Raw genomic sequence first — 72,089 nt, 5'->3', positions numbered from 1 at the left:
GCCTCAGCCTCAGTGCTCTGCCACCACTGTCACTCCAGATCCTGTCTTCCCAGCTCCTCTGGGACCCTTTCATGTTTCCATTTACTGAGTCTTTCCCTTCAATTCTCTTTAATATCTGTTTCAGTACCCCTGAGTGAGATTATTAAGAGATCAATGCTAGTTTGAAATCTGCCAGCCTTCTTATTCTTCTTGCCTGCTGTGGGGAGGGTGTTAGTGCCTGTGTGTTTGCACCCTTGTATGTACTGGCATATACCAAATCAGTAAGTCCAAATAAAGCTAATATTTAAGACAGCAATCTGCATGGCAGAGTCTGAAGGTGAGGTTTTCTCAAGCCTCCAGCTCACTTGCCCTGCTTTCCAGGGCAGGTATGATTTAGTCCTGTGAGGCAGGCAGAAACCATGCTCTGAATGTTGGTCCCAGTGTCCTCATGGCATGCCATCACGCTCTGAAAAGGTTGGAGGTTACTCTGCATTTTTGTCACTTGAATAATAACAAAAAATTATGTAGAAACCTCCAGCTCATTGGAAAGTTTCAGCATTCAGGCAAGGAAGAATCAGGAAATTCTCATCCGAGATGCACTTGGAAGAGAGCTGGTGCTCATATGGGCTGGTCTGACATCCGAGTTGATGCCGAGTGTTTGTTCCTTGCATCAAACCCACCCATGGGACCCCTTACACCACCAGAGGGACAAAACTGTGTTCCAGATGATTATCCATTACTCTTTCAGGCAATGATCTGCCTGAGGGGACATGTCAATCAGCTCATCTTAAATGCAAGGCATTGAGTGGTAACAGACGCATCTTCAGGCAAGACATGTAACCAAATTACCAGGGCATAACGAGGTACTGGATGTCACCCAAGTCACAGTCACAGCCTGTGCCTGTGCTCCTTTCCCATGGTGAATGGAGCACTTCTCATTTGCTGTGAGCCAGAAGTGCCTGTGGACATTTTCCCTGGCCCAGCCAAGCACAGTGATCCAGTGGCTGCAGTGCCTCCACCAAGGCTGAGCCACCTGCTTGCAGAAGGAGGTTCTAGCCTCTCCATCAAGGGTTGCAGCTTACACATTTTAGATGCTGGCCCTCCAAATGCCAGATTTCCTTTAGCAACTGACGCTTTCCTAGAACTGGTGACTCCTTTTACCAACACACTCTTCTCTCAGTGATTCTTGCTGACCTGGGTAGCTAGCTTTTCATTTCAGGTAGGGCTTTTCATTGGGTTGTATGCACCCCAATCCTTAACTCAAGTCACTGCATGGGCATTAAGAAGAGATGAATTATCAGCACAGAGTTGCTCATTGCCCCTCCCTGGGGCCATGTCTCCATTTCCAGTCATCCCACACTCATACCATGTACTTCCCCCTGGAACCTGGCAGGCTGGCTCAGTTTAGCATACTGTCAGCACTCTTGTCCTGAGTGGATGGATGTTGCTCACACAGCTGGATCCCTGACTTTCAGGCATTGCCATGGAGAATGGCACAAAGCCCTTTCTGGCTCCCTTTTGGGTCCTACCTGCTGGCTTGCATCCTGGAGATGCTGCAAAGGAATCAACACACTTCAACACACTCCTCCTTTCTTTCCTCCTATGGCATCCAGATCCTTTATTTTCATCCTACCTGTCCAATTGTGGATTCACCTTCCAGAGCTTACTTAAGCTGAATGGCAATTGCTTTCCTTATAATTGCATTTTGCACTGAGGATGTGCCAGTTCTTTCCCAGTGCAAAACAACTAGGTTTAATACATTGCATTAATTTGTTTTCAAGTAGTTAGATTTGCTGTAAGTGCCTGAATCTCCCTGAATGACCCTTATTTGGGGCTTTAATGAAGAATTGCTGAAATGCTCTTCTGAACTCTGTGTATTTTCTTTCATGTATGCTCCCATAATAAGAGTCCCTTCATCTGCAGGGACAGCACTTGTCACTGGTGTTTTATAGAGAAGAAGAAATAAGAAATTGCCTTAAACTGCTATTCAGAACATTTATTTTAGATGATATTGTCATGTATCTTAGTGAGTTTTTCACTGAAGGCTGTAAATTATGGTGCAGAGAAAACGTAATCCCTGTCTTTCAATTATAGTCTATCTTGGAGCTAGAAAAACCCTTTATAACAGTCCAGGTCATGCCTGAGAAGTCATGTGCACACTGCAAAGTAATATATAAACAAATAATAAATATTAGGCTACAATAACTTCTTTACTCTTGGGAATTACTGTATTCTTGGGCAATTACTGTGTTTCACTGGAGTTTTCAGCATGTTGTGAACATTTACATAATTGTCTCAAAAGGATCTGTAGATCTTGCCTTCAGCATGTATATCTGATATATGTGTTCCCTAGATTGAAAGTTGAGTGCCTTAAGTGGTTTTTTTCTTCTTTAAACAGAAATACATGTAGAGAAAGAATAAGACTTCTGTTATCATTAAAGCATTTAAAAAATCAGTGCTTATATAACTGCTATTATATAGTTCCATTATCATTTTTTGAATAGCGCATTACCCATAATTGGTTTAAATTTTACAGCCATATCTATCTCACATCTGTTATCAAAGCAGATTCACGGAGTGCTGGCAATGTGCAAAGACAAACAGAACTAATTGAAGGCATACAGTCTCGTAAACTGAGTTTTCAAGAAATTGATCAAGTGCAAAAGTCAGTTTGACTCTGTCAAACACTGTTCTATTGAACCACCATTCTGGGGTGTAGGTGCCCCGCTGCTGCAGCACAAGGACACAGGGAGCTTGATTAATGGTAGTTTGCATGACTGAGCACTTGCTCAAAACTAAATAAAAAATGAGCAAGGGCTCAGGAATTCTATGTAATGAGTTAATATTTCTGACTGTACAAGGTTTTAATGACTGATCATAATTCTCCTCAAATGTATTCCAGTTCAGACTGCTGTCTTTTTGAGAGGAATATATGGGGATATTGACATGAGCCCAGGACTAAAAATCAATGCAGGCTGGCAGTGACCAAGGGAGACAAGTCGCTATTCTTTTTTTCAGTAACAAGCATTAGATGATACCTAGATTCCCTTATGAAGATGTCATTGTATGCAAATATTACTCTGGAGCTTTGTCAGTGTAGCAGACCAAACAGCCTTGAGCCTTCTTCTCAGGATGTGACTTTAAATACAATAGATCTTAGTAATTTTGTAAAATGAGGTTTTAAACCTTTAGAGGGAATAATTTTCTATTCCTAACTGAGGATCCTTCAGATGACCCTGCTGCTTCCCTGACTGGCAGAACAGACATAGGTCCCTGGAGTTTCTGCTCTGCACCACCAGGGCTCCAACATTCTCTGTAGGTACAGTAACAGCAATGGCAGATCCCAAAAGCTCTTTATCTGCATGTCTCATGTTATTCTGAGCCAGTTAAAAACAACCATTAGAACTGTCACCACTGCAAACTAGTTGAATCAATGTGTAGTAGAGGTTTGTTTATGCCATGAGCTTCTTCAAACACAGCTTTTGTGGGGCTGAAACTTCTTTAAACCACAGGCAAAGTGCTGTTGTTCCCTGTGAGGCAGGGAAGCAGCAAGTAAGGTTTGGAGGACCCCCATTGCTGTTCCTTTCCTCCACTGAGGAACTGAGCACTACCCTCATTGAAGTAAGAAAATACAACCATTGTCAGATTTCTATAGCTCATTCCGGACACCAATCGTGTCATTAACTTCTAACCATCTCACAGACATGCAGTGCCCCTAGCATGATGATCTAGAATCATAGAATGACCTGGACCCAGGAGGATCATTGAATCCAACTCCTGACCCCACACAAGGCAACATAAAAGTTAAGCCATGTATCTAAGAGCATTGGGCAAACACCTCATAAACACCAACAAGGTTGACCTTCTCCCTGGGGATCTTGTTCTAGTGCCTGACCACCCCCTCTGTGAAGAGCTTTCTCCTAATGTCCAATCTGAACTTCCTCTGGTGCAGCTGTAAGCCATGCCCTCACATCCTATCAGACACCAGAAAGAAAAGCACATACCTCTACACTCCCCTTTAGAGGAAGTTGTAGACAACCCTGAAGTCATCCCTCTATTTACTCCTCTCTAAGTTAAACAAACCAAATATACTCAGCCATCCACCATAAGTCATGCCCTCTAGTCCTTTCACCATATTCTTCTCCCTCCTTTGGACATGGCCTAATGTTAAAACATCCTTCTTACACTGTGGAGCCCCAAACTGTGCACAGTACTTGAAGTGAGGCTGCACCAACGCTGAGAATAGTAGGACAACCACTTATTTCCCCAGTTGGCTATGCAGACCTTAATGCACTCCAAGATAGCAAAAAAACAGGGATTGATCTGTGCCCAAATAGAGATGTTGGTACCATTGAAAGTAGGTAAGAGGAATCAAAACCCATCCTGACTTGTTATTTCTTGGTATTGTTACTAGAAATGAGAGGAGACAAACACCAAAAAAAAAAAAATTTCACCTATGACAACAACATAGCAGCTGAGAAAGAAGAAACAAGACCTACACAACTCCCCACAACTACCCTCCTTTGTTATTTCCACATGATATCTTCAGCCTTCCTCACCTTTGCTGCAGGATTGGGCTTTATACCAGGAAGTGAAGAAGACAATCAAGAGCTGCTGATGGGACTGCCATGATCACCAGATGCCTAGGCACTATCTTGTGGTGGAGAAACATTCAGTGATATAGAAAGGAGAAGCTACTCGGATTCAATAGTGATGAAAAAACTACACTCTGTAATTCCTGGGTCCCTCCAGGATAAGCTGGCACTTCATAATGTCATTTGTAGAAAGGCAACTCCAGGTTCTAAAAATTATGCTCTATTAAAAAATTGTAGAGTCATTTATAAAAGGGAAGAGATTTAAAAAGAGCATCAATAATGCCTCTGCTTCTGCTGAAGTCCCTTGAATGCTACCCTGAGTTACAATTCATTCCTCTAGAGTACTCTGAGCATTATACATTTCTCTCTGGAATATGTATTCCCTTTATTTTAACTAAAATGATATGTAAAGCTGGATAATTTTAGTATAATTCTCTACACTAATTCATTTTTTTTCTTTACACATTTCTCCTTCATCCTAGGAAAATATGATCCTTCCTTGAGAACATGGTTTTATTCATGGCATTTAATCCTCTGACTGATGAGGCTGATTGTGCTTTTTTGTGGGTGAGGAGCATTTACCTGAAATTAGCTTCTTGTAAAACTCCATGTTAGAGATATTCTTCACCTCAAGTAAACTTCCTGGAGGAAAGAGTGACTAATCTTTGGAAAGATTAAGGGATGGGAGGAGAGAGAGAGAGAAAATAGAAGAACCAATATCACACTTAGTTTTTTTTTCATGAAGCACACACATAGCACTCAGAAAGGGACCCAGTTTGGGCTGCTCATCACAACAGAAGGAGAGAGCTGATTCAGTGCATCCTGGTGCAAAAAGTAAATCTGATGTCTTGAAAACAATAATCATTTCTACTGCCTCAAAGAGAACTTTACATAAATTCAGAGTTTTAGTAATGCTCTGCACGTAATCAGAGCTCTCTAATCTTGTCAAACATTTGCCCTCTGGGAAACAGGTATTTCCAAGGAGTGCATCTGACAGGCAGCTCCATTTTGGAGCTTGGCAGCAGAAACACCTGTAAGAGCTGCACCAGGATCTTCCTTCCAGCAACAGACATTTAAGGTGCTTTTGATCCTCAGGCAATTTTTGCTTACAATCATAAGGCATTTTTCCCCTTCTATTATGGAAAGTAATCATTTGTACCCCTGTAAGTTTTGTAAAACCCAAATCATGTTCACATTCTGTGGGGATTTTTTTCCTTCCATGAATAACCAATGTGAAGCTGCTTTTTCTGTGAGGCATTTTCTTTGCAGTTTTCAAATGTTATCTCGCCTGAATAAGCTGTAATTCCTGTCCCCCTTGTCACAAGGATCTTCCATTTACCCTCCAGGAAGTTCCATCTGCTGAGGAATGGAAAGCCCTGCAGCAAAAATGAGAGAAGCCAGAGAAGATGGAGGCATTTTACATAGCTTGAAGCATCAGGGCCATATCACAGCTAGAAGAGTTATATACTTTTTGCTTATCCTAGTTTTGGCAGATGCTAAAATACACCATGGAAGTCAGAGGAAAGCAAACTCCCAGTGAGCTGTCTGAAGTTCAATTCACTGACTGGGTCATGTAACCTCATTTCTGACCTCCTCCTGTGTCCTCCTGGCCTGCCCTCCCTGTTCAGCATCACCGCCAGCCTTCACCCTCAATGTCCAGCTGCCAGTGTGAGGAGCTGTAAAGTTCCCTTTCCTGTGCTTTCTCAGGGCTGGGACTGATGCCTCAGACTGGTCCACAGCCCAGCAGTTCTCCCAGAGCTCATCACTCCTTAGGAGCTGCCAGGAAAATTGTCAATTGCTAATGGGCAGACAGCGGGACCGCTGGGAATAGCGGCATCATTAACCAGCACTCGCTGGCTTGCAGCCTCCAAAGGAAGATCTGAGCTCTGCCTGTTCTCTGCACTCCATAGGCACAGTTTTCCATTGCTGTTGACGTTCTTTTCCCTCCTACGCTCTTCCTGCTTGCTCTGACAGCTGCTTGCCTTGCCCCAGAGATCCTGTGGATAGGGACCATTCCTGCCCTGTGGTTGGAGGAGGCTCAGGCTGGAGCTCAGCCTCCGCAACCCAGGCCCGTGAACTCACAATGTGGGAGGGAAATAACACACATCACAACTGTCACCTCTGAATAACACACAAAAAAAAAAATGCTTGCACTCGATGCCCACAGGTTATCATTTCTGTGGCAAAGCTGAAAACATGGGACAGATAAAGGAGAGATGCACTTATAAAAATTGATGTTGTTTTTCTTTAGATCAGCTTGTGACTTTGTAGTCAGCTGTAAAAGAGCCATGGGGGAAAGGTCAAAGGAGGGCAGAGTTGGGTGAGTTGCCATGCCGGTCCCTGTCCTTCCCATGCCTCATAAAATGAAATAATGATACAGTAAAGTGCTGTTGCAGCCTCACTAGGAGATGTCATAGCTGCAATAGCCTAATGAGCTTGAAAAGACTGAAGAGTGTCAATAGAGAAAATCTATTGTGGGGAAATTGCTAATGCTCAGCACAGCAGGGAAACAATTTCTGAAATCCCAGAACGTTCATCAGTGATAGTTCAGACTGTAAATTCATGCAGTATAAAGACATATTCAATAAAACATTAAATAAAACAAGTACTAAACAAAGTCAGAATGTAAAGTGTTATAAAGGAAAATGTACTTCAAAAACTTGAATTTTTGAAGGTTTGGGGTTTTTTTTAGAATTTTTCTTTGTAACATAGGATATTAGAGTAATTAAGTCCTCGGAAGAATATCAACCAACTTCCTCTGATTCAGACACATGGCCAAGCTTTATATTTTAAAACAAACTGTTTTGTTGATCCTTAAATCAACTAAAAAACATCCTACATCTCAGTAGCAGTCCTTGTGAAGAGGGGTGAAGGAGAAGGTATCATGGCTTGATTTTATTAAAGTTTCCTGTGTTGATTCAATTGCTTTCTCATACAGAATCTAAGGAAAATACATTTAAGACTGTTAAGGGACTAGGTGCAGACCCTGATCCAGGGGGCATGCAATCCAAAATTTACCATCAAAATGAAGGGTTGGGAATTTCCTGTTCTGCCTCTACCACTGCTGAATTTACTGAGCTGGTGGGAGGCAGGCAGGACACAAGGAACAGCAGACAATCTACCACAAGCCCTCTGTCACTTCTTGCTACCATAAAAGGCAGTAGCATCACTGAATGCACAGACCCAAGTTCAGCTCATGAGACAGTCTTAAGCTCTGCTTGGCACTGGTATGGTCCCATTTGTTGTATCAGACCTGGTATGGGACCCTGTGCCCAGCAAAGGCTTGGGTGACTTGAAAAAAGCCAAGAAGATACCAGTGAGTATGGCAGGAGGTCCAGAAACCCTGTTTGTAAAGATTTAGAACAAGGAATTGAAGAAAGATGTGAATTGGGGTACCAAACATAGTTCAGATACCAATAAGAGCCCAAGAGGAGGGTAGACAAGCATTGCCAGGGATTAGCAAGTATGCAGGTGAACCAGGGTGGAGGGAAGAGTAAGGATCAAGAAGCCCTGATGATCCCCCAAATCTAAGGCACCACAGAAGTGGAGCACCACAAAGGGGAGAACATCTGCTTGCTCACAAATCTGTTGGCCAAAAGGCCAGACCAACCCTTGTCCAGACCTGTGAGCAGGTTGTCCCTGATGAGAGGAACAAGGGCATGAGACAGTGGTGCTTTCTAAAGATCAAAGCAGAACCATACCATCCATAGTCTCAGTGCAGAAAGTCAGTGCCATCCACCTGGGGGTTGGTACTCTGGATTTGCCACTTGATCTTACTGAAATTAAGAGCACAATACAAAGGCACTAAGAAATTACTAAAAACCCATTACTGCTCTTTTGGTGTAAGCAAGGAAAAGATTTCAAATTAGAGTCTGAGAACTGGGTCTTTTTAAATATCACAAATACACACAGCTTTCCTTCATATGACTGCTTCACTTTCAGAGCTGTGTCTGACAAAAAAGCTGGTCTCCTTGACAACAACATGAAGCCTTTTAGACAGAGTGATGGTGCTGTATGGCTCATCACAACTTCCAAGACACTGCTACTGGACAAAGAGTACTCACTCAGAATAGGCAGACTTCTTTGCATGGTTCATGGTGACAATTTCCTTTGCAGCTTTCCCTGGGCAGTGATATGGGTTAGAAACAAGGGGAACATCAGACAGTGAGTTTAATAGTTTTATTCAGGATCAAAGAAAGCGCAGTGGTGCACTGCTGCCTTTATTTTTTTTTAACCTAAGGTCCTTACCTGTTTCTTGTTCTAACAAGAAGTGAGAAGTCATATAAATACATTGTAAGAATTCTTTCATATTCATCTTTTACTAGCAATGATCTGTGTGATTCAGAATATCATATGACACTGAGGTTCCAGCTCTTGGCTTTTCTTCAGGCAGTTAACTCTTTTTTCCTGCTTTTTATTCTGATGTAAAGAACAAGCATAAATCTTGGCAATTGGAAATACAGAAACTACTGAGAGCTCTAATCTGGATTCTTTCGTTTCTGTCACCCAGCTTTGCTATGTGTGTACTACAATAATATTGATATGCAAGAGTGGAAGTGGGATAAATTTAATTAACACTTTAACAGCGGAAAAAGAATAATTTAATTAACACTTTTCTCATTTCTGAGTGCAAAAAGCTCTGGAGAGGAATATTGTCATTTGTGAGTTTAATTGCATTATTCAATTTTATTAACATGACAGGGGACTTAGAAAACTAACTAGGTATTCAACTGTTTCCACATTTTTCAGCTTTTTCTGAAATTCCTTTATATCAGTGTAAAACACAATAGAATAATTTTTTTAAATCTGTATTTTGCTGGGTTTGCTCTGAGAAGAAGCCAGCTTTATAAGCCATAAGTAATTAGGTCTCGTTTTTAATAACTTGCTAACTTCAATATAGTCATCAAAATTTTTGCCTAATTCTGAAAACTGCATTTGACATCAGGACTCAATAGGTTTTGGAAACTAGCAGCTCCAAGCAGCAACAATCCAGATGGTACAGGCAAGCAGAACGTTCAACCTCTGCCTTCAAGACAGAGGCACATATTTAGAAGGACACAGAATGGCTGCTCCCATTTGCTCAGCCTTGTGCTGCTGCTTAGCTCTTTCTCCTGTCATCTCTGGTCTCTCAGGGATGAATAGATAAGCAGAACAGAAAATTTGGTGTTAAAACAAGTGTGTCAAACATCCTTGTATCATTCCCATCAGGACCAAACATTGCTGGTTAGAGACAGGATCAGGGCAACTATTTGCCTTCAGTTACTCTCTGATCTGGACATTGTTACTAAAACAGAAATTGATCAATGAAAAAGGAGAATTAGCCAATAGAATAATTCAATGCACTGGGAAATATATGTAAGTAAAGATGTGAATTAAATGGTTTGTGGAGGAAACAGCACGTTTAAGAAAAGAGTATCTGAAATTTGCTCAAGGTTAATGTCTGCTATGTTGTGTTGGCTGCCCATTTTCTTCTCCCAAGCCAAGAAGGTGATGAATGCAAAGAGGATAAGAAAAAATTTGCAAGATTTAGTTTCAAAAGATTTTTTTTCCCATTAAAAAAAAAAAAAAAAAAAAAAAAAAAAAAAAAAAAAAGCATTCAAAACTCATCCCTCAATTTCTGCCCCAGTGAACCTGGAACATGCTTTTAACAATAATTAGTCAGATCCAGTAAATGTAATGATTAAGTTTTATCTAATCTCAATCCAAACTCACAATCATTGCTGGAAAGAACTTGATCCTGACAGCACAAAATCCCTCCCAGGTTTCCATGCATGGCACAATGCAGTGCTTGAAGCAGCCCAGGCAGATAATCAGCCCATATCCAAAGAGATCCATTCAACACAAACTGCCAAAACAATTGCATGCCTCTGTTTTGGTCAGTGCTGCTCACTGTCTCCCCTGCACCCCATGGGGCTCTTTGCCCTGCAGGTCTGCTCTCAGCTCCTTTCCTCTGTGGAGCCGTGTGAGACATCAGGTGCTCCACAATAGGCAAAGGATTCTCTAAATGAAGAGGCACTACAGTGATGCTGGAAGCAGAGGTGGCTGGAAGCTTATTTGTTTCAGAAACCTGTGAAGGTGCATTTAAATGTGGTCCAGAGACAGTAGGAAAAAAAATCTCATAATCCAAACTAAGGGGAGAAATAGCATACTGCAGTGGAGACAATGAAAGCCTGGCATGTGCATCTATAACACACAGCCCCACCCTGCCCCTAATCTCCCTTGTGGGGGAATGATTTGTACGTACTCCTTTCTTTGGTCTGAAGAGTACAGATCCAAGAGCATTTCCATTCCTCCTGCATCCCATTGTTTCTGCTGTCACATCTCTTCTTCTGTCATCGCCCTGAAACTGATACCATGCTGCACTCACTGCAGCAATCACAATTGTTATTTTACTCTGAGAGCTGTATTCATCAAAAGTTAAGAAGTTTCAGCACCAAATGTTCAGCTTGGCAGAGGCAAATAAACCAATATCTCTGTTTCCATGCTTTTAGATAGAGAGCCTGTTAATGAGAATGCAGAAGCACTGTTGTGATTTTCTCAACATCATTTCATTGCTAAAGGAGTTGGGTCTTTTTTCTGCCCTCTCTGCTCCCTTGCTTCCCAGAGGAGAGAAAAACAAACATACAGATTCTACATGCTCCCTATGGGATGGGGATCCTCTGATTAGAGAGCCAGAGGAGTCAATGACAGCAGTTTCCAGACACTGTGGCCCACACACAGATGTCAAGCTGGACAGTTTCCCATAGAGCTCTCTGCACTTACACTATTTCATCTGTGAGAGAAAAAGAAAACAGTCAAAATGATCCAGAGGGTTATTACCTGTCCTCACCAGTGCAACATGAATCAGAGTTTGGAAGTCATCACCTGAAGGATAAAGCAGAAAATCTGAAGCACTAGTGAGCATGTGTCCGAGTACAGCTTCTCCATGTATTGCAAGGGCTTCAGCAAAAACTTCAAGGCATTTACTTTTATAATCTCAGCACTTACAGACACTTACACCTGAGATGTTCAGGCATAGGTGAGATGTTCAGGCATAGGGGATATGGCTATGGGCTGGATAGCCAGCTGAGAAGGTGGAAGGTGAAAGATGGTGGAACCACTGGGTGCACCAGGACATAAAGACAAAGAGCAACTCTCAGGAAGACCAGGAACTGACCCCTGTAGGGAGAGGATACAGGAATAGATGTGATGATGGAGAAAGCTGGGTGCTTCCCTTTGTTTTCCATCTCCACGTGCTGGAATCCTTCCTTTCCACTACAGCATTCTGTTCCTCGCAGTGGTTTGAAGTATTTCTACTCACTGTTTTCTGGCACCTTTCTCATTTGTCATTTTTTTTCTGTTGTACGCAGCATGGATTTTCTTTGTTTCACCAGTTCTTCTCCTTTTTTGGCCCAGCTTTGTTCCCTGTCTGTTCCTGTACAAATTTATCCTGGTGGCTGGCCATTATATAAAATATTGTAGGAACAGGATGTTCCTTTGAAACATAATTGAGGATAGAATGTGAACAGCTGATATTCTGGCATTTCCACCAGGAAAAAAAAGGGGGGAAAGCTCTTTCATTGCATGTCTATTTTAGATGAAAGTAGTGCTGGACAGAAGCCAGGTGGTGCAGTCACCCCATGTATCCCCCAAAGACTTCATTCTTCACAGGCTAGGACAAGAAGCTTTCTCAAAGTCACCTTCCCACATGAGTGAGGGCAGAAATCAGTCTGCTTCTGTAAGGTCTTTCAGTCTTTCAGTGAAAAATGGCATGTACTGGTGGGTTCACTGCAGCAACCTGGCTTCTTTGGGGATTTCAACTCATTCTCCCACCAATCCTGTAGCCCCCAGGGCAGTTATGGTGTGCATGGGGGAAGCTGTACATACACAGAAAATTTCCTATGAACATGACTTTGACAAAGACATGTGGATGGTGGTGTCATCACCTGCGTGTGAAGTCTCAGGACTAGGCAAAACCAAATATGCAACCTTTGGATCTACAGATGGAAGAGAAGGATGAAAAATTGGACCAGGCCCACAATTAATTATGAGCAGTTTGGAAGACATTGAGGTACCCTGGGAGTTCCCAGGTTATTAAACAGAGGTTAAGCACTATGTCACAAGCTAATCTTACCTACACAGAGAAGAGACACTCAAAATAAGCAGCTATTTTTAGCCTAATTACAGTCAAATAGAAAATAAATATTTATAAGTTTACTGCAAAGAGAAGCTAAGCACTATGACATTTTCCTAGTGTTAATGGTAGCTGCTCCAGGACCAGTATTTTTTAAGAAATTAAGTGCCTTTCCAGGTGCTGCTGAATGTTTCAAGCAGTGATTCATCTAGGATTGTCCTCCAGCCTGTGCAGAGCAGCACCATAAGAGAGGTGATCACTGCAATCCTTTTAGGTTTATACCTGGCCACATGTGCTTAATAAAATTATATTCTCAGCTGCCTGGCACGGGGTTGCACATGGTGGATGTGTCTTCACACAGTGTGCAAGATGTCTCTGCTTTTCAGTGGGTGGGATCTGAATCAGTAACAATCTGCCTCAGAATTCCTGGGGCTGAGGAACAGTCTGAAAGCCCCCACAGGCATTAACATGTAAAACAGGGGAAAAGGCACAAGAGCCATGGACTGAAACACGCTGCTCAAATGCTTCCTCCAATGGAGCAGTGAGAGCTGCTCTGAGGCACCACTGGAGCCAGACTGGCATTTGGGATCCTAGCAGGCTGAAGCCTCACTGCAATTCACTGCCACTGCTTTGCACAAGCATCATGTGAGCAACCTGATTAATGGATGGCAAAAAGCAATTAGGCTGAGAGATAAGTCAGGTTTTATTCTTTATCAGAGCATTCACACTCTTTGCTGTGTTTCCCCTGACTTGTTAAGTATTTCATACTGTATGTTAAACAGGGATATTAGGAACCAGAGGTGCTCTGGTCTATCTTTATAGAAAATATATTAGTCACGAGGAACACAAGCAATTGTCATCATCCACTCCACTCTTGCAAGTTCACCCATTGTGAAAATGTCAGGCTAGGCTAATTTTATGCTGCATAATGTATTTGACCTACTCCTTTCACTCAGGTGCACTTGAAACTATTCAGCTGATCCTAAGCAAATCTTGCAATGAGCACTAAATACCCAATGTTATTGATTTATGGTTTTATTGCTCTATATATGATTATAACTGTTGAACACTGTTCAATAGGTCAAGTACCCTCTTTGCTAAATTAATTTTTGCCATAGCCAGTAACCTGAAGGAATGTTGGTGGAAAAAAATATAGAAATTTTGCAGGCTGCAAACTTCATGGAGCTAAGAAGGTATTTACACTTCCTTTACATCCTGCATTAATCTTCCATCATATCCTGAGACATATACATTGAGTGTTTTCCTTTGGTTGGAGAGATGCACAGAATTGGAATGTTACAAAAAAATTCTGTTACTTTGTCACCTACAAATAACTAGACGTTTAATCATAGATACACATACACCACACAAAACACTCCTACTGTCATTCCCTCCGTGCAACCATCCACCCTCCACCTTCAGGCAGCTCTGTTTTCTTTGCCCATGATAGCAGTCAGTCATGCTGCATCCAGCCACGTGCATGCTTCCAAAAATGCAGCTTTAGTGAGGAAGATCTGAGAGATTTTGCCCTGGGCTTACTTTAACTTAATTTTAACAAATTTTGTGGCTTTGACCAGAAGACAATGGACAACAGGGCCGTGCCAGGAGGCCCCTGCACCACAAGCAGTGATCCCATTCCTGAAACACCCCATTCCTCTGGCAACTTTCAGTAGGTGTCAAGGTCTGAACAACTCCAATGAGTTACCTAATGCACCGTGCAATGTCTCACAGAACCAGCAATAGCCAGCCCTGTGGGCATGTCTGAGAGAATGGATTATGCAGACACATCAATTTCAGTGTGTTGGAGGATTTATTAGCATCCTGCTGGGTCCAGTCCCAATAAAGCTGCCCCCATGCTCACACAGAGAGGGCTCCACTGGCAGGAAAAGATGATCTGTATCAACACCCTTATGCCAAAAAGCAGCATGCGTCTCAGTGTGCACAGGACAATTTTCACATGGCAACCCTGAAACAGTCAGGTTAACAGGAAACTTATACATCTCTGATCTTTTGGGAGTTTCTCAAACACAGTTTTTAGATTTTTTTGCTCAAGGCTACAGTGTTTTGGTATACATTCAATTGCTCCATCAGTGAAAAGTGAAATGGCATCTTTGTTACATTCTGCAGCAGAACACACTTTGCATGCTTGCTTTTATTTATTTTCACAGATAAATGATTGGCTTTTCTATCTCTCGGGCACTATTCAACTTTAACTCTTCTTCCACCTTTGCAGTCACCAGCAAATTCCATTGCATTCTTTTCTCATTTATCCTTACTTGATTCTCCCTTGAATGAATGTTTAACAGCTGGCCCTGAGGGGAACACCTTTCTTCTCTCTTTCCTCCAGAAAGGGAATGGGAATTGAACAACGTGGAAGGAAAGAGAAAGGTGGAGACATTCCCTTTTGCAGGTAGGAAGGTCACTGTGACATATTGAGATTTGCCTCTTGTTTTATACCCTCCTTGGACAGACAATTCTTGCATATCTGTAAAGCTGATGTTTCTTCCTGCACTCTGGCTGGGTTGTTTCAAGCAGATACCACACCATCCTCATAAAAAATATATTGGTGACTTTCAGCTGCAGGGATCTGCCTGGCAATGGCAAATCCTACTGCAGTTTCTGCAAGTCCCTCTAACCCAGGCTCTTGCACCTACTGTTCCCTCTGCCTGCCATGTCCTGACCATAGTGCTGCAGCTAGAGCTGTATTGCTGTCCTCCTCCTGCCCTCCATGGATTTTTTCATTTTCTGATGCATAGATCTCAACCTCAAATCCCATTGCCCCTTCTATCCTTGTTCCACGGTGTCCTCTCTCTACTCAGATCTCTATGCATCTTGCCCCTTTTATTACTCTCCTAAAATGTCCAACCTGCCCAATTTTCCATTCTCTCAAGCTGGGAATCTTTTTTTTTTTTTTCACCTTCACCTGTTCCTGGAACATTTCTTTCCTCACACAGGGTCACCTACTTTCTTCTCCCTTGCCTTTCTTTAGCCCAGTTCTGATGGTTGCAGCAGTAAATCCCGCTCTGGTTCTTTTCCTCTCCAGTCATTCTGCATCTTTTCATCCTACTCAGGTGGCATCTCTGCATATTGAAGGCATGGCCCTCCACAGCCTGATTGCCAATAGATTCTAGACTTCAGTCAGTCAACATTTTCCTGTAAATGCTCAGTGCTGCCTCTGAATGAGCCTCTTTATATAACTTAATTCTGACTAATTTCTTCAGAAGATTTCCTTCAAGCAAGTACTTCAGCTTCAGGCTGTATCATGTTTGCTCCTGGATCATGGCTCAGACAATTTATTTTCAATGAAGTTGCTGGATTTCAGGATATTGCATTTCTCAGCAGGTCACCAGGCTTTTTTCACCCTCATATTTTTACTGAATTGAATTGAATTTCTGAATTACTGAATTTCTACTGAATTGAATCAACAATTGATATTGTTGATGTGTTAGTCCAAAAAAGGCATTAATAAAACCTCCTAAGGAAATTATTTTGCAAGAAGCTCCTTCTTGCCATGAGAGGAGTTTGTTATAACCCTGACATCTTTCTCTGGTCTGTTACAACATATATATATTACAAAGATCCTGTAATGACCACAAATCTTAATGAACACAAACACTTCTTTTTTCTGCAGCTCTTGAATTCCTGTGTACCTGTGAGTGACTCTGAGCCCTCATCTACTGCTAACTGCAATGGGCATGTTGTGAAAATACATCAGCATGTGCCTATTAAGGCTGAAAGCAGGAGGTGGCATTTATCCCTGTACTTTCTAACAAAACCAGAACTCTAGCCCAAAAACACCATGTCAGGGAAAAATAACATAGCTCTTCTAGCTGTGTTACTTGTTAAAACTTTTCAGCTAAAGATGCAGATGTAAACAGACAGAGACTTTGAAAACCTCATGACAACAAACTTTCTGAAAGTCAAAAGAAAAACTGGATGAAATATCACTAATATTTTAAGACTTTGAAGTCAGTAGTACTTGCTACAATATGTTTACTTCCATAAAGAAAAAGGATATTGCTGTGGCTTAAATAAAGTTGTTTAATATATTGTTTAAAAGAATAGACAATAAGTCACAGGAAAAAAAAAAAACACCTCAGACTCAGGAAAATATTCAGAGAGGACACCAGTTTTCCTATGGCAACAAAGTGTGCACAGGAAATCAGCAGAGTGTGACCAAAATGTGTAGCTTTGTCTTTACTTTACTAAATGCAGGGATAGAACAAGTGGAAAATGATGATTCTTGGGGGATAAATTATATTATGAGAAAGAAAAAAAAAGAACTTGATTACTGTAAGAGGCCGTCTGAAGCCCCCCTTATTCTCCTTTGCCTTCTGATTGCCACGAGGAGAAAGCCCTTTCCCCACTGCAGTTCTGGCTTGGAGGAGAGGACAGTGCAGGTGTAACTGCTGTACCTTAGGTTAGCTGCTCTGAACAAGCCCTGGCAAGGACTTGGCAAAGACCTGGCATGGACCTAGCAAGGAACAGCCTACTGCATTTTTGCTCACTCTCCACCCTTAAGCCAAATGAACTTTTGGGGTGACTCTAGTGGTCTCTCACTGAAGACCCCTCATCTGCCTCGTTACCACCGTGACAGACGGGGTTCGAAAAATCCCCTCCCAAGGACTGAGACTGAGACCCCTACCACAGGAAATGGGAAAAAGGATGGTGTGACCACTAATGACATGACCTGTTCTTCAGTAGCTCCAATGGACTTATTCTTCATTGTGTTCGTCCTGCCTTGGTGGTTTCAGTGGACTCACCTGTTTCCCCCCAGCAACTTCAATAGACTCTCATTGTCCTGCATGTTCCCCCCTCTTTCCTCTGTGGACTATAACTGGACCCCTGAGTTGACCAGAACTTTGGAGACTTCCCCGACACGACAGAAGGATCCCCATCGTCCGGAGCACTGAGGATCTCGCCTGTGTTGGTAGCTATTCCCATCCCCCTCTTTTCTCTCTCTCTCTCTATCCTTTTATCTCCTTTCTGATCCCCACTATTGCATTTACTGTTTTGGCCCCTAATAAAGGTGCATTTGTTGTGATTAACTGACAGTCCCCTGTTGTTTGCCTTTTTGCACTTTTGGGATCAGTGAAAAGAACCATCACGATTCCTTTGCCCCTACGGGCGGATCGTGACAATTACTTAAGGTTCTTTGACTCTTTGACTACCAGTTTATTTTACTCTTGTTTTCTGTTGTCCTGAGTGTTATGAGAAAGGGACTTGATGCAGCAAGGTTGGATTCCGTGCAAGCACCATTTGTGGAGAAAAATACAGAGATCAGGAGAAACTCTTTGAGCAAGACCATGAAGAACACAGATGCCTGGTCCATGGATACCATTAGGATTCCTGAGTTCTGTCAAAAAGGGAGCAGTGGAAAGTACAGTGAAACCTGAGCCCAAGTCTGGAATTTGGAGATTTTCTTATGAGTCTGTGAAGGGAAAACCTCCAGTTTTCTGAGTGATGATTTGCTGGGAGGTCTTGTTTGATAGAAGGAATGCCAAAACATCTTTCCTCAAGATTTTTCAAGGAAGGCAAGCAAAATATTTTGTTGCAGAAATTAAGAACTTCTTGGCCACAGGAGATGCCAAACCTTGTCCATTTTTTATTAAGCCTTTGAAAGTCTGACTTTGCTTTTCCTGAATGGGCTTTTACCCTGGAGCTACTGCAGCTTCTGCAGGACAGGCTGGAGCACGACCCACAACATTTTGTCTCCCATTGGTCATGGCTCCAGGAAGATTCAAGGGGATGATTACCAGAAATGGGGCTTCAGGGGGCCCACTGGTCCATGTGCCATTGGAGAAGGATGTCCAGGAGTGATGTCCAGGAGCTGGGGCTGCCTGAGCCTTGCTGTTGTTCAGCCACCCAGCACCACAGAGGGTGATCTCCCCACAGATGACAGCAGGTGCCACGCTGGCACTATGCAGGATTGGGATGATGGAGGGTTGCAATGCCTGCAATGCACTTTGATGCACACTAATGCAGACAGCACCACCTGCACCAGAGGCTCTCAGCAACTGGCATCAAGGTACTGCTGTGATGTGCTTGTGCAAGAAGCACATGCCATCTTCTGTAGCCCTCTGTTAAGAACTTAAGGACCTATTTGCTGATTAACTAAAAATGCTGAAATCTTTCACCCCCTTTAACAGACAGTAATGCAGAGGGATTGGTTTTCACTTGGAGTGCCTAGGAACACCAGCTGCTGTATGTCTCAGGTGGCAAGGGATGCTCCACCTTTGCACTCTATCACTATTAGCAGCAGAGAAAGGATGGCACTTTGCTGGAATGGGAATTCTAAAAAAATCACCAGTATATTAAACATAGGAAGAGAAAGGACTATAAAGACTGACATTTTTTTTTTTCTATTCTGTTGGGCTTATCCAGAAATATCACAGAAACCACCAAGTGACAATGGTAACTTGTATCCCATGGCAAGTCCACATCTTCCCACTACTGACAGGAAAAGGCATCAGGGTGGCTAGCACAAATCCAGCATTGGCAGCAGACAGGGAAGAGATGAGAAAGACTTCACCTACAGGTTGACTGGAGTTCTTTTATTTGATATTTCCCCCCATTTTCCTTCATCTGGCCTCTGATTTTCTCCTCAGTTGGACCTGAAGTGACCTGTCATTTCCAGGCTGCAAAGACAAGAAAATGTACACTGCTTAATCACACTTCTAAATGGACCTTGTCACTTTGCTGAATTGCATGCACTGAAGATGTCTCACCATTGTAGCTAATTCCCTGCACAGCACAAACAGCTCTGGCCAGCTGGCCCATGTTCATAACTACCTAATATTTATCCCATCTAATTCCCAAAGTGAAAGCAACTTTGCAGTTAGTGCTGATCACTACCAGTTAATTTCTAGCAGAACAGCTCATCTAAGTGCTAATAGAAGCTGTCTTTGATTACCAGTAGAGTCATGGAGATTTAGACTCCAGTTAAAGTAATTATTTCCTTGACCAGCACAGACAAAATGAAATGGTGCTAAAGATTGAAAATGCATGGAAGAATATTTTCATTAAAAACTGAATATAACCATTTACTAATTTTAATTTGAGTGGCATCATTTGCATTGCTCTAGTTAAAGCTTTACTGGTATTTCTGGTATAAGTAGACTTCCATTTATCATAAAATCTCAATATACATTTGCAGTGGTGAGATAAAACTTGACAGGGTGCATTAGCTTGGTTTTAAAATGTTTTTAAAATGCTAATTTAATACATATTCAGTGAGTAGAAATTTAAACTCAGCTTTGTGACAAATTAAATGTCTCTCCTCTAGAGCTGTGTTGTATTAGAGAATCTTTTTAGCATTAACCAAAGGAGTTTCCTACCTTGAAAAATATTTTCTGAGTTTTTAGGGTTTTCACTGCTTTCTATATTATGATGAGGTCAAGATTGTGCCAAACTTATTGACAAAAGCAAATATCAGCAGAAAAATTAGCATTGCCTTAAACAAGCTGTAAATGCCAGCATCTGATTCTCTCTTTTGATGGTGGCAAAAAACATATCTCTGATCCTCTGCATCCATAGTCCATGGCTCACTACAGTATTTGGGGCTCAATGCTCAGAATTTTTTGCCCTTGATGACTTCCATACCAATCCCCCCAGGGTCTCTTCTCCAGATTTGCACACAAATTTTGCCTGTGAACTGAGACCTTTTCCTGGCCCATGGGCATTTGCCACCAGCTATAGTCCAGCTACAGCAGCTGTAGTCCAGTCTCTTCACCAAGGAGCTCTCTTCCTCATCATAGTCCTCTGCACACTCCTGGAGGTGCTCACATACACCTGTTGGGGAAACACCTCTCTCCAAGTGACCTTCCAAAGGGATAAAAAAACCCCATGGCACTGTCATTCTACTCATTTTTGTCCACTCACACATGCTGTCCAGGCAACTCTTTTACTTTTTACAAGAGGTAGTAACTATTTCTGAGCACTGTTATGCCAGATTGTTTGGCAGTGTCCCAGGCTTCGGTGTGTTTGTGAGCAGAGGCTGTGCAGGTTCACCTATGAACTAAAGACCAAATTTATTGTGTAAGCATGGTGATGGGCAACCCCATTTCTGCTGCACAAAGGTAGTGGCTGCACAGGTTTTGTCAGCTGCAGGTGGAGAGTAGAAACTGGTCTCCATGGAGTAAAACTACATGTGCCATATCTTCACTGTGTTTTGTGCAGAAGGATAGGGAGAGAGCTTGCAGAGCAACTGTCCCAGTGTAGAAACATTTCTGAGGTGAGGAAGGTGACGTTCAAGGAGAAGCAGCAGAGAAAGACTGAGGAAGGGCAGGCTGGCCAGAAAAAATCTCTCTTCTTCCTTTCACACATCTTGGCAACCAGTGTCTTCTGAGTTTGCATTTAAAGAACATCTTGTTTGAGATTTTTCTATATATTTATTAGGAAAAGAAAAAGCTTTGGAATTATGGCAAAAGCTCTCCTTTCATCAGACACCATAGAGTGAATGCAAATATTTTGCTCAGCTCTCCCAGTTTCTTTTCTTTGCAGGTAGCAGTGAAATAACTCTCACAGACTCAAAAGGGATGCCTATGCTCAACTGAAGTCCGGAGATTCCACTTAGATTTTATCCAGATCCTCCCCCTTTACTTGTAGATGAGACAAAAAGTGATTAAGTACAGGTTCTGTGTGCACAGAATCCCAAAGGCAAGCAAGCTTTGACTACTTAGCTGTGTGCATCCCTTTCAGGCAGAAGGAATAGAGTTGCAGGCTGATTCTGTACTTCTGAACTCTGAGTTATTTATCTCACTCCAGAGATACAGCTGTGCCACTGCCAATGCAAAGCAGCTTTCTCTTATCCATACTGTCAGAGAGACAAGCCTCACTAATTATCCACATCCACAATATGGTTACATATTCCAGCACTAGGAATATTGTGATATATTTTTGATTTCCTAAGCAGTACTGTATAAGTGATCCTAGAAAGTGCCCAATAGATTATTGTGGGACAACTGCTCTTCTACCACCAACTTCAGGTACTTAAGCTATTTTTGCCTGAGCACACTGCCAGACTTGTCAGCCCTGGACATCAGTGTGTTCTTCTGGTAGCAGCTGAATTTTGGGGGGCTGCCATTTGCCGAGAATGTCACCCAACGTGCAGGGGGGAGCCAGGCAAGGCAGGCTTGGGTGCTGCTCACAATTTGTGACATTCCCCTTCCTTTCTGCTTCCCGAGGACTGAGTCAACATCTCAGGAGGACCAAGGTCCTCCCAAAATAACATCTTCACCCACTGCTCAGCAGGCCCCCAGAAGTGCTGTACCTGTTGTTCATGAGGCAGTAAGAGCTAGACAAACAGCTTCTCTCTTTGTTGAAAAGTTCCCTCCTATGTTGCCATGGATATTATGATCTCTTTGTAAACTTTTTTTCCCCTTTTAATGTAAAATCTCTACTATGATCCCTACATTTTGATCCATACTAAATAAAATTTTTGATTAATTACTATTCTGCATGTATCTTGTGATCACCAAACTGTTCTGCAATTTAGTTACTTCTGATTCAACTTCTGCCAGTCTTCCCAACAAAATCATCACGTTAAAAGCAAGGAGAAGGAAAAGCTGATTTGGCTGAGTGGGTTTTTCACTTGTTTCCTGTTTCCTTGAGAGATGTTTTGGGCCACAACAACAGAGTTGAAAAGTGTGTGGTGAAAATAGTTTACAACCATGCTCCCACATGCAAGTGAAAGAGATTCAGAACTTCATCAGCAATGCTGGAGAAAATTATCCATGTTAACTCTCCAACTTATTTATTCATCAGCTGTGCTTGTTTACACAATGTATGGAAGGAACAAATTCTGAGAATAATAAAAAATACATTCAGGTAAGAAAATGAAAGAAGCCTGAACTCCAAGTATCTAAGAAGAAGTCATTGTGTGAGGGGATTATTTCTACTTTTTTGATGACTGTGATAGGTGTGTATGTACAGTCCTCCTTTAGATATTTTCCTTTAGAAAATATCATCTAAGAGCACTGTTCTCCCTCTGTTATTTGTTCTTGAGAGTCGCTTTTCTCTGACAAACAGCTGCTTTTTAGGCAAGCAATGTGAAACATCTGTGGGTGGATCTGAGCACATCTGCATTAGTGTCAGAGTGGCCAAAGACCACAGCAGAGTCACGTTCACGTCTGTCTCTGTTGTGCTGCAGTCCCTGAAATGTTCTGCTTTGCTCCCACCCAAGGACTTACTCCATTTCAAACTTTGCCTTTAAGATGCACCACACCACAGTGGCAAAGACCTTTGCTCATGACGTAAGGAGTAATTTGTTCACCATCTTTCTAGAAAGAAGGCTAAAGCTGGACTCCCTATTGTTCCTGTCTGGTTGAGCAGGGAGAGAAGATAAACTTAGGTTTACAATACCTTTGTCATCAACAGAGAAGACGAGGAGAGACATATTTTATTTTAGAAATAGTTTGTGGGTTTGTCTGAGCTGAGCAGTCAGATGACTTAAATTGGTGTTTCTATAACAAAAATCTGAACAAAGAGCAGAAACGTGTGTGCAGGGGCGAGGGAGGGGGGCAGTTGCTAAAATGTTACTGCTGTAACTTAAGAGAAAGTAAATGGTTACAGTGCTTTTTGTACTGCTATTTGCAGCATCATTAAACCTCCCCTGAAGCCTTGCTATTGGAAACTAGATTTAGCCAAGGCCCATTATGAGCCCAGACAACTGTACAAAATTTCCTGCTTTTTTCATATAATGATGCCTAAAATATTTAGACCTGGGTGCCTCAAATCAGGCATCTCCCTATTTACATTCCTAAATTAGAGTCCATTTGTTATTCATGGCTTGCTTACCTGTGACAAATAGATTGGATTGTTCAGACAACCCATCTTGTCCTTTCTCAGAGGAATTTATTGTCATTAAATATTTCTAATTCCCTTGCAGCGCAGTGAACTTTCCAGAATGTAATCCATTCCAGAGATTTTGACATTTCTACTTGTCTATCTCAGGTGGCATCTAAATATGAGAAAGGCACTAGGAAGAGTTGAGTTTTAAAAAGTCCTCCTAAATATTTATCCAAATTTAATCCATTGCTTTTCATGTTTCTATAAAAACTCAATATTGGAATCAGTATGTGGTGTTAGCAGAAGGTCGAGTTGTGAGTTTGCTGAGGGATTACCTGACTGCATCCAAAGAGCACAGTAAAGGAAAATGCAAAACATGTAAAAGTATTGAAAACGTATTGAAAGTGTTTAAAATATATTTCAGAGATGAGGTGCCAGGATTTTTCCCTGTTACAGTCAGTCACCGCTGAAAATGCACCTATAGCAAAATTTGATCTGCTTAAGCCACTTTGCTGGTAACCAAATTTTTGTTGTTCACCAAATAATGACGAAGCTTTGAGGTAGGAATACATGTTTTTTGGAAGAGAGGACATTCTATCTTCCATGGTTTCTGGTGCTCCCCACTGCCCTGTGTGTCCCAGAGAACTCAGGTGAGCCATGCTGGTGGTCAGCTGGATGCCTTTCCTTCACACCAGTGTGGCTAAACAATGTACAGCTGGGGAATGCATCTTTGGGCCCCCAGAGAAAATAAGTGATGGAGGCTTTGCAGTGAGAGGTAGCTCTACAGTGCTGCTTCTGGGATCTGCAAATTCCCTCCTTTGTGTTTGGATAGAATAAAGTCCTTCCTAAGTCTCAGTATTTCCTCCCTGACCTGTGATGTCTGACATTGGGACACAGATATGCTGATCATAAGGTCATCACAAGCTCCTATTGCTAGGGGCTTCCTGGCTCTCTGCCAGGTACATCTCTCCCTCTTTGGGGGATGTCTGCATGAGTTCTGTTTTGCAGGACTGGGGAAGCCTTCCACCTCCTCCCAGATGGACAACCCTGCCTGAATTTCCTCCTCCCCATCAGTCCCTACATTGCAACATCTATACCCAAATCTGGTATTTCTGATACAGTTGATGTAAGCAAGCTCAGCTTTATATACACTTACTGATGGTGTGACTGAGGTGCTGTAGGGCTTACAAGGCTGTGCTCCCAAAAAGTCCCCAGAATTCCCCTTTCACTTACCTGAGAATTTCAACCACTTCCCAGGTAATTCTTATGTCAACCACCTGCAAAACCCAGCCATCCCTTGGAGCATCATCTGTGACTTGTGTCAGGTGCCTATGCTGGTACCTGCCACATCCAGCATGTTCTCTGCTGCTCCCAGCAATGTCCCCAGTGCTGTTCACTCACCAGGACTGAGCTGGAACCCCATGGCTCCCTGCAGCACTGCAGGGAGAGGGGCAGAGCTGCTCCTCCTTCCAGCTGGGGCAGGGCAGCAAAGCTTAGGGTGGGAAGGAAAAAAGGGATCACATAAATCCAGGAAAACACTGTTACTCCATAAAATGAATGACACATTCCTTCACTTGCAACAGCTGACAGCAGCAGTTTGCACAGCAGGAGCAACTCCAGGCTGCAGCACACGACCAAACACAGGGCCAGTCGTTTCTCTTCTTGGTCAAGTACATGCTACTCTTCATACAGGAGGCTTGTTCTCCCCTCTTTGCAGCTACACCCCACTGAAACAGAAAGTATGGGCTTATAAGTATTGTGTAATTGAATCTTACTCTGTGTACTGTATGCTGTCAGTGGCCTTTTCTCCCAGCCCCACATCTTTCAGCTCTTGCTGCTGTGATTCCACATTAATACCTCTGTCTGCTGCTGGAATGTGCACTCACATCGGCAGCTCCTTCCAGCAATAGCACTATTAAAAATAATGAAATGTCAGGTTGTGCTACTGTGCATCTAGATCCATTATGGAAATGTGCTGCAGGACAATAGCAGCCTGAGTCTTCCATTTGGCTTTCAGAGGGGAAGATTCAGAGAAAGAGATCTGTGGTTTTAAACAGCACCTGGGCTCCTGTCCACAGCTCACCTTTGCCTGAGCAGTGCTTCTCCCAAAAGATGTACAGGGCAACACTTTAGTGAAAGAGGTGCCAAACAAATCTTGCTTTTCTTACAGTCCTTCCATTGTTCTGTTGGTAGACAGAACCCCTGCTATTTTTATCCACCAGAAGTGTGTGAATTAAAATGAAATGAGAGGTTGTAGGCTCTAGAAGGAGCAGACTGGCATAAGATTTCAGGAGATTGGGATAACCAGAACTAATAATGCAGGAAATTAAAATGTAATGGACACTGTACAGTCAGTTTTAACTACTGTTCACTATACTGCCAGACAGATCAATAATATTCTGTCATTACTGATTTCCACTGCAGATAGATGGAGTGTTGGGGAAGGAGCAACTAAATTATGTAGAAGACGCAAGTAGCATGAAGAGTCAGGTAACTGGAATTTCCATGCAACATATGTGCTTGAATTATCTTAAAACAGGGTAGCCTGATTGGACAGACAAGTTCATTTCCATCTATATTAATCCTCTCACTGGGAATTCTCCACCTGTTTCCTCTAAATAATCACAAGCTAAATGAGATGAGCCTAAAAGAATGCAGACTAGGCAAAGGAAACGCTGCTTGGTAGTGATGGGGTGTGAAATGCCTTCAGAATTACATGCAGAAATATTCTACCCATCCCATTTGATTTGAGTCTGTGCTGGTGTTACATGGAAAGCAAACCTGGCTCTCCCTCTGTGATCCCACAGCACCTCTTGTGACAAGGATGCCTGGACTGTGTCACTTATCTGTGTGTTGTGTCAAATAATCACAAGTGCACACACACACACACACACACAGGTGGACAATAGGACCTAGCAATGGCATATAAAAGATATAAACGGCGGCACATAAAGTTATTTCTGAGCAATCTGGGATTCCAAAGAGAATATCTTCAGATGCTTTTGTAGCTCCAGGACCACAACCCCCTTACTGAATAGGGCTGACTCACTGCCCATTCACTGTGTCTGTGTGTGTAGAAGCAAAACATCAGAGCTGCATTGCCCTGCATACACACTCTCTGTATTCCCCAGCCATAGCCATGGGTAAAACAGACTGATCACATGACAGCCATGAGAAGGAAGAAAAGCTGTCAACTTGTCAGGGATTTTGGCTGAGCAACGACCCTCGGCAGCTGGGATGCACCTGGTAGCCCATGCAGATAATCAGGCAACCACCAGCAACAAACAGAGCGCAAAGCAAACGTTCCCTGTGTGCTTGAGAAACACATGATCCATAAAAAGCCCCATTCCTAACAGTGACGTAGCTAAGCTGGGCTCTGTCATGTCAGAAAGTTTATAGAGAAGAGTCAGCTCAGCTGAGGGGGGCAGTGCTGTCGTAAAGAACAGCAGAATTGCAGCAGGTAAGTAACTTCTTGCATTATCTGATGGTGGTGGGAATATTATTTGACCAACCCCAGCCGGAAGCATGGGAAGGATTTAATTGCTTGATTACTTGCAGCTGCTGTTCTAAAAAACATTAGAAGATACATGTTCTCAAAAACTCTGTAAACCTCCTTGACCCATAAATTTTTCTGCACTGTCAGATCCTAATATATCTTCTATTTTTGGTGACAAAACCCTGAAATTTAGTGACCCTCTAACTGGGCATTGCCACCTTTTCTGTGTTTTAGGTAATGTGAAACATTACATAAACATTTACTACAGAAGAGGCAGGAATAGAACAAATGATGTCTGAATGGAAATGGTCTTTGCACAACTTGTTCCAAGCGTGTGATCCTCAACCCCTCAAACTAAGCAAGTTTTCTTAAAAATTTCAGCAGGCTTTGGGTGCAACTAAAACTCTTGCGATGAAAGCACCTGAAACTACTTTAAATTAATTCAGCACAGGCAACTATATCAAATGTCAGATTGAAACAGAATTATAGCCATTGAATGTCACCTTCATTTCATCTTTTAAACACGTAGTGAGATACATCCCTATTGGAGGATCCTGTTATCCCTTCCTCTACGTATCACCCCTCAACTTCACCAGTTAATCCTTTGATATTGGCAGCTTTCAAACAGCATCCCAAGTCCCCATTACAGTCAGCCTAAGAACCACACAACATCCCCAGCTAGCAGCAACCTAAGCTAAAGTTACACCACCAACACAAAAACACACTGTCATAAAATTTACAGTGATCACAGGCACACCCCCAGGAAGCAGGATAGATATAATTAAAGAACTGCTGTGGGATATGATAGCAAAAGTAAGTCAAAGTTTGGGGGAGTTTTTTGTGGAAAGAGTAACACAATAACTTTACTCATAAGGATTTTATCAACAATAGCTATTGCCTACAGACAACTTCAAACATGAGCTGCTTTGACTACTGAGTGTGAAACTGATTTTGCTTTTCACCATGTCAGACACATTTTTTCTTTTCTGTAATTTCTATGTGTTCATATTTTGAATCATAAAGAACACTATTATTTGCTTGATGTCTCCACAAATATTTGTTATTAAGCTGAGAAGACACAGACTTCCAAGGTTTTAAGATACTGTTTCAGTTATTTCTTATCTAGAAATATGAAAATTATTTATGTGCATTTCTTTGTGGTTTGTCAGAATAACAGAAAAATAAAAGCGGGGAGATCATCCAGTCACTGTACAATAAGGGACTAAATTGCATATTTCAGTGCACTCCTGTTTTAGCAGAGAAATTCTGAGCGTGTTCAGATAAACTGACTGCTGTACTGGACTCTCCACATACATACAAAATCACTAAATAACTGATAAATTTAAATGAATTCTTAACAAACTTGGAGTTTAAATATTGACTGGATAGTCATAAGCAAAGGGTTTGTAGGAGACATCCTGTTCTGCTCACTTTATTCTGAGTAAAAAAAAAAAAAAAAAGACCCCATAATTAATTTTGGGTGGCGTCTAAATAAGAAGTACTTAGTTCCCTGTCAAGAATAGTCTGTGTTTTGTGTTTGATCACAGTTTAATCAACACTGGGGTCTTTTATCCAGTCCAGACAGGAGCCCACAACAACTCCTGTGCCAATAGTGAGTATACCATTGAAAAATCAAAACTAGAGGTACATTTTATGGAATTTTGAAACCCCTTATCCAAATTTACTTTTTTTTTTTTTTACATCTTCTTCCAAATATATATGCCAGGAAAACTTATATAATGGTTCACCAATTTCCTATCTCTTCTAGGAAACCCTCTAAATCAGCCAGCAGAAGTGAACATATCTTCTTCAGTCAACAGCAGCATCTTCACACAGCGTCTTTGGGTAATCTGAGCCCCCTGCCCTGTGAAAGAAGACGGGTCCTCAGTGCCTGGCAAAAAGGCAGTGCAGCACCGTTGCCCCAGGGAAGCTGGGCTGAGGCAGGGTGTGACAGAGCCTTGCAGAAACCACATCTCAGAAGGTGAGATTCAGGGCAGTTGAAGCCTGCATGCTGTAGAGCACAATGCCAACCAGACAGGTTCTAATCAAGTCAAAAGCCTGTGACAAACATCAGCCTTGGCGGAGCACTGGTTGGGATGTACCACACTAAGGCGTCGCTAAAGCATTAACCAAATAGATTCCATAAAAGCTGTGAGCAGTAAGAGAACTGCCTGTGCAAGAACGAGCTACAGAGGTTGGGGAGGTGCTGCAAGACAGCACCCTGCTAAATATGCCTGCAAAATAACCAAGGGAGAGTGATGGAGTAAGGGGGACATTTGCTGAACACTTACCAGTGCCACTGAGGGAGATGGCAAGAACACACCCCGAGTAAGGCACACGCATAAGATCATACATTATTATTTTGAGCACTGTACAAATAAACAAGTCACAAACAGACTTTGCTCCAGCACAGCAGAGCCAGAACATATTGTGCCCATAGCATGCCACAGACATTAACACTTTGCCTGCTGGATGTGAGTGGGTTGGTGCTCTGTCCTCTGGGCCGTGCTCCCAGACTGGCCTTTGCTGCTGAGCTGACGCTGCAGTTGCTCTGCTTGGAGCAAGAAGACATCACTGACAGCACCAAGCAGCACATCACAGCTCCTGGGTGTCTGAGGCTGCAGTACTGACATGTAGATGAGGAAGGACCAGAGAACAACAGCAAACTAACGACCAATTGACTCCTTCTTGCTGAGGAGTATGATTCTGCCAAGTTCTGAATTTCAGTAGATTTATTAGGACAGCATTTTTAAAAGGGCAGTTCTGCTTTTCCCTGCAGAAATAGTATTTGTTTATACCTCAGGGTCCTATTAATGGCCAGGGACCACCCATGAATAACATAAGCCTGAGAATATTTCTGAGAAGCTCAAACATAAAATTACACATTATTTACACTAGTATTTTTGGTATCATCTGTCAACTGTTAACTGCAGAAGTTAATCCAAATAAATGAGGATGCTGTTTTGTTAATTTGCTTATGAGAAGTAATTGCAGTGCAGTGGATTACTGGTTACTGACAGCACAACAGATCATCTTTTCAGAGGGAATTATCTCTCTAGGAAGGCAACAGGGTGTCATGCAGGGCTCAGAAAGAGGCAGTTTTGAGAAAAGGACTAAAAAGGACTATGGTGAATCTGGTGAGTCTCTCTTACAGCGTCTCATCATAGCCAGCACAAGGTGCTTCAGAGAGAGATGCAAGAGCCCTTAAAATGGGTTTTGAATCACTCTAGTGCTGAACAAGAAGCTGTTTTAGAGTGGTTCTGTAGACACCCGTTTCTGAGCAGCCAGCCACCATGTAAAGATGGACAAGTGGGTGGGAACAGCCACCTGCCAGTACAAAACAGCACCTCTGGAACCTGCTTGAACAACATTTCTCTATTCCCTCCTAGATTAGCAGCATTCTGCTGCCCTGGGATTAAGCACTGCTTTGGCTTGCTAGAAAACTGCAAAACAGCTCAGATTTGCCCCCAGCTAGGATTTTATGGATTATGCAGGAAAGTCTCAAGAGGTTCTCAATCTCCAGTAGGTCATGGCTACCAGAATTACTCAAAAGAAGAGAGATTCATTTCACTTCACTGTACATATCTAAACGTTAATCATCTTTATCTAAGCAAGTCACCCTGGGCTCCCTTCTGACTCGGTGGAGAGAAATGGGCCCCTCCAAAAGGCAGCTCATTTCATCTTCCCGTAGAGGATGCCTAAGATGGATGAGATGAGTTGCCTTCTGGAGGTGTCTATTTCTCTCCATTAGCTATACAGAAAGCCTGAGGTGGTGTGCTTGCACTCTGATGATTAACTCACAATGTCAGAAGCTAAAGGCAGATGAATCCCGTGTGCAGTGCATCAGCATTTGAGCAGCCAGCCCTGCAGACAGAAGGGATGGGGCTACAGAGCACACTGTTGATAGCCACTCTGGTGGCTCCTTCTAGCACTGCAGAGACGTACCTGGTGATATGTCCAATGACCACCTAGGAAGGAAATAGCAACCTAAATGCAAAGAATGGATCAGGAAAGGAGAAGGGCAAAAAGAAAGACAAAAAATAAATGTGTGCAGATAGCAACCAGCCCATAATTCCCTGCTGGGTGTCTCCTGCCCAAAACATCATGTCTCAGCATGACCAGTTATATCTGAATGATCCAGAACTGAAGTAAGACCATCCTGTGGTTAGCCCACAAGATGGTCCACACTACTTTTCCCTGTACATCCACAGTTCTGCCATGAAGGAAATTTGGTAGACTGAACAGATGCATGCACACGTACCTGAATGCATATGAAGTCTTGTCTGAAAGGCACGTTCCTTTCCATGGCAAGACATTTGTGATATCTGAAAGGAAGCAACTCAGCAGGCTCTGCATGATCTACCTACAAATACACCCAGGAAATCACTGATCAGGTTGGAGGAGTATTACTGGGATGCAGTAAGAGATGATTCAGTTATGGTGATTTCCCCCACCAGGCAAGCTGAGTACTTGTCCCCAGTACCACTTAGTAGAAATTAAAGAGTCCTCTTATCACCGCTCAGAGCTGGGCAGATAAGACACAAAACTCTCTTGAGTACCAGCCTGGTGCCATAATTACTGACTAATGCTGCCTCTGTAGCCTGTCACAAGAACAGTTTTTGGCAGTCATTTCAGCTCCTTTCACAGTCACATGAAATTAATTTAATTAGTTTTTAAAATCTAAGGAATAATGGGATTTAATTGATTTAATGTGAAACTTTCTGGGCTGTCACTCCATCCAGCTTCCGATCAACTTGAAATCGTTCAGCTGTGAGTGACTGATGTTTGTGCTTTTCATTGAGAACACTTTGTTTCACTTAAAAGCCTTCCTTCCATGCTTAATTTTTGCATAATATTGCTTTTATTTTTCAGTCTGTTTTTCATTGTCTGGTACCCTGGATGAAGGACTCTCCATGTGGGATTGATACAGCCAGCTCCTACTCCTGGAAGTTTGTTTTATCTGTAGCTGCAGTATTTTAGGGGAAGATGGGTGAGATGTAGAGTTGCTGCCTGTGACACATGTCAGAATGAAGTCAAAGAGCAAGTTGTTTTACAGAACCATACACATATGTCCTAATCATGATGATGGCCCTGCTGAAGATTATGGCCCTGCTATGGCTGATGTATGAACACATATCAGCCTTATTATCCTCCTCTAATGCCTAAAGAAAAAAGGTGTCAGAAACTCTACGGAAGGTCTGAGACAGAAACTTTATTCAGCACTGATGACCATAAAAAATGCTTGGGAATCTCATTCCTTTGTTGTTCAAAATTTGAGAAGCGTATTAGCACATCATTAATGAGATCCAAAGATTGCTCATTATCTATGTCATCTTCCACTCTCATTTCAGATCATGGAGCCCTCCAGCAGTCTTGAATGCACTTCACCAGAAAGCGCCAGGACAGATCTCTTTAATTTTTCCACTTTACCATTGGTCGGTAAAGTGGGAGAGACAGGAACAGAGAGTTAGATTTTTAAACCAAGACTCCACATTAAAACACAGGTTTCTAAAGCTGTGCATAATAATACAATTTCTGATTAGGGACAATCTCATTAGAACAAAGCAGAGGTTCTTTTACTTCCATTCTTCACTTCTTGTATTCCTAGCATCCCATGCATCCTTCCTTCCTTAGAAAATCAGAAGCCTTTTAAGACTTTCCTGTGGGATTTTTATACAAATCATTTGGTATGTGGGGAAGCTTCCATCCTACCTATTTTGGTGGAAAATATAGCATCGAAGTTGCATTTGACAAAGTTAACATTACTAGTAGACATTATGTCATTCTCAGAGGGAACAACTACTTGATTTTTAGTCATTGATGGCCTCTAAACTCTCTCTGTGGTACTTCCATAGGGTATCCTTCGCTCCGTACGGTGTATACACTGCAAAACCGAGCGACTCCACTCCCGTGTGTTCAGACAGCGTGGACGCAGCGCTACAATCCCAAAACACGCTCGCTACAATCCCACATGGTTCTCACTCCAGCTCCGCCTGCTCCAGGAGCCATCTCCGGCATTGGTCAGCACCGGGTGATCAGGGACGGACTGTGAAGAGCGGGCAAGCACCAAGCAGGCTCTCCCGGTTCCCAGACAGTGCCCGCATCAGGTACCAGCCCTCGGAAGCGCGCTGCTGCCGACACACCTCTCTCCGTGCACCAGGGCGGGCTGAGCTCCAGCCGGGAGCGGGCTGATCCAGCGCCGCAGCTGGGCTCCAGCCAGGGCGGCAGCTGCAGCCGCCCCACGCCGCGACAGGGCAGCGACAGCGCCCCCGGCACGGGCCCAGGCACCGGCCACGGCCGTGCCTGAGCAGCGGCAGGAGCAGCGCCGGGGCTTGGCCAGAGCAGCAGCAGCCGGGGCCGGGGCCGGGTCCGCCCGCACCGCACCGCACCGCCTCGGTGCCCGGAGCCGCCGTGCCCGGCGGTGCCCAGCGGTGCCCAGCGGTGCCCGGCGACGGGCGGGCGGGGGTGCTCCTCGGCGGGCGCGGCGGGGAGGGGGCGGTGCCGTGTTGCCGCCGCCGCGGAACGGAACGGAGCTGCTGCATTCTCATCCTCATCCCCATCCTCATCCTCATCGTCCCCTCCCTCGGCGCGACACCGCCAGCTCCCCCCGCCCAGGGGGGCGGGAAGGCAGCGGGCGCTGCCCGCGGTCGCGGCGCGCCCCGAAGTGGCTCCGCACGGCGTTTCCCCCCACCCCGCCCGCTGCCGCCGATAAATCCCAGTGCCGGGGGGCAGCGCGGCACTTGGCGGCTGCCGCGCTGCGGGGAGGCGGTGGAGCTCGGCCCCCTCCCCGCGGCGGACACCCCCGACAGGGGCAACAGGAGCCGCAGCCGCCGGAGCTCAGGTGAGCGCCCGGGGCTGGGGGCGGCGGGAGGGCGAACGGGACCGTGCGGGGGTCGTAGGGAGCTGCGGGAGTGCGCGGGGCGCTTCCCCTGACATTCCCCGCTGCTGCCTCGAGGGGACCGGCTGCGAGGGGGAACCCCGCTAGCACAGGCGGGCAGCAGGATGCTGCCCTATGAACCGTGAAGTTTTCCTTCGTGAGCTTTGAGGCGGGGTGCCGGAGGGCTCCTTGAGGGCTGCAGAGCTCTGCCGAGGGCTGTGGTACCGCGGGAAGCTCGGAGAGCGCGGGTGAGCGGCGGGCGTACCCCACCCAGCGCGGCTTCCCCGCGGCGCCCGGCGCTCCCGCGGTCCCGGTGAGCAGCGTTCTCTCCGGGGTTGTCCGGGCATCCCCAGTCTCTACTCGTGGTGCTGTGAGGTCCACTCTAGAGTAGTCCTCAATAGGTAAAAAGGTCAGTGCCAAAGTGGGGACTGAATGGTGAAATGATGCACAGCATGTAAAAATAGTTATTCTCAGTACTGTACGAAGTAGATTGTATTCCTTGCTTCAGGAATGGACCTCCAGGGTCCATTGAAATGCAGGTGTTGAACTGCTCACCAAGGACCGGATAGTCCTTGTGACTCAAAACGAGCAGCAGGTGGAATCGAGACCATCATTTGGCTACAGGCTGTATGGTCCTTCAGTATCTAGACAGGTGGTGAGCAGAGAAGAGGGCTAGTTGATTTTATTGCTTGTAACCAACCTTACACTTCAAGTTTGAGTCCACGGCGACTAAATGGCATGCTGTTAACAGCATAAGGCATTAATCTGTGTTTAGTTATTTTCTGGTGGCTGGGAATCTTTCAGAAAAAATTCTGAAATGTTCAATTTCAAAGGATTGGAATTGCCATGATATCATACATTCAAAAAACTGAGGCTCTAAATTAAAAAAAAAAAAAAAAGGAAAAACCCAAAAGGAAAAATCTGCACCTCTAATGATGCACTAATTTTCCATAGAGAGACATGTAAAAATAGCATCAACCCAGCAAAGTACTTGTTAAATTCAAGTGAGGGCTTACATACGATGAGCTTCAGTGGAATTACTCAGAAGCTAAAGGCAAGGCTGAAGGCAAATGTGCTTCTGTGATTCCCCAAACCAGGGCTTAAGTACTGTTCATTGAAGTATTCAGTTGCATGAATCACAGTCTTTCAAAAGTTCAAGGCAGACCAAATCAGGGAAAACATGGACTGAACAGCATTGTCAGCCTCTCTGCACAAGAACAAGGTAATCACCAGCCATGTGGATTTTTGCCGGGGTTTTTTAGGAGGTCTCTAAGTATAGAGTGAGTGGCTCTTGACTGTCTTGAAATGCAGATTACAATCTCCTAGGAGCCACTAGCCCTCCATAATCATGGATTGGCTTCAGCCTACCTTTGCATTTCAGTCATGTCTCAAACTTTGGGACTTGGGAGGGCACCTTTTATGGCATCTACCCAATTTAAAAAATACAAGTACACAGAAAAGCTCTTCTTTCTTAAAACCATGATCTCAAATTCATTTATAAGCACCAAAAGTATAGATTGTCAGGCACCAGATACATAGATAATTTTCAGGAACCAGAGCACTTGCCAGCATGAAAAAAGGACAACATTATATAATTAAGATGTCCAAAGAGTAGCATTTATTTCTAAATATCTTTGTTCTTTTGCGAGGTACTCTTGGATTCCTATGAAATTAGAGGAAATTGTACTTTACTGTTCCCTGGTTTTCCTCTATTGCCAAAGTCCTGTGCATGCTGAAATAATCTGTATCCGTGGATATCTTCCCATTCTTTTCAAGATGCAGATAAACATGCCTGTCTTAAGAACTTTAATAAATTTAAGATGTATGTTTGCTTGTATTGTAATTTAACAACTTCAGAAGTGTACAGACAGAGGCAGTGTTGGTTTTGCTGTTCTGAGCTTCATCCTGTTGCTGTTGATAATGTGCCTTTGTTGATGTTGGGGGCAATTTTGGGGTTTCCTTTTCCTTCTTCTTTTCTCTGTAAAACCCACCAGCTTCACCAAGTGGCCACATAAAGACAGTGGATGTCAGCTTTAAAATTTGTGTTTCCCTGATCCTGGTATTTCTGCTGAAATCCTGGTGCCCCTTGCTGGCAACTGCATTAGTAAGTAAAGAGGAAACTGGCAGCAGCCCCCTTCTTACTGAGGGGTTTGGATTTAGCATAACCTCCCTGTAAGAATTATATGTCAAAGACATAAGGGTCTCTTCCAGGACACAGAGGAAGCAGTCTCATATATTAAAAAGGGAAGAAAAAAAATCCCAACACAAACAGCAAGAAAAGCCTTAAATCAGTTGAAAGCTGTTTGGAGAGTCATTGGTAAAACACATGGAGTACACCAGGAGAAAGAAAAAGGTCACCAGGCCAAACTCAACTCCATCTAATTACATTACGTCTGTCAAACTAATCCCTGGCACAACTTGACTGAAAATATTTCTCTGGGTCTCCTTTGTAAAGTGACTAGTGCATTAAAAAGGCAAGCACCTATTTCTCCACATGCTCATGTAAATATGTCTGTCTATGAACAGCCCTCTCAATAGCATTTGGCCTGTGTAAAATGAAACACCTGCCCAAGATTTTACTTCTGCAAACAGCTAGTGGATTAGCCCTTCTAAACCTTTTTACATAGATGATTTTGTGCTCTTGACAGTCCTGGCAGTAACAAATGTGGGGTCTGTGGAGGTCAGTGTGGTGGGAAGTTCAGCAGGTACGGATGAGGTCAGAATTTGAATGTAGCTGAGGTGAAGTAGAGATGTGATCTGTAGAAGTGAGTTCAGGAAGGCCAGGTAGGGAGCTGGGAATAATCATCATGCTGAGCTGGGAATAATCATCATGCTGAGCTGGGAATAATCTGCTGCACAAATCTAATATGGGAAGCAGCTTGCCTGGTAGCACTTCTACCAGTAAAAAAAGCAGTGCTGAGAGAAAGCCGGACCTTTCACACTGCTGCACAAGGAGGATTGCACCCTACAAAATATGTGGTGGGATTTGGTCCCTCAGCTTGATGTTGATGGGGTCTTGGCTGAAGGAGTCCACCACTTGGGACACAGCTGTTAATTACCTGGTGAGGGTGCAGGGAAGGACTTAAAAACAGGGTCTGAGGGAGATTTATCAGGCTCTTTAACCTCAAGAGTGAGCTGAAGCAGGACGTGCTTGTAGCCTCCAGATTTATAAGTCTGCTCCAAAAGGAAGGGAGCTACCTGCTCCCTGTGCAGCCAGTATGGACTCAAGCCCCCCTGTGACCTTGGTGTTGGACCTGCTGAGAAACCTCCCGTAGGGAAGCAGCAGCTGTACTCCTCTCCAGGATAGGAAACACCCTGAAAGAGTGACAGGGTATATATCCTTAGATATGCTGGGCTTGGGTAGCACTTGGCAAGGGTGTTTTTGTAACAGGGAGCTACTCCTACAAAGGGATATTTTTCTTTAGTTCCACGGACAGCAAAGTCACCTTGGGCAAAACAAAGTTTGGGCCTCTACATTATTTAGAAACAGAATAAGCAAACTCATCAGGAGATCCCAACATCTAACTCCTCTGCTCATGTGGAACTACCCTTTTCCTTATTGTTTCCTCAAATCCAGAATGGGAACAAGGAGCCAAAATGCTGAAAGTAAGGTCACCCTATTGAAGACAAGGCTTAATCTTACAAATGGCAGTTGCCAAGGCTGTGGTTGCTGCACAGGGCTTTCTAAATGCCAGTTTTCCCTCTGCTGTCTTTGCTGGCTGGATCCTTTTGCCCAGCTGGCAGCCTCTTGGCAATACATAGTCTGCCTGCTCTCCCTGGAACTGCAGGGAAACACCTCACCACATGACTGCTGGGGGCAGGGGATACTTCCACTGCTGCCTCTGCTCTGGACACCATCCACATTGCCAGAGGTTCCTTCTCCATCAACTATAAGCACCCATTGCTGGGCACCTCCCTTCCCAAAGGGCCTGTGGGACATAGGGTACAGCTTCTTCCTGCCCAGCCCCATTCCTGCAGAAAGACACAAAGGGACATCTCTTTTGGGAGCAGGCAGATCAAGTATTTGTCTGTTGCAGAAGCTCATAACAAAATTGCCTTTCAGGGTCACCCATGCTCTCCCAGGGGTCTGTTTGGGATCCTAAAAATGGAGTTTTTGGTAGCACCCACACCATTATTCAGTCTCTCTGATACTATCAAAATATATGCAGCAGTACCATATCAGCAGTTCATCAAATACAATTTAAAATGTTTGGGGAGTAGTGTATTGCAAGTCCCCAGCATTGTCACTTGTTACTACCACTGGAAACCCTGTTCCTTTACCCTTCTGGCCAAATGCCATGGCTTCAGCCTGGCAGGGAACAGGATGCACTGTGACCTTTAGCACTGCACTTGCAGAATTATCCCTTTTTCCCTGCAAGACTTTCCAAGTTCAGATATCCTGGAGGAATATCATGCTGACAGCTTCTAATTATGCTACTGGTTGATTTAACAATTTATGCTCTTTTAAGAGCTAGAAGTCAAGGAAGGCCAGGAATGATCCCTTCCCTGAGCCCACATCTCAGATGAAGTGGCATCTCTCTGGCAGAGCCTTTCAGAGGAGGGGAGTAACACACATCCAGTTCTCCAGGATAGACAGCCCCCAGTCCCAGCATGGGCTACATGAGCCTTTGGCTGTTTCCTGTCCCTCCAGACACACTCTTTTTGCCTCTGGGTGGTTTTGCAGCTATCTCTGCTGTGGCAGTATCTCACAATTTGTGACAGGGCCCAAATACACTGACTAGCTCCAGATCCACCTCTTTTTTAATCTGCTTGAAAAGATTTTGGTTTATACTTACAGCATAAGCAGCACAAAAAGGCAAGATAGTTATAGACTGACACATTTATTTACTTTAATGTATTCCTCCCCACAAGCTAAATTAGACAGATATTCCTATTAAGGTTTTAGTGGTTCTGGTTTACTTTGTTTGTTTCTTTTTTATAATCAAGCAGGCCAGGCTATCTGCTACCCCAGATAGAGATTGTTACCTGCCCTGCTGTTCTGCTCTTTTGTCCGTTTTTTTTTTTTTTCTTTTCTTTTTTTTTAATACCCATTACAAATACTCATATAAATACCCATTTCAAAGTAGGATAAGACCATACAAATGGGGTCTCACATAGCAAAATGCTCTCATGAACTGTGTCTCATGGGCTGGACCCTGTGCTGCTTCTGTCTTCCAGTGTCTTTCCTGTAGGAGACAAATTTGAAGTCAAGCATAAAAACTGAAAAGCACTATTCAGAAAGATTTATGATCCTGTTTCATTAGGGATGCATATGTGGAATTATTCCCTGCCTGAAAGCACTGACTCAGAGCTCACATGTAAATTGCCAGGATAATTCCACTATTCCGTGTTTCACAGAATTGAATGTTCCATGCATTGCTTCAAGTGTTTTGCTGATGAAAATCTTTCCATTTTCTCTTAGAGAGAGTTTTGTAGACCGTTGAGCTGTAAGTATATTGTCCTGACTCACAAACACACAGTGACTGCCAGTCAAATTAGTATCTTAATTTTAAACTGGACAGCTTCCTATCAACACCACTCTGTTCTTGCAGTAATGCTTTTGAGTAGTAGCATTTCTCAGATGTGTGAAGTTCTGCATGAAGGGAAATACTTGGAACTCAGCAAAGCTGTGTCCATGTTGTGTCTTATCTTCATATCCCAGAATATTCAAAGGTGCAAAACCTAAGTTGGCTGCCAAGCAAGACCCTGTCATGAGTGTGGGTGATCATAATACACAGGGCACGATTCACATGTTTATACAGCAAATAACTTAATTTTGACCTACTTACGATGACATTTCATTAAAGGACATTAAAACAAAGTGCTTTTTAAATTGCTGAAATAGGTTAGTAGTTAGCATCCAGTTTGGAAAGTGAGTGAGGTCTGAAATGAGTTACAAGCAGGCACACATATGTTTTGTTTATTAGATATTTTCCAACTGATTATGCTCAACTTGTTAGGATCAGAAGAGGCTGACCAGAGTGAAGTGGCCAACCTGGGTACATGCTGCACCCAGCTCTGTTTGACACAGCTTGCTGTGTTAGCTGTCACTGCTCAGGTGGCTTTCCATACAATTCATGTTTCCCTGAGTTGTGACAGTTAAATATCCACTTTTCTCTTCCTGGTGAGACTAATGCCTTGCTAGCTGTTGTATCTCATAGGCCAGCATAAAGCAGGCAGTAAATATTTGATAAAACTGTTTTGCAGGGTGTGAGTGTGAACTTCACAGTGTGGAGACAGCTGAAAATCAAATTGTTCTTCTTGAATTAAGAGCCCAGAGTATCACTGGTTTTCTTCACTGGACTGAAACAGAGGTCTGAAATTCCTGAATAATTGGACAAATTATACATTTGGGCTGGTATAAATAGGAACACTCACCTGAATTACAATTGAACTTTCCTGCTGTATGTGTATCTGAGCCTTTCTCTGGGCTGCATCTCACACAGCAGCTGCTTGCTGAGCCTTAAGAAAGTTTTCAGGGATATTAAAGCACACTGTGTTCCTCTGAAAACCAGCAATCTTCCTGTCCATATTGGAATTCCATGTGTCCTCAAAAAACTCACCCACTGAACACAAGGAAGGGCTGGGGGAGGTTTCATTAGCTATTTGAGCCTTTTGCTATTAGGGAACCTCTGGTCTCCTTCTTTAGATATTTTCCAGTTGTCAGGTAACATATGGACATAGAAGAAAAAGCCCTCTCTTACAGGGGAGAGCAAAATAAACAAAAAAAAAGTAAGCAAGAAATAATAATAAACTCTTATTATAGTACAAGAAATAGTATAATGCTTCTCTATAGTGCTGCTTAGTTATCTAAGATCCTTAAAATTAGTGCTTGAAGAAGACTTTCTGTGATGGGACTGTGCTGCCTGGCTGTGCCTCTGTGGGATCTGAGGGGTCCAAAATGCTGTTTGGGCATAAGGACTACAATCCTAGCTACTCCTACTTGTGGAGAAGTTTGGAACAAGAAAGCAGGGAAATTTCTACATAGAATTTTTATTATTATTGTTAAAGAAGTGAAGCCAGCCCTGCATTTAACCTTTTAGTTATGTTGATCTCTGTCCCAAGGAGTTTGAAGCAAACATAGAATTCCTCTTCTCCCTAATAGCTGCAGAAGTGTCTGTAAAAGAAACACGAAATGGGCAAATCTTCCATGAACAGCAATTGTGTCAAAAATGCTCTGGAACCTTATCATATTAAATGGAAATTGACACTTCTTAATGTCTTAGTGTAGTCCAGTTGTCTCTTAGAAAAGGCTACAGTATTTAGCATCAAAATATCAGTTTTCAGTCACTGTTGGTTTTAGGCTCTGACTTCTGATTAAACATACATACTAAGCTGCTAAGAGTAAACACATATCATACAAAAGTAAAGCTTGCTTGTTTCCCAAGTGTTTGATAATAGAAGAAGTGTTTGCAGACGCTTCACTAAAGAAAAAAAAAACAACCACACACACACAAAAAGAAAAGAGGAGAATACTTGTCATATTTCACAGAGGAGGAAAAAACATATAAAGAAAACTAGATACACTAGAGACTTAAGCACAGCTTGCTTTGAGACAAGTTTGATATGTGGGTGGGTGATAAATATACTGGGATTTACTGGTGGAGGTGTTTGTAGCTGTTTTCACTTGCTGTAAAAAAGCACAGCATGGATGTTTGGAAACTTACAATCCTGCAGTTTCTGCAAACTGTTCCTGTTAATAAGTGCTAGCAGATATCTCTGCCCAGTGCTGATGAAGAGCAGCCAGAAGAACAAGTGAGAACATCCTGGACGAGCCGTAGGGACACCCCAAGCTGAGGGAGGGAGATGGCCTTGAGGCTCATGCTAAGGTGCCACTTTGCATTACCAGGAAAGCTTAAACCTAGAGCATGGGCAGGTCCAGACACCAGCGCCAGGGGAGGAGTAAGGACTTGGCCCAGTCACAGCAGTATATTGGAAGAAAAAAAATCCTGCCAATTTTCTTGAGTCCCTGCTATCTCTACAAACCCCAAACATGTTTTGGGGTTTTGTCCATTCCACTGGAGCCAATAGAGGTCTGGGAACTGCTGAGCATGTAAATGAATTTTTAATATATAATCTGATAGGGAAGAAAATGTTACTTAAATGTCTTCCACAGCCTATTAAACCATTTTACTTTTCTTAAGCTCATTTACTTTATTCTTTGGTTGTGGAGGAAGTTTTCTAAGGTAAAATTCTATTGCCCTGGCTCCTTTATAATTTGGGGAATTCAGAAGGTGTGACTAGATTCAAGTGCGGGATCTTCCCCAAGATATTCATATGTGAAGGAGCTTTTGCATATCCTGTATATGAGATCCAGGCTACCACACTTAAAATGATCCTCATTAGCTTTTCCTCATGGACAGAGAGAGCTGATAATCATCACCATCTGCTGGCCACACTCCACACCATTCAGTAAGGCTTGTGACCAGAGCACAAGTATCTCGTTGATCCCTGTCTGTATTCACCCTGGCCATCCCTTGCCAGTGATTCTGCTTGGGCATTAAAGGAGGATTGGGAAAAAAATACAGATTGAGAGGGTGGTTCCAGAGAAACCAGAATCAAAAGGTGGAGTGAACCCTGAGAGTTTGCTGCCTTAACTAAAGCAGTTTCTGACAAGTGAATGACATTGAGTTGCATCCATCTCCCATGCTTTACAAGTGCTCCAGGGGTGACCAGCTCCTGTGTCACTGATCAGCCCCATACAGGAATGTTCCTTTAAACACATACAGGCATGTCCCTTAAAATGCTCCTGGCTCTCCCTGCTGTGCAGCTGTGCCCTGGGACCTCCAGGTGATTTATTAAAGAAATATGGATATTGATCTAGCACCAATATCCAACTGTGACGGACAAAAACTCTCTAACAGTTTAAAGTTAGAAAGTGTATGTTCATTGCGACGCCGGGCAGCGTGCGGGACAGCTCCCAAATACACACTATGTCTTTCAAATGATTACAGAGTCCTTTTATCCACACAAGTATTGAATACCCAAAATACAAATACATATTCATCATTTTGGTACATCCCATTCCTTGCTTCATATGCTAATCATTCCAAAAGCTATTGAGCATGCGTAGTTTGTTCCTTGAAATGGGTCGGTGGTCCCTTTCATGGGGAGGGGTCCCAAAATGAGGAAGTAAATGAAGCCTTCCTCATTCTGACCTTTCTGCCTTTTCAATGCAAATATGACAAATGAACCTTGGTAGAACTCCCATTCCTTGTCTTCAATTGGTTTCAGAACAGAGGAGGCCCACAATTGTCTTATGTTCCTAAAAGCTATTTGTCAGTTTCTATATTCTTCATTATAAACCCAGCTAACTAAACATTGTGTTGACAAGCAATCAGTTATTAGTTAACTACTAACTCTTAACTTCATCAAGGCCTACTTTCAGAGTCCTTTTATTTTAATTAACTCTAGTAAGGCTTATCTCTAACTAAAATCTTAGCTCCTCTAAAATCTCTAAATCTCTTAAAGTTTATGTTTCACAGGTGCACCACTGCCAGAAGCAAGCAGTAGAGCTGTTACCACACAGGCTTTGTGTGGCAGCAGCTCTCTGGCCACAGAGAGCAGGCACAGGCTTTCCCAGGCATTTTCCTGGGGAAGGCTGTGAGAAGATCAGAGAAAAGAATGAGGAACAACTCTTATCTCCACTTGTTGCACCTGCTGTTGTGCACATGTGGAATGTGTCATGGAGATTTGTTTACCAAAGGGTGATTTCTTAATTGGACACTGGATGGTGTTTGGATGGATTGACCAGTTAGGTCAAAGCTGTATTGGACTGGCTGTAAGGGTTACTGAATTTCTTAAGAAGTATAGTAGAATATAGTATAAGATGATATAATAAAGCAATTGATCAGCCTTCTGCAATCATGGAGTCAATGCTCATTATTACCTGGCTGGGGGCCAGCGACAACAGCTTTGGAGTTTGAACTTAGAATGGAAAATGTAAAAGTAGGTTAAAAATGCAGAGGCTAGCATTTGTCTCATCTTGTACTTTAATTTTTATAGCACAGCTTAATTTGATGTTCTCTTTTTCATGTATAGCACATTCTAGTCAGCTGTTTAATAAGAAATTCACCTAACATTAAGAGGCACAGTAATATAGTCCTATTTACTGATAGAATTATAGCTCAGAAGCTTGCAAACAGAACTCTGTCAGCTATGGGATGATTTTAATGTGCAGGTGGCATTTTCATGGATAAAATTTCCATTATTCCATAACCAAGCTATTGCTTTCTAACCAGGCACACAATGGGCATTATTCAAGAGGGGGGAGGGGGGGTAGGAATATCTTTCTCTCAGAAACTATGGTTTGGATGCATGTGATATCTCTCTTCTCTGTGTGTTTAATTCATGATACTGACAATACCATGGTTTATTTTCAGAAAAATGTTTTTTCTCTGAAACTAGATTATAAAATAATGGTTTTTCAATATTGTCTTCAGCAGAAAATAATGGTAATTTCATTTTTAGTATTTTAGGCATTAAAAAAAATGTGATTCAACAACAAATAGCTTAATGGAACTTTTAATGTAACAACCTTTAAACAATTTCACTATCCAGTACAGCAGTACCAACACTGATCTAATTTTGGGCCATTTTAGATAGTGTACTTTTAAGCTGTTCCATGAGGCATGAAATCCTGCATGTGTGGTTCAAACTGTGTGCAGTACAAGGCTGAGCAATTCTGCGTGATCACGAAAATCATTCTGAAAATCAACCAGTCTGAATTTTCACTTATGCTGGAAAGGTTTCTGGCAGATAAAGGGCAGGGGGATGTTACAGGGTTGAAAGGAGCTTGAAGTACACAATGCATGTAAAAGTAGACCTTGGGCAGCGATTACCAGCCAGATGATGGTAAGGAAACTGTCAGCAAATTGTGACACTGATAATTGCCACATCCTGGCCATCTAGCCATGCCTAAAATGATGGAGTTAAACGACCACAAATTCCTTGGTGTTTCCTTGCATTCCTGCACTGAAGTGTCAATGCACAGAGATCTAGGTAGTCATTGGAAAGATCTAGATGGTCAGTGCTTCTTGTGGAAACAACATTGCCTTCAGAAATGCCCCTGGACAACTGACTATTAATAGGTCTCAAAAATGATGTCTCTTTAACTAATTCCATCATTCCCTCAAAAATTATATTCAGTTTCTCCTACAAGCCTGTCAAATGTGCTAAAAAATAGTGCCCTAAATTGCTGATTTTGTCAGCTTATTTAGGCATAAATTTCCCTTGAAGCCATTTCCAGCACACTTTCTATCCTTCACATTCAATTTCGACAGATGTGTTGATGCATCACCTACTTCCAGTTACCCTCCAGTGTTAACCTTTTTGTGCCAGCGTTTATCCATGGTTGCATTATCCTTTGCACTGAATTCACAAGTGGATGTGGATGTAGCCAGCATCTTTGGAAAGAGACAGAATGATTATGTAGAGATCTCTACACCTTCACCTGTAGACTCTTTTTTAAAATAACATCATCCAGGCAAAGAAAACTACTTCCTATGACTCAAAAAAATGTTACATTTTTCTGACATTTTGTGTTCCAAACATAACCTAGCTAAGAAAAAACCCATGACTTATGGTTTCATGGGGGATGAAAAGTGAGCTCTGTTCTATTAATGGCCCCTGCAAACTCTGTTAATGTCCTCGGAAGTGAGATACATTTAACATCGGCTATTTTTTTAATGGCTGTTGCTTCAATTACTAGAAAGTATTGCTGTTGTTTATACTGCTTCTGGGACTACAAAAAGAAAAGGACCTGGGTTTGGTTGAAGGAGAAATCCTGCTGGTGTACTTCAGTTGGACCAACCCTCTGATCCTACTGTTCTTGAAGTTTCTCGATGCATCATCTTTCCATGATGCTCAGATACATGACAGGGAGCTCAGCTCTCATTTTCTTCAGCCTTTCCAGAATTCTGACTTTGGTGAGACTTTCAACCACCCCAGTATTCCTTAAATGTTTTTTTGGATTGTTTTGGGGTTTGTTTTTTTTTTTCAGTTTCCCCTAATCCTGTGATGCCTGGTCACTATTTGCAGACAAGCAGCAGCACCACTCATCCCCCAGGGGGAGGGAACTGGTCCTGACAGCCCAGCCATGGTGAGAGGAGACACAACTAGCATTCTGTCTGAAAACTGCTCATCCAGTTTCTGTCTCGTTCTTTGCAGTGTAGTCAGGCAATATGAACACTACCACAAAGAAACACTCAGGAATAGGCTAAAAATTCAGAGAGGGAATATTGCTGGAACACTTCAGAGCTGCTGTAGTTGTGTAGATGATTTGCTAATGCCCTTCATTTCTAGCTGATGCTTTCTCTTGAAACACCAGGTGATGTTTCTCTTGATGTGCTCTCTCCAAGGCAGAGCATATGCACCTCTCTTTGACTTAACAGGCTGAGACACTCAAGGGAGGCAGTCAACTGCTTTCCTTTAGTCTCGGAGCCAGGACCAAACAGAAACATGGACAGAAGCCATATGAAGCTGGAGGGAGCCCTGTCATGAGCTAGAGAGCGTGAGACAGGAAGGGAGGGAAATTTCCCACTAGCAAGCAGAGTCTCTGGACTCCCATTTTTAGCCCAATGCATTTCCTCAAAGCCCCATGCAGGAGTGTGGGGATAGGATCCCTTGCTCCCTGTCCCAGCAGTGAATAGCCAAACTGGCCACCACCATTAGACACCAGCTTGCTTTCTTCAACCTGCATGTGCCTTAGAATGAGCTCTTAAAAACTGTGTAGAATGTTTTTGCATATTCTTCTGATTTAAGGGCATTGAATTCAGCAACTGTTGCTCAGATAGTACTGGTTGTGCTATTTCCCAGCAGAAATTAGGAAGAGGATCTGGGATTCAGATGTTTGAGATTAATGGGATTCCTTAGTCGAAGCTGTGACAAAATAGAAAGTTATTCCTAGTAGAAAATGTAATTAGTCCCTTTCAGATGTTCAGTTTGACAGTAGCACTAACATCAATTATTCTCTGTTGGGAATATTCCATTTTAACAAGGTTCACTGTAATATCATCCTTTCTCAGTAGTAATCGGAAGAAAGAAGGCCTTTTCAAATCATTGTCTTGCTACCTTGAGATTTTTAACATCTATGCCTCCCACTTATCAGCTGATGCCTTGCATTGACTTCAGCACCTGAACAATTCCAATACTCTCAAGTGTCTGGAAATGAACTCTTTTTTTTCCTCCCTCTTTTTTTTTTTTTTTTCTGGCAAAAGTCTGCAGAGAAAATCAACAGTGTTTCCAAGCTAAAAGGTATTGTCAAAAGTAAAGTTAAGTTCCTCAGGGTGGAGAAGATATGTCAAAATAATCTGGCAAAGCTATGATCCCTGGTCTTGGGGAGAAAAGGTAGCTCTGCTGTATTGGTTTCAGCTTAATCATGAAGCTCTGGGTCTCGACTCTGTTCCTGCAGGTGACAGCAGTTCTTTCAAGCAGAGCATGCCATCTGCAGCTTCTTCCAAAGGTATTAAATTATCAAACTCTGAGCTCCTCAGGTGCAAAATACACTGTTTTAAGAGTGGCACTGCTGTGCTAGTGCACACATCTTGGGGAGTTTCACAGAGCCTGATGCAGTTTGTGCTGTTTGGTTTTCTCAGGCCAAGGAGACCCTTCCTCCAAGCCAGCATTCCTGATGAAACCTTGCAGCCCTTTGCAGAAGTCACACTTTCACTTGGTTTCTATCCTTGGTGCTCCCTTTCCCATTTCACCATCTCTAATCCAAAAATCCCATCTCCAATTTAGCATCATGTATTTGAGACTGTTGAAACATGCTTAAGGAGATTTAAATGCACAGCTGTGTGACTCAATCCCCTAGATAGGTTTTATAATGAGCTTTTATGCATAGCTCCAAGTTATTTTGAATAGAGGACTGCTGAAAATAACCAGAAAAAAAATTAAAGAAATTTTAAATGATCTCTTTTCCCACACCTCCAGATTGAGATACTCTCTGGTTAAATATCTCTGAATAAAGCTGTTCTAAATTAAATACTGGCTTTGGTGGTATATAAGATGAAGCTGGCAATAAAAAGTACATAATATCCCATCAAGATGTTGAAGTCTTAATCCAGGACACAGTGGGAGTGGTGTGCACTGCTGCCAACACACCTGGCCACAGTAGCTGTCTCACAGAGTGCTGTACCCTGATGAGGCCCATTTCTGCCTACCTGGATTTGCTGTTCAGATGTCCAGGGCAGATTGCCAGCTCCTTGCCCAAATGACAGCTTGGGAGGCAGTGGGGAAAAATTAAATCATTATTGTGTAAAATCATTGAATCTAGAGCAGTGAGGGCACGATGAAACCAGTGAAAGGTCTGAAGCAAAAGAGACTCATTAAAGGTCTTATGTGGAGCAGTTGAGGGAGCTGGGGGTGTTTAGCCTGGAAAAAAGGGAGGCTCCGGGGAGACCTTTTCACTCTGTACAACTACCTGAAAGGAAGGGAATGTTGGTCCCTTCTCCCAAGTAATAAGCTAGAGAACAACAGGAAAATGCCTCACATTTCATCAGGAGAGGTTTAGATTGGATGCTGGGAACAATTTCTTGACTGAAAGGGTTGTCAAGCATTGGAATAGGCTGCCCTGGGAAGTTGTGGAATTGCTGTCCCTTGAAGTGCTTAAAAGACATGTAGATGTGGCACTGAGGGACGTGGTTGAGTGTTGGACTTCACAGTGGTGGGTTAATGGTTGAAATGGATGACCTTAAAGGGCTTGTCTGCTTTCCAAGGGCTAAACCATTCTGTGACTGCCACAATTGGACAATATTCAGCTTCAGTCCCTTGCACCTCCAGAGGGGTTACAAAGTTGGGTGTTCTTTAAGGGCTCTCAGAAAGCCTTGGGTTCATTGGGGAAGCTCTTCTGCCTCTGGAAAAGCAGAGGGCTCCTGCAGAGATGTTCGCTCCTGGCTGCTATAGTGTGGAGGCAGTCCAGTTGTCGTAGGGCCTTAGATGATAATGAAAAGGCATATTTGAATCCAGTTGTGCTCAATACTTTAACTTGATAATCTGAAACATTTATATGATTCTATTGAAACCCTCATATTAGTTGATGGGGTTGTTTTTGCAAATTGTTAACCACTTCAGGTCACTTTTGAGATGGAAACGTCTTAGAATTCGTTGTAAAAGCATTTTAAAAGTAATTTGTGTCTTATTTACTCTGTCACCAGATCATTTCATGTGCTAATGCACTGGGAATGTCAAGCTGTGCTAATAAGAACAGTTTTCCTTCTATTTGTTGTAACTCCTATGTAAATATAATTAAGGCAAGAAGTGTCTGAGGGGTGCCTGATCGCATGCATTAAGTTAGCTTCCTTTTTGGCTCCTAAGGCAAACACATGCAGAGCTGCAATGTCTCTGGGAAAGACCCAGGGCTTAGGGCAGCACCTTACCCACTAGCCCCTGAGCCCATATCTGGTTCTATGCAGGAAATCTTGAAGGGTGATAAACTGGGAACTAAATATGTGTCTCATCTTCAGCATGGCAACAGATCCAGAAACTGCCTTTGGAGGTACTGTCACGTTTCATGTTAGGCTTGTGCTGAAGGTTTGTGTTGCAGCAAGATTCCAGCAACCATGGAGTCTTGGGAATTGGAAGATTTGGGAGTGAGCATTCCAAAATTTGTGTGAAAATTGAGATTTTTCCACTATCTGCCAAGAACTTTGTGTTAGTCTCATGAAAGAAATGTATGGAGTGATATCAAAGGCACGTGTCTGCATATCTGGAGAACATGAGCCAACACAAAAGCAAAGCTTCCATGTGGTACAAGGGTAAGTATGCAAGAGCACACTGAAGACATCCAAGATGCAGAGGAGGACAATCTTTGAACCCGACTATATCTTAAGGGTAAACTTTGAAATTTGCTCATTATTCTTTAAAGCGCCACAGGGAATTTGCAGTATTCAGTGGGATTCTGGCTGGGCATGAAGCATCCAAAAGGTAACTTCATGCATCTGCTGGAGGCTTCAGTGTGTCAGAGACCAGGCACGCAAAAGGCTGGCTTGAGCCCAGACTACCAAGCAAGCAGTCATTTGAGGCGCTCTCACCACACAGACAGAGTCATTTAGGTCTGTGCATGCTGATGACCCCTAAAAATCAGACTGGTTTTGATTAAGTACTCAAGAGTAGTTTCAGATGCCTGATATAAGACCTTTTTAGATAAGGAGCCTAGCGTGACTTGGTCAAACCACTCCATCACTACACCATATAATTTGAAGCATATAATTTGACACTGTGTAATCCATCAGAGTTCATCTATCTCAACTAAAATGACTTTTGTACATGAATATATGAAACCCTTATGCTGTCCCATTTTCCATTTCCCATAAATTAAATGTGTTCAGTAGAAGACAGAATATATAAGTGAAAGGATCAGCTGTCTGCCCTTTTACATTGCCAAAAGGTTGTAGCAGACTACAATTAAAAAGTAGTCATAACTTGTGCCACAAAAGAACCTCGGGTGAACACAATTAGAAAAAGAGAAATGATGGTATGTTGCCTCCATATGATGGAACTGCAGATGGACAGTGAAGTGTCAATAACTTGAAATGAGAGTGGCTGCTGTTGTTGCTATTTTTTTTCTTCAAGCTACTCCAACATCCTGTGCCAAATAATTTCAACAGCTTCTAGCTATGAGGAAATACATGGGCAAAATTTATTGCTGTAAGCATATATTCAAGAGGAGGATGGAGTAATTCTCTGGGCTAATCACTGTGCTGTCAGCTGAGTTGTGTTTACTGGATGATGAACATAGCGTTAGGAAAAAAGCCTTTTTTTTTTTTTTGTTTACATGGCTTTTTTTTAATACTAGTTTCACCGTCTTAACAAAATGTCAGATATAGTTGCCTTACATTGGTTTCAGCAGCGAGATCAACTGGAATAACCTGTCAGTACAATAATGCTCACAAAGATGCGGGGATGAAGATAAGACAAACCATAGTAAGATTGGTACTATAGCAGCATTGTTAACCTTTTTTTCTTTCCTGCACTAAATTTTCCACAGACAAGAGCATTAGTAATTTTAACTTTGATTGAGAAGTGCTATTATCCACTCACAGCATGTGGGAGCAAACAGGCACTTGGATAAATCACGAAAAAGAAAACCACTTAGCATGCTGCTTTCCTCAACAACACCTTTTTGTGAAGGTGCAAGGCTGAGTGCTGCAGTGAGAGCACGTGTGAAGAGAGAAGCAAGGCTGCAACAGCCCCCTGAAGCATGCTCAAGGTCAGCCCTTCTCAAAGAAGACCAGAAGGTCACACTTGACTTAAAAGGTATTCTGATATGTTTAAAAAATTTAAGTAACTAAATAATTCAGTGAATGAAAGCCATCAGGATTCTAATGCAGTGTTAATGGGGTCTTTCAGAAATCATGAAGATGAGTTTCATGAGTGACACAACTGGAGCCATTAGCAAACTCATCCAAGAGGAATCATCCATTAGAGGCGAGTGCCTGCACCATCTCGGTGCGGAAGAGCGTGAGGAGCAGCACAAGCATTCCTGTTTGTGACCACTGCAGAGAAACACCTACAAATAACTTGTGAACTGCCTCACTTTCCTCATGCAGGCACTCAGCCCTCAGGTGTGTTTGTCACCTTCAGCAGCAGATGAAGCAAGACAGTGACTCCACCAGCATGTGTATGCAGGAAGTCATCTTCGCTACAGACAGTGCTGCTCCAGCAGATTTCTGGGTGAGAAGCAAATCAAACTGATTTGAAACAGGGAGTACTACACACATGGTCATTCAGAAGAGCATAACTTGTTGGACAGTCTCCATGGAACTTCAATACTCTTTTGGAATGGAGTTTCCTACCAAGTGTGCCAACTGTGTCAGCGTGTCAAAAGACAACTAGTCATAAGGGCTACAGCTGCTCCTTTGACATGCTTGGGACAGCCTCTAGAACAAACTTTCAGCTCCTACTGGCTCTTACTGGATGTATCTTTGATGCCAAGGCCTCTGCAAAGTAACAAAATCAGAGGATGTTTGGAACTTTATCTGTGCTCTGTAGAATCCAGCAATAAATTATTCCAATACAAAGGTCTAATAGAGTTAATAGAGCATATAAAACTGTCTACTATGTTTCATCATATTTAATTTGCTGCAATAACCTGGAGATGTTCAGGTTTCAGCCTCTCCTTTGCAACCATCGGGTGCTCTGAGAAATGCTGTGCAAGTTGAGGAGTCTCTGTGTCACCAGCACCTCTGTATCAACAGGCAGTGCAATGCTCCCAGAGCATTTGGCTGCTTCTCGTCTTCCATTATGGTCCCAAATGAAGCAGTGCCCTCACCACTATGGGGAGAGCCACAAGGAACCTATGGCCTGGTCATCCCCACAAAGAGTGGGTGTGCAAGAGGGAAGACCCAGCCTTCAGCCACCCACAGATACAGGATATGATACAGGATATAGGACATGAGCTTTGGGGTTGCTCAGGCTGCACAGAAGTTTGGTGCATCTCGCCAGGAATTTAGCCGGAGATAATCTTGGTCAGGTGGTCTTACGTGCCACAGCAGGTAGCAGGTGGCTGTGGCAAAACAGGCATGTTGGGATGTAGGGAACAGACATTTGTAGCTGAAGCTTACCTAAGAAAAGCCAGTTACTTTAAATGCTGTCCAGATGAGGTGTGGTACTGATGATGCTGTCGTTAACCTAACATTATTCATTCTTATCTAAAAAAAACTTTCCTAGGTAGATATGCATTTTCATTTAAACTAGAATAAGATTAGATGGCTGGTTCCCACTTGTATTTTCTTGTGATAAGTGTGGCAGTGGCTGTAATCATAAAAGTCATGTAGGTTGGACCTCCAGAGGTCATGAAGTCCAACCTCCCTCTCCAAATGTAAAAGACAGGTTAGACACCTGCAAGTATGTTGTGCCATGCAAATGATCACATAAAATGTTTTTTTAGGAGATTAAAGGCCTTTTGAGAAGGGGCAGCTGAGACATTACCCATCTCCTCATTGGGTGGGAGTGTTGCTTTGCTGTAGGGTAGGAAGGCTCTGCAGCAGGATCTGGAGAAGCTGGATCAATAGGCCAAATCCAATTATATGACATTCAACAAGGCCAAGTGCCAGGTCCTGCCATTCAGACACAACAACCCCACACAGTGCTACAGGCTGGGGGAAGAGTGGCTGGAAAGCTGCCCAATGAAAACAGACCTTGGGGTGCTGGTCCCTAGCAGCTGAACATGAACCAGTTGTGCCCAGGTGGTCAAGAAAACCAATGGCACCTGGCCTGGACCAGCAAAAGTGTGGCCAGCAGGACCAGGACAGCGGCCATCCCCCATCTCCCACACTCGGTACTGGTGAGGCTGCACCTCGACTGCTGTGTCCAGTTCTGGGCCCCTCACCTTAAAAAGGACATCTTGGTACTGGAGCAAGCTAGTGAAGGGTCGAGTCCTATGAGGAGCAGCTGAGGGAGTAGGGTTATTCAGCTTGGAGAAAAGGAGGCTCGGGGATGACCTTATCACTCTCTACAACCTCCTTTCAGGCAGTTGTAGCCAGGTGGGTCTTGGCTTCTTTTCCTAGGGAACTCGCAACAGGGCAAGAGGATATAATCTCAAGCTGTTCTAGGAATGGTTCAGACTGGACATTAGAAGGAATTTCTTCTTCTAATTGTTGTCGACTTTGGAACAGGCTTCCTAGGAAAGTGGTGGAGTCGTCGTCTCTGGAACTGCTTAAGGAAAGACTGGATGTAGCACTTAGTTCCATGATCTAGCTGACATGGTGGTGTCCAGTCAAAAGTTGGACTCAATCTCAAAATTCTTTTCTAACCTAATTATTTTGTGATTCAATGGCACCAAGGATGCTGCAGCTGGAGACAAAGGATAATAAGGGACAGCCACTACAAGTCAGAGTCTGCCTCTGAACCTCGCATCTCCTTCCTCAGTGTGTGAAGGTGGTGCAGGGCCAGAACCACCTCCCAGCAGAAAGTGCCTTGGACTCACTGATGAAGTCCTCAGCAGGACAGGACAAACAGAATGCCCTGAGCTCTGGGGCAGGTGTGCTGATGAGATGTTCCAGCAGGAGTAGAGCACTCCTGCAAAGGCCAGTCAGAGTTCCACATTCCTTTGTATATATTCTGTTTTGGTGACTTCCGAATTCTAAATTCTGTATCATAAGTGGTACCATATAAACCCATAAATAAAGCAGTGACACAGAATCACAGCAGCTCCTTTTCTTAACCCAAAGTCTGCTCTGTTTCATTGGTACAATGCCCTACAGACTCTGCTATGTAAAGGAAGAATACTTACCTTGCACAAGTTTTGACAAAGGAGATTTTTTTTCTGTCTGGTAGGGTCTTCAGGACCATCCTGTTCAGAATCTAACTCTGTCCAGTTAATGTCACCCAGGTTGGTATATGTTTGCTTTAGAGACAGAGAAGAAGTGTTGCCTAGTGAGCAATGTGCACATTTAACAAAGCAGGAGGGGTGTCAGGCCTGGCAGCCTGTTCAAAAAGGATTAGAGCTGTTGTCTGTGTGGATGCTGCCCAGCATCTCTCACTGCAAGTAATGCTGGGCTGGGTATCAGCTGCAAAGCTGACAGAATCTAGGAAGTGAGACAGCGACTCTTCCTATGTGGGATGAGGAAGCCTCAAATGTTGTGTAAGTGTTGTTCCAGCCCTTTCTGGGGTGAAGAGTGATCATGCAATGTCAGCTCCTTTCCTTTTGTTAACTGTGGGGCAGATGAGTCAGCACAGCTGTGGCATTCATTATTAGAATTCAAATTCTCAAACTGATGATGATCTTCAGGTCCATGGACTTTCATTAAGTACTTAAGGATTAACATACTGGTTGTACAATCTCACAGTAATACTGTATGTACAAAGCACACACAATGCACACATTTTTAGTGCCTCTATGAGTTAGAAAATGTATGCTGCTTTAATTTTATAGAACTGATGAATTTTAAAACACTTTGCTATATTTACCTTTGAACCCACAGTAAGTTCTACCCAAGCCTGTATCTACCCAAGCTTCCTGAAGAAGATGTCTGGTAAAGCAAAAGAGACAAACATCTTCTATCCCCTCATCTTCCCCTTTATTTCTGAGGCAGAATAAATCAAGGCTTTGCTTGTGCTGCTGATTAACGTACTCTGATTTATTCCAGAAATTAATATTGTTCTTAGTGAGAAAAAATATATTTGAAATGCACACAGTAGGTGTGAAATATATTATGCCCTTAAAATCAGTCATCTAGCACTGAGAGAAGCACCTGAGGGAGCATTAAGGGGAAATTCTGGTTAATTCTTTTTTCCCATGACCCCGTCCTTGTTAGCACGATATTAATATATCTTAATTGTATTAAGTATGAACTGCTGCAGCAAAATCCAACCCAGGGCAGGACAAATAGTTACATAAGCATTTTTTGGGTTAAAAAGGCTATGATGTGCTAGTCATCATAGAATGTTATCAGCGTGAACCACAGTCTTCTGTATTCAGTGTAAGCAATTTACTACAGAAGGGGAAAGTATAAATTTGGTGTATGCAGTTTGTAGCTGAAAAACAGGGGCATTGCCCTTTCTATTTCTGCATCACACACACCAACTCCTGCTATTTTTTTATATACTACTTACAACAGACTTTGATTCATCATATTTTATTGCACCTGCTAAAGGATAACTCAGTCTTTGTAGTGAGTGAAATTTTGTAATTACTCCATATGTGTGCTGTATCTGTGGGTTAATTTTAGTGTGCTTATGGTTTTGACAGCAAATTATCACTAATTCATATAATGACGTGTCTGAAACAGTTGATATTGAATAGTTTTCATAATTTTTTTTTGCTTATTCTGTATTTACATGATTCTCCAGATAAATAATTAAAGTGCCAGTCATGTGAGCTTATTTGTAACTAAAAGTCTCCAAAAGCAGACACATCGTTTAGTTATTCCAAGCAATGCACAAAAGTAAACATTTTAGCTTGGTTGTGTGTATTGTAAGGGTTTCAGAGGGAAAGTATGTTGTCTCAGGGACATTCTTCTTTCTTTCATTCAGGATTTTTCATAGAACAGCACAGAGGAAAGAAAGAGAAAACAATTTCTATTTCTGCTCCTTGTTTTTCTCATGTGGAATGTGTTTGGAGAATTGTTTACCTGGGGTGATGGCTTGATTGGATTCTGGTGAGGATTGTTTGAGCCTGGTGGCCAATCCAACACACCTGTGGCTGGACTCTCACGAGTGCGTCACAAGTTGTTAGTTAGATATGGTAGTTAGAGCAAATAGGTTTGTAGTTTTAGTATCTCCTTTCAATAGCATATTAATGTATTATAGTATAGTTATAATAAAGAAATCATTCAGCCTTCTGAAGTGGAGTCAGACATCATCATTTCTTCCCACCAGGTTCACCTGTGTTTACAATAGTATGTCTTCATATGAAAGCTACAGCTGGACATAGCTATTGCTAAGGCCCTGAATAATGTAACTGCAGTGACTGTTTTATTTGGGAAACCAAAAATTTGTTTGTATGTGCTGTCAGCTCAGCTCATGGATTCCACTACCAAGAGAAAATTTCTGGAAATAAAAGCAGGAGCTCTTTTTCATGGGATTTTTCAGGATCTATTGACCACGTTTAGCTGGAGATTTTTGTTCAAATCACGGCTCAGGACCCAACCCCTGGAACATTTGCCCTAAGAATGTAATGGTAACATGAATTCTGCCTTATACTGGCCATAAACGTACAGCAGCAACTTTGGACCCTCTTCAACTGGAAAACTGAGAGTGCATTAGGCCACTATGGAAGTCAGAGCTCAGCCAGTGTAATATCTGAATGCCTCTGCCTCAGCAGGATTTGCACCTAGGGCTTGTACAGGAAGTGTTTTCTCATACTAAACAGGAGACTGTCCTTGACCTTTATGTTGCTGTACACCACATGTCAGTAATTAATTTTTCCTGTGCTTGCAGCAAGCACACTGCCCAGATGGAAATCCCACGCTCACAGTCCCAGGCAGCAGGCTCATGCCATCAGCCCAGAGCTTCTCACCAACATGAGACATTTTTCTACATGATTAAGGACCCACAGCACCTTCTGCTACAATAAAACTATTTGTTCAGTCACACAGAATTTTTCCTTTCAAAGCAAGTCTAGAGCCATTGTGTGAGTCATCTCCTGTATTTTATCAGTGTGAAATAGGGTGTATATTCACGAAGGCTTAATCTGAAATCTTTTTGCTCACAGTGGTAACATTTCCACTGATTTCAAAGGATCTCAGATCAAGCTTCAAGAATTACTACATTTTGGTCTATCAGATTTGTTCATTTCAGGCCTTTATGAATTGCGGAGCAGCTGTGTACAGAACCAAGTCATGTGGAGATTAAACAAACTCCATTGACATCAGTCTCCTGACAGAGAATAGCAGCAAGAAACAAATATTGACTAGAAAAACAACGCATGTACAGTGACATTTAGCTTGTATAAAGTCATAGTCTCCACATAAATGCAAATAGCACCATTTCCCCAGAGCTGAATAAACGATATTCATCGGTAAATATTTGTGTGTCTTTTGATATGTCTCTAAGCAGCAAGATGAGAAATTGAGATGGAAAATACATTTGCAGGTGAGAATTCAGTGCAGATTTTTCTTCAAGTTTTTCTCTCAATGCGTTTGGGAGACCTTGAAAAGCAGATGCTTCCCTTCCTAGTTAGTCACTTAAATGCAAAGCATCAGAACTACAACAGACCATAGCACACTCAGCTCCTGTCAGTAGTTTCCTGACCCTGCCACTCATGCTGTGCTACATGGCAGGGGTCCAAGCCTGAGAATACTCCTCAGAAAGAAACCCTAAAGCAGCTAATTAATTTAGGAGCCTCGTACCGATACTCAGAAGGGATTTATGCACCAGAAAGCTATTGTTTAACTATCTTTATATGAGAGTTGGAAATTTTATGGACCAGGGTTTCAGTGACCTAATCATCTTTAATAATGTAGCACCTGTATAAAGTATGTGCAGAGGCTTTTTCCTCTGTATGAGGAACAACAGCACAGTTCATCAATATGAGGAATGAGTGCTCAGGCTCTTCCATTAGGAAAGAGAAGACTAGGAGCCCAAATCATTACAATAGAGATCTTTAAAGCCACAGGTGACACAGGAAAGGTGACTAGGTAGTAGCTCTTCACCATAGGGAACGAGTCTTCCCCATAAGTTGCACTCTTAGAATCATATTTAGGTTTGCTTCAAACCATAAAACAATGAAGATTAAATAGGATTTCAGGCATGTGCCTAGAGATGATAAACCCACTTCATGGGCACCTTACAGTGCTGCTGAATTTCTGGAATGAACTCAGCATTCAGGCAGCAGGAGCTGCAAAAAAAGTCAATCCCATTATCTTTACATGGTCTCCCTGGAGGTGCTAGCAAATGAGACAGTGGACTATGCTCATGCCAGGCCTGTGTACAGTATATGAAGTATTAGCCTTGCAAACTGTTGGGATCTTCAACTCAATGAAGTAAAAATAATGATTATCAGCATGTAAGAAAACCCAACTGTTCCCACAGCAACTCTTTCATGTTATATTGGACATAGTCTTCTTTTTCTTCTCCTCTTCAGTTTTTAAGATGTTCCAGTGAGGTGCTTTAATAGTTTGCAAATGAAACAGACTTCTTTCTAATAAAGGATTCTTTTTAAAAAATAGTTTTCCCACATGGGATTTTGCTCCAGCAAAATAGTCTTGGTTTACAACTATTTCACAAGCTCTTCATGATTTCTGTTCCAAAAGACCATGGGAGGAGAGTCACTACAAGACAGTTTTGTTTGTAATTACAAAACAAACAGAACACCATTAGTTCAAAGGATACTAAGCTTCAAAATAATTCATATTATTTTAAAAGTTACATAGAGGTCTATGGACCTGGAGGTCTGGAGGTCTGTGGACAGTTCTTCCATTCTCCACATAAATGCAACCAGAGGAAGTCAAGAAATTTTTTTAAGAGTAAACATTATTCAAAATGAGTTTCAATAGTGTTTTTTCTTTTTATAAGCCTATTCAAAAGGAGAAACAAAGATTTTTTACTTAGAGAGATTACACTATTAGTGACCAAGGGGTCACTGAAACATTTTGTCCCTGGTTCCAGTTTTTAAAGTAAGACTTTTTTCAGAAGAAATAGAGTGAACCCCTCTCTTTCTGAGTCCTCCAGCACCTTTTCTGTGATTCTCTATTTCCTTCAAACACCAAGATGCTGTCTCTGTTCTTCCTAGCTGAGAAACAGGGGATCACTTCAGCACCAGTCTTCCAGTGCTGTGACAGCATGGTTTCTACAGTTGGAATTACTATGGTTTGGGGTTTTTTAAGGTGAACGTGACTGCTGTTTATTTTGCTTTGGCAAAATGTTTCTGGGAGCTGTTATGGATGGACCTTCATCTTAGTTGCTCCTGGCAGAGTGAGTCCTGGCTGCAGGAAGAATTGCAGGTTTGGGCGATGGACTCGCTGCTCAGGACCTTTCAGATGTTGTGTGCCTTCACTTTACCATTAAACCATACTAACCATCTTCATGAATATCTGTCCCTGGGCCCTTCACTCATCAGTGAAGCACCATCACAAATGCTGCTTTTCTAAGGAGGGCTGTGTGATGGCACACTTCTCTGCCCTCTCCCCTTACGAATTACAGGGAGGGATCTCACACAGCTTAGCTGCCAATGTCTGATAGCATATCTCATTATCCAAGCTGTCCTCCCACCTGTATTTTATCTGACTGCAGGTTTTAGTCATAGAGTCAATGAACAAATAGTCTGAATGAAAGTTTGAGCAGTAGGAGGAAGGATTATGAAGGGCCACAGGACCCGCCAATACCCAGCGTCGATGCTCTTTTCTTTTGTGCCTGTGTGCGCCTTGCTGAACCATTCAGTGGAACAAAAGGGAAGAGCAGAGCAAAAGAGCCAGGCCAAAAGCAGCAGTGGGTACTGGCAGCAGCACAAAACCCCAGACAAACGTCTTCCCTTGCCATAACCGCCTGTTCCTTAGCCAGTGATTTGGGCCTGTCACCAGGTCTTTGAAGTTTTCATGTTTTCCTGATGCATGAAAACATCCATAGCAGGGGATCGGTGACATGGTCAACTTCATAAAACAATGTAGGCTGAAAAAAAAAAAATTTAAGCTTTAAAAATTTGCTGAGGAGAGGAAATTTTGGTGACACAGCATATTGTAATGATGCATGTACAAAGTGAAGTAGGCTCTAAAATATAGAGGAAAAGTCTTTAGTAGTGAAAAACATTGAGAAATAGGAAGAAACACAATCTTAACCACAAGTTTTCTAAAACAAAAAATTAATCAGAGAACAATGTCTCTGTGAGAATGACTGCTAAGCATGAAGGTTGCAAGGGTCAGTAACAGGTACAGATTGTATTTTTCTTTCCAGATAAGAGGTTAAGTGCGTAGGTTACGTGTCCTCTGGCCCTGGCTATTTACTAAACTAGGATATCACCAGGGATCAAGAGCATCTTTGCACTGAGAAAAGATCAGGTGAGAAGCACAGCTCTGGAGTAGTTAAATGCTGCTCTGGGGCTATCGAACAAGCTTGCTGCCTCTGTTAATATAGATGTCATGCACATACCAGGGGAGAGCATGTCAGCTAACTTTAATCAGGTTAACTCAGGCAACAAGGCTGTCTAGCTGTGGGAATCAGGAACTCCACGACTGAGAATTTAGTTTCTTGGCTGGGTGAATTAACCCATTCAGTACTCCATGCTAACGTAACATGATGTTTCTGTACACAAGCTAGCTCATTTCAGCACTTCTACAAATGCCATGTGCAAAACAAATGGAGACAAATCGAAACATCTTTTCATTTTCTGTTCTTTCAGAGATTTATAGTGAAAGAAGGTTTCTATCTCCATAAATAATCTCTGGAGGGAGAATAGGTACAGGGAGAAGTTCTTTCTGCCACAACGTGGTGGAAAAGGCAGCACTTACATGTTTTGACAGCGTAGGGTTGTACAACTGATTACTATAAATTCTATCCCAAAAGATTTTGCAAGATCCAGCTACCCATGTCTCTTGTCTCTAAAGCATGGGAAATTAGAGCCTCCGGTGGCCATAAGTTAAACATCTCAGGATATTAGATAGGGCATGAAAAGGGTATAGTGAAATGAACTACCAGGAATGAGCTGAAGGTGTTTTGTGTATGTGTGTACGTGGGTGTTTTGTGTGGCGTAAAACAAAAGAGACTTTTTACAAGTATGGTGCTAAAGGTCTAAAGGGATGTGATGATGAGTTTTGAATTTATTTTTTCATTTGATTCTCTCTTGAAAGCAAATTATTATAAATTTAGAGTGTTATTTATTACAAAATATTGCAACTAGAGTAGGGTGCTACTCTAGTTTTTTAAATCAGAAATCTGTGTGTTTCACTACCCCAGAGAATTTTATTTATGTCTGACGAAAACCAGGATTCAATCTGTATTGAGTCCCAGTTTGTATCAGATTGCAGTTCAACAGCATCTTGTGAGCTTTCACAGCCTAAGATTTACTAACTTTCATATTGAAAGTAGATAAAAATGAGTAATCATCTGTGAATGATAATTATACCACTGCTTGTGGGAGGGAGCATGGTTTGAAGATCATCACTAATTATTGTTTCTCATTTGCATGTGCCAAGATCTGCACCACAAAATTTACCTCCATAGTGTAATGCTGGTGGAATTATTTTTTATAAAACCTGCAAAACTGCTCCAAGGGTTTTTGGAGGCAGCACCTCCCCTCTCCCATCAGTTTTCCCCCAGGCTTCTAACTTGGGAAGGAAATCCTCCAGGCTGGCAAGGTTCACTGGGAAGGAAGGTAAAATCTTCCTGACATGCAAGGAGAGATCCCCTTTCTGATGCTGAGGGAGTTGAAACATCATGGTCAGCCTGGCATTTATCCTGGGCTCTTCAGCAAAAGAGACAGAGAGCAACATCACAATATACAGTGACAAGACACAAATAACAGTGCCTAAGCACCGCTTTGCAGTTTGACATTTTAGCAACCTCCTTGACATAATTTAGTTTTCAATGGAAAATAAGCAGAGCCATGAACGTTCCTGCACACACACACAGCTGGCCTGCACGAACACTTGGTTTTGCTCTTGCAAGAGGACAAGAGGACACAGACTCACCTCTTTGCCCTGAGGAGATGATGGGTAGCTTCCAAAGCCATCAGACCTGGTGCAGGCACTGACACAGCAGCACCAGAGTGCTGTGTCCCTCTGTCCCCTGGGTTCTATGCTGGCTGGGAATAACCCAGACCTCCCAGATTCCCAACAATGGTGTCAGGTTTGACTCATGTGCTCTGATCTGAGCAACAAGTTGGGTTATTGCCCTGATTTTGGCTGTGGACGAGCAAGGCATACTCACTTTTTCCCTTGTTATCTCTTGTTCCACTTCTTGTCCTTTTCACCAGACTTGACACTCCTTTTCTCCTCCCAAGAGAACAACTTTGGCCAAATCAGTCCCAGTTTTGCAGCAGCCAGTGAAATCTGGTTTCTGATAGATTTGATAGAGGCACACTCAGCTTTATATGTGATTACTATTGGAGCGACTGGGGTTCTGTGGGTTTTGCAAGCCTCTGCTCCCAAAAAGCCCCCAGTGCTTCCCTCCACTCTTCTGTGAATTTCAACCACTTCTCATGTAACTCCACCTGCAAAACCCAGCCATCCCTCGGGGCCTCATTTGTGATTAGTGTCAGGTGCCTGTTCTGGTACCTGTCACACCCAGCATGTTCTCTGTTGTGCCCAGCAGTGTCCCCAGTGCTGCGCACTCAGCCCATCCTCTCTGGCCAGGACTGAGCTGAAGCACAGATATCCCTGTATCCCTAGAAATCTACATTACACAAAGACATGCTGCAGGCACTATATCCTTGATTACAACATTCTGTGTTTTGGCTATTTATGACAGGGTCACTACATGTATGAGCGTTAGTAGGATGCCCACAGATGCAAACACACAGCTATGCCTCCACACACTTTGCTTACTGCCGAGTCGTTCCAACCTGTCTTTCCATCATGCTGCTTGTTTCAGTGGTGTGCACAGGGTGAATCTTAACTTGAAGGTCAATTTTATAGGTCAACTCGTACAAATTTCAAAGTAATTTCATTCCTGGCCTCATTCAGTCTGTGTAGGAAAAGGTTGCATCCCTAAATCTACGGTCCCATAATGCAGCTACGAATTCCTCAGACACGTTCTTGTAAAATTTTGGGTTTCACACAAAAATAGTGATATATTTTATTGTGCTGCCCCAGTTTACGCTTCTGTCAGGCAATCCCAATGCACCTTCTAATAGTTTGCTTTCATTTGCCTACAACTGGCTTCAAAATCTCATGCTGTGGCTGTGAGTATGAGCTGCCTGGTGACAACAAGATTTTGTTTTGCTGACAATTTTGCCACAGGTTGGTGTGATTCTGACCATCTCCACTTTCTCAGCTTTTGCATGCTGCTTTTCCAAATACGACATGTTACAAACAGCATCCATGCCTTTATAAATCCATAATGTGACCTCTGCAGACTGACATCCTTAGAAGCCCAAAGCAATACTAGAGTACAAGACTTAGTATTTGGAAACCTATAATCTTCAGTTAAACTCAGCTGTATCATTTGATTACCAAGAAGCCATGAAGTCCAAGATTTGTTAACTTTACAAAAGCAACGCTAGAAAGTTACAAGTGAAAGGCCTGAATTTCAGAGCTTTGTACATAAAGTTGGAAGAGAAAACCTCTTTGAAGGAAGAGGAAGAGCACTGAAAGTTTAGCATCTTTTCGTAGCTTGAAATACTAGCATTATCATAAATGTGTTAAGTCATATTTTCCATAAACTGTCTCACAAATCATGGCACACATTCTTGCCCTTCAGAGCTCCAGTCATGGTTATATTGGAAGTGAAAAGTACTCAGACCAATTCAGAGTTTAACAGAATCAAATTGATTTATTGCTATCAAGAGCACAAAGGTGGAGCAGTCATACAGTGCAATAATTGCTTAGAGGAAATGTAAAACCATAGATGTAAAGGAACTAACCTGCCCTGTACATACATATTTGCAATGCCAGTTTCACTTCTTTGCTCCAAGTAATATTGTTGCATTTGTTATGAAATGGTTCAATGGCCAAGGAGTGGGAGTCAATCTGTCCAACAGAAATTCAGAGTACTCTGCTACACGTGGTCCTCTGCTGAGGAGACATGGACATTGCCATCTCACAGCCTCAAGTTGTCCAGTTCCTTTTAAGGAACAATTAATCAAACTCTTTCCCCTTTCTTCCTCCTAAAAAGCACTCAAAGCCATCACCAATAATCAGCTAATATGAAGCATGATTGATTCCCATTTGGAGGAAGCCAGATGAGCTTCTTGCACCTAATGTGGGAAATTAGTCTGTGTGTGTAAAATCCTCTCTGTAGGAAATGACTGACAGCCTGAAGCGATACAGCTGCAAAACATAAACACAGCAGTGCTTTTAGTGAGAGCACTTTAAATAACTGTTATTAATGTCCCTTCCAAGATGTCACTTAGAAAACCACAATCAATTACTATAGTGATAGCAATACTATATATAGCAATTGTATGCAAGTGATGGAGATGCTGGAAACCAGCTATTATTTCTTCAATATAGTAAAATTCTCCTTGTTAACACTCATGTTATGACCACAAACACACCTGCATTTTTAAAAGATTGACGATAAGTAGCATTTAAATTCTGCCCTCTATTAATAAGCAAGGTCAATCACTGGCATCTCTGTAAATCACTTCCCAGTTTAAAACATCATTTCTTTCCTGGGCCAAAGTACTCTCTGTCTGTGTCTTCGAGTTCAAAAGTAGAGAGAAGACAGATGGACAAGCAGGGACAATGGGAGAGTGGCTGGGGAGGAGGCACTGTGGGAGAGTGGACATGAGCCCTGGAGGCAGTGCTGAGATGGCACCAGCAGCTCAGCAGAGTCTCAGGCTGCTCTGGCACAGGAGGTGAGCTGAGAGGTGAACAGCCAGTCAACTAATTATAACTAACTAGTTCTAATGCCAGTGTGTATCCTCAACATGTGGGTAAGGGAGGATGAGAGGCACAAACTTAAGCTGTAGAAGAAACCTTCAGCTCTCAAAAGCTGAAATTACTTTTCAGCATTTAAATATACTTCTTTAATAATACTGGTTTAGTGCTTTTATGTGGTATTTATATTGTCTGAATCGCTAAGGGCTCACTTCCTATAAGGAACACTGGAATTAAAATTGAATTAACTCTCAAGTGATGGGTTTGGATTGCGATGGGCTTGCGGGGTCTGAGGTACCTGCAGGCAGGGGTGATGCTCTGTTTATATTTTTCCCTGTCTTCAATTATTGCAGTGCTTTCCAGGCAAAAAAAATGTTGGCCCTCCTGAGCAGTAGCAGACTCGTAAAGCCAAACTCCCCCGTGTTATAAGTGGTACCCTTTGTCCTAAAGGAAACCTGATGTTTGGATCTGATTAAGTTTGTTTCAAGACAAGTTAATTAAGGAAAGCAAAGAATTTATTTTTCAGAGTATCCTTGAGGTACAGGGAACAGGTAGAGCTCAGAAAGGATTTTCCTTGGGATACATCAGTGTAGGCCATCTGTGGGGAGAACCACAGCAATTCAGGTCTTACTGCATTAAACATGTATCTAGGCAGTGCTGAGCAGAGAAAGTGATGGGGACCACACAGGGTGGGGATAATGAAACTTCAGGGCCCCAGAGGGGTGAAGGACGAGCAGGAAGGAGTGCTGCTTACACCAAGAAGCACCACAAGACTTCCTTTGTGGGCAACAGATCAACAAGTGGTTGTGGAGGAGATGTGAATTCCACGGCGTCTTCCACTCTTCTTGAGTGTGCTTGTGGATTGGGGTACACTCACTAAATAATAGTGCTGAAGAAAGGATATGGATTGCAATTGGTTTTGTTCTGTGCTCCAGGAGTGCAGAGAGGGAGAGAAAGCCTCTTTGTTTTATCCTCTGATCAAAGCATCAGACATAATAAGGGGGCAAACTAAGGAAATCAGAATCTGGCTTGACAGAAAAGACTCCCATGAACAATTTATGAAGAAGGTTTGAGCTGATATTTTGGCTTTAGGCCTAAACAATCAAATTGACATTTCCATGTGTGGTAACCCCATGAAGACTCATGGATGGATTTCCATCTGACTTCTCCAGTCAATTTTCAATAAGCAGGCCTAATATTTCCCCCAAGGCTCTTTGTAGTTTAAAGCTGTTTAAAGTAGTTTCTTAAGAGTAGAGTATGCTTTGGGAGAAAGGCAGTTCTGCTATTCCTTGGGCAGAAATAAAACTCACATTTTGCTAACCCAGAGACTACAGCAATCCGGATCTGCTTTCCTAGAGCCTATCCACAAATAGAAGTTTTTATCTAAAGTTTCTATTTTTAATTTTTCCTCATTCAGCTCATTCTGAAATGGCACTCCAATTTCTGAAGAAGAGCATATGTACACAGAGCTAAGCAGCCAACTAGCTTTAAATGCATAATTCCTTATTCAATTTCTTAATTCCTCATTAGCTTGCATGTGCAAACCCAGAGTCTAATCCAAGTCCCACTGGTGTCAGTGAGAATGGGTTTCACCTCTCAGATTTAGCCATCTAAAAATCAGGCATGTATTCTAAATGCAACTGTGGAGGAACCACTTGTAGTGAAAATAGAGAAAGATCAGCCTTTCTGGGATATGATTCATAGCATCTTCCTGAAGGGCTTGTCTTGAGAGGGGACAAGTGTATTTCCAGCAGCCACAATCTTTTTCCCCTGCTTGTAAAAGGAGCCTGTACAACTAACCTAGAAGCCTTCTTACTCTGATAAATGAAGCCAGGGGAAGGAATCTTTCTGTTTATTTCAGTGGATAAGGATTCTGACTTTGAGTTTTCCACATCCTTTATGCCAAGATAAATTACAAATGAGTAAGCAAGGTCCCAGAGGTCATCCCAAGCTGCTTCTCATGGACTGTTAACTCTGGCTTCAGTTAGCATTTGGGATGTATTGAAAAGACATGTGAACTTCTGAAATAAAATTTAACTTTTTTTTAATTATTGTTCCTTGCATCACACTGGACTCCCTGACAGGGAGCATAATTGCATGAAAATCTCAAAGCAATGGCAGAAGCTTTTTGTCTGTCTCCTCTAAAGACACTCACAGTGGGATATGTGAAATGTCACGAATAATTAGACAAAACTATATGAGCTCCTAGCAACACTGATGTGCTGTGTAAAACCAAGCATTTGCCATAAAGCTTTAAACATTGTTGAAAACCTGCATGATAAAAGTAACCCAAGTAATTTTTAAGTACCATTTCTAATATATTAATACAGACATGGTTATGAAAAAGCAGAATAGAAAGGTATGAAATGCTGGCATGCCTTTGCTCAGATAGGCTGCTCTGCTGCTTTTTTTCCAAAGGTGATATATAAAAGTAATTGATGCCTCTCATATAGACATTAAAATGAAGAGGCAAATTCCCTCAGCTCTTCATCTGCTGGAGAGTATTTTAACAAGCAGGAAAAGGGCTAGCTCCTGGTATCAGTATCACAAAGATCATAGACATGTTTGTGAAAAGGGACCTGTGGAGGTCCCTTAGTCCAGCCTCCTACTTTAAGTAAAATCTCCAAAATGAAGAAGGAATAACCATTTCACATCAGCAGGAAATCTGGCTCAAATTGCCCTTTAGAGAAGAAAAAAATGAATGATGAATGCAGAGAAAAGGGGAGAGAAAAGGCAAGAGAGGAGAAGGGAAAACAGACCAACATTTTATTTGAGATGATAATATTAGAAATGCAAAACTTTTTTACCAAAAGGTGGGATTATCCTAGATTGATTAACAGATGTGTTTTTGTCTTCTAGGAAAACAATGAACAATGAATTTCTTCTTTCCAGGAAGAAACCTGGAAGTTTTTTTGCTGCTCTGTTGAATATGGGATTATAAATTTTTGTTTAAACTGCATATAGAGCATCTCTTTCAAATGGATAACTTCTGAACCTGGAATTCTTCATTACAAACTTCTTGCATCCTGGAGGGGAAAATGAATTTCACAAATTGCACCACTGAAGCCAGTGAGGCTGCAAAGCCAAAGACAGTAACTGAAAAGATGCTCGTTACCCTGACCTTGGCCACAATCACAACCTTGACTATGCTGCTGAATTCTGCTGTAATTGCAGCAATCTCCACAACCAAGAAGCTCCACCAGCCGGCAAATTATCTCATCTGTTCACTGGCTGTGACAGATCTCCTTGTTGCTGTTCTCGTCATGCCCTTGAGCATCACTTACATAATGATAGATAAGTGGACTTTGGGGTACTTCATCTGTGAGATCTGGCTCAGCGTGGACATGACCTGTTGCACGTGTTCAATCCTTCATCTGTGCGTCATTGCACTGGACAGGTACTGGGCCATCACAGACGCCATCGAATACGCCAGGAAAAGAACGGCAAAAAGGGCTGGGCTGATGATAGTCACCGTGTGGACTATCTCCGTTTTCATATCAATGCCCCCCTTGTTTTGGAGAAACCACCACAGCATCAGTATTCCCAGCGAGTGTCGCATTCAGCATGACCATGTCATCTACACGATTTATTCCACATTCGGGGCATTTTACATCCCCTTGACTTTGATCCTGATCCTGTACTACAGAATTTACCACGCTGCAAAGAGCCTTTACCAAAAGCGGGGTTCAAGCCGCCACCTCAGCAACAGGAGCACCGACAGCCAGAACTCTTTTGCCAGCTGCAAGCTCACACAGACATTCTGCGTCTCGGACTTCTCCACGTCTGACCCAACCACAGAGTTTGATAAAATCAACGCATCCGTGAGGATCCCTCCTTTCGAGAATGACTTGGACCCGGCTGGCGACCGGCAGCAGATCTCCACGACACGAGAACGAAAGGCTGCTCGCATTTTGGGGCTGATTTTAGGTGCTTTCATTTTGTCCTGGTTGCCCTTTTTCATCAAGGAACTGCTTGTGGGCCTCCACATTTGCACTGTCTCTCCAGAAGTAGCAGACTTCTTGACCTGGCTTGGGTATGTCAACTCGCTCATCAACCCTTTGCTGTACACGAGCTTTAACGAGGATTTCAAGCTGGCCTTTAGAAAGCTCATCAGGTGTCGAGAACACACTTAAAAGTACTGAGAGAAGATGATGCTGGCATGACTCCTGGCCTTAAAAATGAGCAAAACTATTTGACTCTGCCACTGTTTCCCTTGATAAAGGGGATTTTTGTGTTTGCCTACTTGCTTGACTGTTCTTCAGCCTGTAATTCATTATGCCATTTTTTTAATCTCTAGTGTTATTCATAGTAAAGGGTTTGAAATAAATTTATTCTACAAAGGAAAAGATTTTTTAGAAATGAAACAACAAAAAAATAGTATTAGGTACTCATGTCTAAGACATTTTGTGTAATCAATGATTCAAGAAGCAACAATATTCACTTTTATACTTTTTCCATTTAAAAATCAAACATCTAAATTATGTACTGTATAAACTAAACCTCATAAATACATATTCAAAAATTAATAAACATTTCATGGTCATGACAGCTAAACAGCACCTCTTTACTACATTGTGAAAAAGCTGTAACAGCCATTTAGGAGGAAAATTACCAGCACTTCCACCTTGGGCTGAGGCAGAATAAGGAATACACTTCAGGAATACACTCCCAAAACAGAAAGCAAAGTTCAGTTCATTGTATCTAGAAATTATCCCATTTCATAACCCAAAGGAATTGTTTAAGTGGCTGTCTTTGTATAATATTCCAGATTTACATTCAAGGTGTTGGGCAGACACCTGTGCAGATCGTTTGGCAATTGAGAGGATGCAGCTGGCAAGTATCATACTTGTAAAACTAACTGCACATCTGAGTGGTCACACTTTCAATACCACTAACCCCATTTCTTCAGGCCTTGTGCCTTAATCAGTTCTGGGGCAGTATTTTTCACTTGTGCCACACTTCACCTGAATGTTGTGGTGCACAACCCCAAGGATATATGGATCTTACCCCCACCAACTCAGACAACTGGATATCTTTGCAGCAGGCCAGCTATATATAGAAATTCAAAAACATCAGTTAAACCTAATTATTTCTGAATATCAGGAAAAAAAATTCAATAAAAGAATTTACTTCAAATAGCAGTCTGCACATATGCCTTGTTGTCATCTCACAATTTCCAATGGCAATCTTGCCCACTTAACATATGGTCAGGTGCTCTGGTAGGATTTCTTGCTCTGGGGGTCCTTCACAGACCTACTTCCCCTGTCCTGAGAGACAAAAAGTCCTTTGTATCCTACTTTTTGAGCTTATGGAGAAGTTAACATTTTCTAATTCAAATATTGTGGAAATCAGTCTGGGAAGGGGCAAATCAAACCTGAGAATTTGGTATTGTCCATTAGAAACTCCTAAGCACCCTTTAAATATTTATTACTGCCTTGCACGCTAATTTTCTTCCCTGTCCATTTTTCTGGACAAATTCATTTTGAATTACACCAATACACAACAAAGGTAACACCACATATGTCAACCTGACATCCAATAACTGTGAAAACTATAGTATGGTGGCTCCAAATCCATCAAAGCAAATACTAAAGGTAGCAAAAGTGTTGTAACAGCACTGGAAGCTATCTCTTAAAAATGTTTTGAAAATTTACAAGATGACAATCATTTTTCTTATCAAGAGTCAAGGAAGTGTAAGTAATATGTGAGTAATAAACTGCAAATGGAACTGAGAAATGACATGCTTATTGGTGAGAGAAAGCATTTGGCTGGAAAGATGCAGTGCCACAAGCTGAGCATAAACCAAGTCTGAAGGTGACAAAAGTGTGACCTGCTGCTTTACCCACATGCAGTGAGATTCTTCTTTCAGGACTCCCTGCCTGAGTTTGGGAGGTTCATTTCCAGCTGTCCTTCTGAATCTACTGTTACAGTTGCCACCAGATACCTTTGGATTCCCTACTAGCAAACATTAATACCTAAAAAGAGAGGAAAATTATCTCAGCCACTGAAAATTTCTTTTAGTGAGGAAGCACAGACATCCATTATGGTTTTTCCTTTTTGCAGCTTATTGGAGGTGGAAATTGCTGATTGAAAGCAGGGAAGTGTATCCTGACTCTGCCTATCAACAAAGCTTCCAAAGCAGCTCCCCAGAGTCGATATGCTATTAAGAAAAAAAAAACAAAAACCAAAAAAACCAAACACAAGCACAAAAAAACCCACAAACAAACAAACAAAAAACCCTGGAAATTAAAATAAAAATGTGGTATTTGTAAGAAGTGCTGCAGAATATTTTTTTTTTCTTTCAGAAAGTGCAACAGAATTTATTATTAAAGAACAAAGACTCAGCACAATTTGTGAAACAAGTTGACTGGCAGAGAAAACAGGACACACAAGCAGTTATGGCTAGAAGAGAGTAGTAGATTTTGGTGTCCCTTGGGTGTACAAGGGTGCCCAGCTGCTGTGATGACCAGAAAGGGAAGAGCAAAAGTGCAAGACTGCCCCAGCAGACTGTCTGAGCCACCCCAAGGAACTCAGCTGAGGCAGAAGCTGCAGCCCAGCCAGGTTCTTTGGGCTGTCTCTGGGGCTCTGGCTCAGCTGTGGGGTGGCTGCACAGGGGTCTTTGCTAGGAGAAGGGAAGGGGTGGAAGTGACAGTGCTGGTGCAAGGTGTTTCAGAGGGGAAGACCAACAAAATGAGAGATGCTTCCAGCTCTGACTGCTGCTCCTAAGGGCACGTGGCACACAGAGTAATTTAGGTCGGACGGGTTCTCTGGAGGCCAGCTAGTCCAAGCTCCCTACAAACAACAAACCTCAAAGTGGGACCAGCCTCACAGCTCAACATGGTTCTGATATGCTGGGTGCAGTCCTGTTTCTCATGGAAAAACAACACCTTGGTCAACTCTTTTGCTAGGACTGATGCTCATTTAAAGCCATAAGTGTGGCTGAAGGGCTGGAAATGCTGAGTGTGACCTCCACAGCAGCTGTCATAGGTAGGTAGCAGTGCTTCAGAAACGTGGATGAAAGCTGTAAAATACAGGAGCTGCATCATCTTTATTTCTACTAAAGGCTTCCTTTTAGTATGTGAACACAGCTATTACCACTCAAACTACCAATCAGGTTGAAGGCTGCATTCAATTTTAATATTTAGAGGTAATTAACAGGAAAAAACAGATGGATGGTTAATTTCCGTGCTTTCCTGTTAAATAAAGACTCACCATTCACTGCCAGCTGACTACTGATTTTCTAATTAAGTCATTAGCTAAACACAGAGAATGTTTTCCAACACATGCCACTAGATTGATGAAGATGCATGTTTTCCCCATGATCAGA

The 72,089-nt window shown here is 42.5% G+C and overlaps 1 protein-coding gene across 1 annotated transcript; it reads left to right on the top strand.

The window, feature by feature from the left end:
• Nucleotides 1-33,757: 33,757 nt before the first annotated feature.
• Nucleotides 33,758-69,239, top strand: HTR1E (5-hydroxytryptamine receptor 1E). The gene is made up of 2 exons (XM_053974816.1): nucleotides 33,758-33,812; nucleotides 67,622-69,239. The coding sequence occupies exon 2, from the start codon at nucleotides 67,801-67,803 to the stop codon at nucleotides 68,893-68,895; it is 1,095 nt and encodes a 364-aa protein (XP_053830791.1). The 5' UTR covers nucleotides 33,758-33,812; nucleotides 67,622-67,800; the 3' UTR covers nucleotides 68,896-69,239.
• The last annotated feature ends 2,850 nt before the right edge of the window (nucleotides 69,240-72,089 follow it).

Source organism: Vidua macroura, chromosome 3, assembly GCF_024509145.1.
Source record: "Vidua macroura isolate BioBank_ID:100142 chromosome 3, ASM2450914v1, whole genome shotgun sequence".
Classification (NCBI taxonomy): Eukaryota; Metazoa; Chordata; class Aves; order Passeriformes; family Viduidae; genus Vidua; species Vidua macroura.
Note: the sequence above shows the minus strand (reverse complement) of the source record. Positions and strands in the feature narration are given on the sequence as shown.

What these genes read in the sequence shown, in the direction of transcription:
- HTR1E (XM_053974816.1), top strand. Translation starts at nt 67,801, where the DNA reads ATGAATTTCACAAATTGCACCACTGAAGCCAGTGAGGCTGCAAAGCCA.